The sequence below is a fragment of the Henckelia pumila genome, chromosome 4 (assembly GCF_033568475.1).
Source record: "Henckelia pumila isolate YLH828 chromosome 4, ASM3356847v2, whole genome shotgun sequence".
Lineage (NCBI taxonomy): Eukaryota > Viridiplantae > Streptophyta > Magnoliopsida > Lamiales > Gesneriaceae > Henckelia > Henckelia pumila.
In genome coordinates this window covers 115900284-115972372 of record NC_133123.1, presented here as the reverse complement: position 1 = coordinate 115972372, position 72089 = coordinate 115900284, and the positions used below count along the sequence as shown (strand labels likewise).

At 38.4% G+C, this 72089-nt stretch overlaps 2 protein-coding genes and 1 non-coding gene across 3 annotated transcripts; 1 reads left to right on the top strand and 2 right to left on the bottom strand.

The window, feature by feature from the left end:
- Positions 1-4210: 4210 nt before the first annotated feature.
- On the bottom strand, positions 4211-6213 carry LOC140864565 (protein RGF1 INDUCIBLE TRANSCRIPTION FACTOR 1-like). Its single transcript, XM_073268830.1, has 4 exons — positions 5906-6213; positions 5628-5825; positions 5036-5251; positions 4211-4913 (listed from the first exon to the last, which is right to left on the bottom strand). The coding sequence occupies exons 1-4, from the start codon at positions 5906-5908 to the stop codon at positions 4659-4661; spliced, it is 672 nt and encodes a 223-aa protein (XP_073124931.1). The 5' UTR covers positions 5909-6213; the 3' UTR covers positions 4211-4658.
- Positions 6214-29179: 22966 nt separating this feature from the next.
- LOC140861600 (uncharacterized) lies at positions 29180-34011 on the bottom strand. Its single transcript, XM_073264622.1, has 10 exons — positions 33822-34011; positions 33544-33584; positions 33244-33396; positions 32918-33123; positions 32515-32611; positions 32087-32389; positions 31637-31903; positions 31163-31264; positions 30215-30973; positions 29180-29704 (listed from the first exon to the last, which is right to left on the bottom strand). Exons 1-10 carry the CDS (start codon positions 34009-34011, stop codon positions 29180-29182), a joined length of 2643 nt encoding a protein of 880 aa, XP_073120723.1.
- LOC140869910 (small nucleolar RNA R71) lies at positions 33857-33962 on the top strand. Its single transcript, XR_012146900.1, has one exon. It is a non-coding gene; the product is annotated as a small nucleolar RNA R71 (small nucleolar RNA).
- Positions 34012-72089: the final 38078 nt, after the last annotated feature.

The following is a 72089-nucleotide window of genomic DNA, read 5'->3' as shown; positions in this document are numbered from 1 at the left end:
CTTTGGTAGTTAGATCATATTCTTTTAAAATAACAAAGATAAGTTGAGAAATATTTTGTCTCGTGTGTGATTCGTTGAAACATCTATATGCAAGCAACCTTTTTTGAATGTTCCAATTATTATCAATCCAATGACATGTAATACCCTTATATGAACAACTTTGCCAATGATCACTCCAAATATCGAAACACAAAGAAACTTTATTATTCAAACTATAAAATTCCTTAATTAATTCTTTCTTTTGATCGGCAACTAACTTTTTCATTGTGCGTTTGAGACTATTTCTTGAAATACGTCTAATAGAAGGATTTGCACTTGTAGAAAGCCAATTTTCAAAATATAATTTATCGCTAAAACTAAAAGAAAGTTGTTCAACCGCACAAAATTTAGTCGTTTCTTCTCTAAATCTAGCTTCGTTATATTTAAATAGTTGAGATTCATTACCCGATTGAGAAGAGAATTCCGGAATTTGAGTTTGAGCACGATCAATCCCAATTTCCACCGGATGATTTTTCTCGATATGTCGCGTCAAAGTTCCATAACCACCTCCTTGTTTAAATTTGTAACATTTTGAATAATATTTGCATTTGGCTTGCAAATCACCGGAGGGAAGCGTCACCTTGTCAAAATGTTTGGTGAAGATATCGGATGTCGGGTGAGGCACCGCTCGAGTTTGTCTTTGAGAGGCCGCCGGATCGTTCATACTTTCTTGACTTGCATGATGATGTGGTGGTGGTGGTTTTTCAACTTGTTATCTTTGTTGCGCCTCTTGTTGAATTTCTTGAATTTCATCATCGGAATATTCAAGATCAAAGCCATCGATATTGAATTGAGGATACTCGACCTCGGGTGGAATGATGCTCTTTTTCTTTCCTTTTCCTTTGTCACCCCTACGACTTCCCGCTCTGGACATTTGTAATTGTATAAATATGAAAATAAATCAACAATTGACAATAAACCAATAATCAAAACTTGATATTTTTGATAATTCAAGAAATTAAAAGGAATTGAGAATGGAGAGAATGAAGAGAGAATTGTGTAAACAAAATGAATGGGGGTTGGGGGTATTTATATATAAAAAGTAGTTTTTTTAAAAAAAAAAATTTCGGCAGTCCCGGCGGGTCGACCCGCCGGGTCGGCCGGGTTTCAACGGCCACGAAATCGTGGTCGTTGATCTCAATGGCCACAAAATCGTGGCCGTTGAGAGCTCCAATGGCCACTTGCTAGTGGCCGTTGGATCATCTGGGCGCCCATGGGGGCTCCATGTGTCCAACCCGCACCCGACGGGTCAGACCCGTTCAACCCGTCGGGTCCAACCCGTTGGGTCCAACCCGTCGGGTTGCCGGTTTTCCAAAGGAAAAACCGGGACCGGATCGGACATTTGCGGGTCCGGTCCCGGTTCCGGGTCCATCCCGTTGACCCGATTAACCGACTTGTTGACCACGGGCCGATTTTGGGTCGGGTCCGGGTCAAAACCGGCCCTTGGCCAGGTATACATACTGGTGGCGCATGTGTTCTGAGCATGATGTTCCAGATCTTGATCCCAATGTACCAGGGCATTCATTATTTCATGTTGCATGCATTATATTGAGTTGTGTACTCGTACTTGGCGTTCTGGGCGTTAGCGCTCACGTCCCTGTTTTTATCTCAGACATCCCATTCGATGGGACAGGTTTGAAGGTGGATCAGGATCGAGTTCAGTGGTTGATCAGGGATCAGGTCTTTGTAAAAAGAGATTACCAGAGGTGTTTAGTTTTAGACTTTGTTTCAGCAATTATTCTATTGAGTTGTATTGATTAGGTATCAGTGATTTACCGGTTGTATTCTGCCTGGTTGTTAGATGGTTTAAGTTTTCCACAGTTTCTTTGATTATCGTTGTTTAAGTTTTAATTGAATGTGTAAAATTTGTTTAGTAGATTATTTCGGTGCGGGCCGCTACAGTTTTGGTGAGTTGCGAATTAGCCCACCTTACCAACATATTTCAACAACTCTAAGGGGCGGAGCTAAGATTTTGGTTGAGTGTAGGCAATAACGTATTATAATTATAACGCAAAAAAAAGCACATGTTAATCGAGAACCAGAAATAATGTGTCTTAGATTCGAACACAAACTACACATGTGAAAACGCCAAAAACTATGACGTAGAACATTGCGAACATAATCCGTAATCAAAGGTAAATTTGGTAGAAAATGTAAATCCTACATTCGAAAATAAGCATGAATTATATTCACTCCTAATTGCAAAAAAGACACAATATAAAAATAATGTAATAATTGGAGAACTTTGAAGGAAAAAAAGTAGAATTAAAATTTGGTGAAATTGTGGATTTTGTATAAAATTTGAAATATGAAACAAGTAATATGAATTGTAATGGTTGTTAATCAAAATTCAAAATGCATGAAACTCGTGACTCGTGAAAAAATTACATTGTACAAATTGTGTAGATGAGGTGAAATTTGAATATAAAATTTTAGTCTAAAAATTTATAAAAAGGAAAATAATTATTGTTTTTTTTTTTGGTTTAATGTGAACAATTAAACATGTAAATAATAACATATAAAAAATAAAAAATTTTGAATCTTCAAATTATACATAATATATATGTATCTCTTCTATTATATTAAGTGTGAGACCACACAAAGTTGGTACGTTGGTGTGAGTCTTTGTTTTTGTTTTTATTTTTTACAAAAAAAAATAAAATTTACAATGATTTCATATATATTTATTTTCTACATTATTTAATAAAAAAACAGACTGTACATGAACGCAAATGTGTATACAAAAAATGAAGCGTACAAACATGCAACGCGTGTACGCAAAACCGCATTGTATAAGCACGCAACACGTGCAATTCAATACTAGTATTAATTAAGTTCATGTTAGTGGCATACCATATATATATACATACATATACATACATACATACATATATATATATAATTTTGATCATCTACACCATAGGGTGCAGGAAATCTGTGAGCGACCACTAAAATCCGGTAGTGGGTTTTAGTAGTGCAAAAAAATTAAAAAAAACCACTAAAACTCGGTATCAGGTTTTAGTGGTCGCTCACAAATTTTCTACACCCTAAAACGTAGAGGATCATATATATATATATATATATATATATATATATATACATATATAACTTTTTGTTTGGACCCAGTATGGGCAGCAGCCACTGTGGGCCTAGGCTGACTCCCCTCACTGCCTCTAACTAAGAGTAAACATCTCAATAACCGACCAATAAATTGAACCCAAACCCAAAATACACACACATGCACAAAAGAATATAGAACACAATCTGTACCGTCGAAAGAATCAACGGACCAAAATGAACATGGCCCCTTAAAAAAAAGAGGATGAAAACCCCTCTATTTTATGGTTAGTTCGATGCTACTCTCATGGTAGTGCCCTGAAGGTAGCGTGGCGAATCATGATTGTTCAAAATCAATGAGCCTCACATAGAACCCACTGATTTTGACCAATCATAGGGTTACACGTCGCCCTCAAAGTACTACCCTGCGAGTGGCATGAACAAAACCCTATTTTATTATACAAAAGGACGGTGCGATCGATTTAAGACACCTGACTTTTCATGAACCAATGGCGTCTCGACAACGTCGTCGTTTTGCATTGGCCAAGAAGGGCTGCCGCCGTGGCCCCACTTCCTTGGAATTTAGCCCCCCAAATAAAGTCAAAACATTCCAAATATAGTCCACAAGCCAAAATTTCCAATTTGACACTAAATTCTATACAATGTTTTTAAATATAGATATCAATATTATACGGCCATGAAATATACACGATTCGGTCTACGTATACACACGCATATATAAATTAATCGACCATTAATTAGTTTTATTGTTCAAAACAAATAATTCTTGTAACCCCCCCAAAAAAATTTGTAGCCTAATACATAGTACACACATGCTACAAACTTTTGGGCACAATTGATATGATATTTACTCAAATACATTGAGGTGACTCGAATTTCCCCACTTGTTAAAGAAAATATGCATGAGAGATGATTTTCACTCCAAATTCAATGATAAAAAATCAAATCAAAATAGCGTGATGTCCATACCACAAAAGTTGAAATGATGATATTTTGATGCCAACAAGTACTGGTTTCTCCAACAACAAAATTATATACATTCGAAATATTTAACATGGGCATTACATGCTTTTGCAAAATTTTCTCCTATATAATATATATTTTTATTTCTTGTTCCATATTGAAGTAATAATGTCCACGAATAAAAAACATAAATAAGGTAGGAAAAATTAGAGGAATATCTTTGTACTGTGTATAACCAATCTACTAAAAAAGCAAAGTTATAGTTACACCATACGTAGGATTACTATTGTACACATCTTATGTCCAAGCAAACTACATACTTAAGTCTTATTTATTAAACTCTAATCTACGCCCTTTTTTATATTTCACATTCTATATTTTTAATTTTTAAATTACTTCTTAACTTATTTCTATACACAATATGAGATAAAAGTACACCTCATCACCTAATTATAGCTCTCTATTTTTAACTAAAAAGAGCTAATTAAAAATTAGGTTTTGGGCTTCTTTTGTAATTTTAAAAGGTATATGAGGGGACAACGGAGTTTCACCGTAATATAGGGGTCGAATTGATATTTCTATGCTTCTATCGGGAATCCACCCATCGGGGCTCTGTGGGGGATTCCCTTTCTTCTCTTGGCGACTCTGAAACTCGCCGCCGTTGGCGGCGGCGTCGACGGAGTAAAACTCGGGAGTTTCTTGCTGTTCCGCCCGTGAACGTGGCTGCTGCTGCTACTGCTGTAAGAGTCATCAGAATCGGCCGCCGCCTCCGCCGTTCTTTTCTTCTCCGATGGGTGCTTGTTCTTCTGGAAACCATTCGAAGTCCCTACAATCTGTTACAACAAAAAAAAAAAAGAAAACCGCATTCACTTTTAATTCGAAAATTTTAATGGGTTTGCAAGATTTTAATCGTTGATCGATATCATCAAGAAAATGGTAGTTGGAGGAGCTTTACCTTGCAGCCAAGTGAGCAGAATGTGAAGGAATCAAGAAGGCTGCGATCACAAACTTGGCAGGTATTGGTGACGCCTTTGCCGGGCCTGGGCTGCGGCCGTTCATTCAAGAAAACAACCTTCGCACTGTTGATTATGTATGTCTGGACACTGCTAATGTCGAGGAATTTCTGGATTTCAGACACCCTTATCACATCATGGTATGATGATCTCCTTATCTGCGCAATCAAGAAAACCAGAATATAATCAACACCCCAGAAATTGGCTCAAATAAAAAAGGAAGCAGTGGAAGGAGATTGCCCAAAACGGAAGAGAATTGAGGACACGAGGGGATTTTGGAAGTCAATGGTGTGAAAAATCAAGAAATCTTGAAATATGAGTGAATGTATTGAAAACGGATAAAAATGGGTTAACGATTAAAAGAAAACGATTTGCCCCCGAAAAAGATCAAGAAACAGGGCATTTTTACAGAGAGGGGAAGGGAATACCAATGGACAGAAATGGCAGAAGCCCAAATGCTAAAAATGGATGAAAAACAGGTCAAACTCGGAAAAAAGATCTGAGAAATTTGGTTCTGAAATCGAAAAATGATACCTGAATTGCTCGGTGGTCTTTGTGATAACCCAAACAGAGTGAACACAGAGGGCCATCCATACAATCCAAACAGTACATATTGCATTCGCTCTTGTGTGAGTCAACGTGAAATTTGCATTGAACAAAAAACTGTTCCTTCAACAGAGGTTTCAGCCATGGCGGCCACCTATTGTCCTCTTCATCTGGACCTCCAGCTCCCTGGAAAAGAAACAAACATTCATCAAACAGAAAGAAACAAAAACCCACCAAAAACCAATCCAAAAGTGAGTAAAAATCACCATGATTCTCCTGTTCTTGGGCTTGATTTCGCGGACACCCGTATCTTGATTCTCGATCGCCAGCTTTAATGATTCTCGAATAAAACAAGAGGATATGTGTAAAAGTACTAGTATTATTATATAATATAATACTAGTAAATGGCTTGAGTCTGGGCTCTTGAAATGGTGTGGTTGATGTTCCCCTTTGCACTATTTCAAGAAAGGTGCGGTATGTGTGTGTAAAGTGTGTTTTTCTACAAAGGAGAAAATGGCTTTTCGGAGAGGAAATAAAGAATGGGGGGGCTGTGGAAAGTTTTTATTGGAGAAGTGGAGACGGTGATTGTGAGAGAGACCAACAAAGAAAAAAGACTCGTTCTTATCCTTGCCAACGCTCGATTCTCATTCCCGAACCTAGCTCCAAATCCGAGCCTCTAGATACGTTGCGAGCAAGTTATTGACTTGGGATACACAATCTTGTACATTATTATTTTACTTAGTTGCGTCTACACCCGTGTGCATTGCGTATGATTAAAATATAAATATTATTTATTGTATATATATATATATTGTATTTTTATTTCAAATCAATTTAAATTTAAAAATAAAATCAAGACATACAAATATAGAAAATTATGGACAAATAAAGTTTAAAATATAGATTGAGATTGAGGTTGAGATTGAGGTTGAGATTGACATAGAGATTGAGATTGAAATAGAGATGTAGATTTTGTAGATATTTCGTCTTGAGTTTCACCAAATTAATTTTAATTTGGTTGGTAAGTGGTGCTCTTCTTTAATAAGATAATAATAAGATATGTAAAATATGCATGATATAATTTATTATTTAATGGTAATACATATCTTTAAACATTTATAATTTTATATTCTATACTATTATGTATTGAAAAGGATAGTTCATCGTGCGTATAATGAATAACTTTATACTCTGACAAGTTTGATCTAGACAATTTTTTGAAAAATAGACAAATTTTTGTCTTTGGGCTAACTATATGTAGAGGAAGTAGTGTTCCACTGTTTTTTGGGTCATCGTGCCAAATATTTGGCCTGTTTGGAAGCAGATGCTTCATGTATGTCCTAGAGACGAAGCTGTGAATATAGCCGATGAGGGATATAAAAGTCAATTATATATAATTTTGTTTTTTAAAAAAAACACTACAAAAAACTGTACATTGGAATTACAATTGTGAAGTAATGGTATGAAATCATTACATAATAGCTTCATTTTCAATTCAATTAAAAACATTTTCATCCATATACGGAACCAAACAAGTATTGAACCGATCATCTTCCATTCGTTATGTAGTCCATTTTTTTTTTATGATCTTCATATATACTAATCCTCAACTGACCAATACCCAAACTTAAATGTAAATTAAAAATCAATGCGAAAGGATAAAAACTTCAGTAGAATTTACAAGAGTGGAGAAAATAAAAAATCATCTTACTGACGGGGCATGGGAGAGCTACTTCACAATTACATATTCACAACCACACCTAAGAAAGACAAGAGTCGAAGAAAAGTGCCGAAGGAGAAATAAATCAAATGATTGGATTTTCGAGGAAATGTAAATCTTCAATTTGATAGGTAATGGGAGAACAGAGACAATTTGTTGATTTTAGGTTTTCGGTGAGTAAGAGTCAATTGGTCAAATGTGAAAATGGTTGGTGACAATTGTGTGGGCTTGGGAAAAATGTGTAAATAAATGGGGACATTGTAAATAAAAATTATGCTAATAAAAAGAAATTTTAAATGTTTCAATTTGGGAACGGGTATGATCCAGTTTTGGGATGGCAATTAGTTATTCTCGGTCCATTGCTAGTCTTGCTCTATGGTGGCCCTAAGTGATTCACGCTCGCGTCAATTTCTTTTTTGGTCGATGAGACGTAGGGATGGGGCGGGTCTAAACCCGCCCCCGCATCAAGCCCGCCTTGACGGGGTGGGTCTAGATCCGCCTAAGCGGTTCCATAAGCGGGTCCGGGGCGGGTTTCGGATTTGGCCAAACCCGCATCGGACTCGCCCCGCCAAAGTATTATATATATAAAAATTTAAAATATTCATTTATATATATATTATAAAATATATATGTAATATTAATATTTTATAATTATATTATTATACTAAATAATTAATATTTTATCCATAATTTGAATGTCTAATATTATTGGATTGAAATTAATTTATTTTATTATGATATATTTAGTATAAAAATAAATCATTATAATATTTTTTTAGCTAATAAATATTAATTAATTACAAGTTAATAAATTTAAACTTGTGAGAATAATTTTTTTTTTGTCTTAAATATTATAAATCTATATTTGAAATTAAATTTAATGATATTTGTTAATTTTTAAACTTTTTTTTTTTTATTTTAATAAATTTAAAATTATTTAATTTATGGCGGGTCCAACGGGTCTAAACCGGATTGGACGCGCCGGGTTCGTGGGGCGGATCCCGGGTTTAGCCAAACCTGCCCCAAATCCGCCCCGTTGTCATCCCTAATGAGACGCTACTTTAGGGTAGTACTTCAATCGTGTGTCAAAAGATTCATATATCGATACATGAGTATATTAATGTTAATGTTGGAGAGCATGTGAGGAGAGCATGTGACGCACACAAACCAAGAGAGCGGGAGATGATAATTGGTGTCAAGAGATAGCTCGGACGATAAGCGGCTCCTAGGCAAAGGAGAACATAAATGGATCGATCCTACACTAGAATCAGATGGATTCCATGACAGTGTAGTTATGAGACTGTACACTTGCGTAGGGCTAAGAGATTTGACAGATACTATTCATATCAATGTGCATTTTTTTTAACAGTTCACAACTTTAAAAATGCCAAATTTAAACATGTTTGACTTGGAGTAATTCCGAGACCAGTGGCCGCCTTGAAAAGTTTTCTAATGTACGTGTAAATGAGGACATAAATATATTGAAAATAGTGGGTACAATTGTTGAATCTGAGGCATTATATATTGTTATCATACCCGAGCTCTCCTAGTATGATATGATTTAGGGACAAACCAGGAGGAAGCTCGTGGACAAGTGATGGCCATGACTGATAAAAGCAGGAAGTGATCGCCGATTTCAAGAGGTATGTAGCGTCAACAAGTAGCGATTCCTGGAAAGCTTCTCGGCGAACAATAAAATTGAGAGATTCCAAGATTGTACAAGTACGCGACTGCACAGTTGAGGAGGACTTAAAAAATATTTTATAGGTACTAATCATATGAACAAGATATATATTCTTTTCGGGAGCTTATAACTTAAAAAACTCTAGAGTTAAATGTCCTTGACTGGGATAAATTATGAGATTGATGATCCCCCTTAGAAGTTTCTGATAAGTGCAAGTTGTGCACTTATATTTTATAGGATTTAACTTGGCTTTTTGTTATTTCTTGAGAAATATGGGCGTCTTTGTCGTTGGTTGTGTCATTTGCAGGATTTCGGGTAAAAACTATTTTAGTTGATAAAACGTGTGAATAGTTGTGAAAATATGGAAAGAGGGCGTGAAGAAACGAAGGAAAGACATAGATTGAAGGAAAAAAATAGAAACATGAAGTGTAGCGAAGCGCCTCCGTGATGATGGATTAACGCCCCATGCTAGTCTCCGAAAGAGGGTAGCACCCAAGCGCTCTTGAGGCAGCGTCCCCCATGCTAGTCGTCGAAAGAGGGCAGTGCACCCGCGCTGTGCCAGTGCCTCTGTGCTGATGAACTAGCTCCTCTGCGCTACATATTTTTCAGATTTTGGAAACTTTTAGTCATGGTTTAAAAGGCAACTTTGAGGCATTTTTTGGGAACTTTTCGAGGGTTTTTGAGAGAATACATGGCTGAGAGACCAAGGAGAATAGGAGAAGAAGCAATCTTGGCACGAAGACGGACGAAGCGGCTTCCAAGAACGGAGACGCATCATCCACCTTCATTTTTATTTCTTCATTCCTCCTAATTTTTGAATGATGTTCAAGAACATGATTTTTTTATTTTTATTTTTGTTATGAACTAATTCTTTTGTCTAGAGGGATGACGTAGCTTGACTTAGATCATGTTATTGATATTTTTATTGACATATTAGAATTATTCATTCGGTTTATTTGTGTTTTCTTCAATTTTTTGCTTTCAATTAACTGATCACTAATTGAATCGTTATTTATTTGAAATTTGACACTCGAGAGAGAAGATTTTGAAATAGGACCAAAGGAGAATATATCGTTGATGCATGTTTATAGAGTTCGGGAGGCCTATAAGTCCATTGGATCCTTCAAAAGAATTTTTGTGTTATTTACCGGATTTAAAATTTAAGCTTTGATAAAAATATTGAGTTTAATATTAGATACGAAATTCTACTTGTCACTTGGGAGAGAGAGTAGAAATATTGAAAATTCTTGGCTAGTAAACTCAGAGAATTTATGATATAGATGTTTTTAAGAATTAAACTGTTTAATAATCAAGTGAAATCGAACCTCTAGAATTTGTCTCTTTTTTATCTTTCGTCTTGCGAATTCATTGTTAGTTAATTTTATTTATTTCAATTTTTATTTTAATTAAAATCAATTTATTCTCGTATCTCTAAATAGGATTAAGATTTTATTAGTTTCAAATATTTAATATGATATCATTTGATTCATTCTCAATGGGATCGACTCGAACTCGAATCCGACTATACTAAAATTTGACACCGTACTCTTGCGAGCGAAAATACCGCAACGGTTTCATGAGATGCATCTAAGTGAGAACATAAGCAAGATATACACTAGGGATAGTCATCAAATCCTTACACGAATGATTGAAAATTGTGAGATTTCAACAAACAATAATAGCATGAAACTAGCATTTACAACTAGATCTTCTAGATGTGCTATGAATTGTTGGCAAGTTGTGTTGTTTTCTGTCAAATTTTTTCTCTTTGGCTGTTTGGTTGCTCAAGTTGTTCCCGCAACTGCCACTTTTCATTTTTAGCAATATGGAACATGTTGTTTATTCCCCATTTTCTTAAAGTGGTTTGAGTCTACCTTGTATAGATAACATTTGAAACCAACTGTAACATTTCAGCATTTTATAACAATTCTTAAGTGGTATTTCATCCTGAGCCAAATCACAAAAGCCCACCATCAAATTTAACCATACATGCAATTAATTTCATGGGCCATTTAAAAATTATTTTTGGATCAAACAAATGTCTTCTGCAGACTCTTGGTTCAACAAACCCATATTCTTGGACATATATATTCAAAATTTTTCATTCCAAAATATTGTTAAAATATCTTTTGATGAAAGAACCCTTGAATGTTATATAAACAAGGAACAGCTAAATAAAGTCACCATTATGCTTAAAAAACCCAAATTCCCACAATTTTCAAATCGTTCTCCCTCATTTCCTCCTACAGGAAACTAATGTGAATGAGTTTGGGATTATCCGGTTAACTCAAATGTACTTCCTTTAGAGGATATTTTACCCCTTCCTGATGGAATTCCATAATAGTGACGGTGTTGATTCTAGATCTCCCATTTGATGTTCCCCGATCTTCTCAATTTCCTCCTCAAAAATTATTTTTAAACCACCAAACTCTCAGACCTTAATTTTCCTTCACTAAATCTATAATCGACTGCACATGTGACTTCTAGATGGTGGTTGGAGCTTCCTCTATCTCCCTTGCCTGAAACTCAATCATCTATCTCCTTTATAATCAGTTGGATCATCGCCCTTAGAGGCACAATGACTATCGATTTTAAGATCCTTTCAAGCACTTCACTTGTTCCCAAAGTTACCATGTACACAAAATTGGATTGACCATTCTTTTTCTTTCCATAAAATATAATCAGACCATATTCACCATCACTGTACACTGCTTAAACAATACTCGAACTAGATTGGAAGGGCTGAGAATCTGCTTGAATAATTTCCACTTCATCACCCTTCCAAAATAGCAAGCAGTAGTGAATATATGATGATACACAACGATAGGCATGTATCTAATTTCATCCTAATAAAGCATGAAAATGTCACAAGAATTGACCAAAAAAATGTTGATACAGAGAACTTACTCCACATCATAACATCGACTAAAAACATCACTATGGTTTTGGTGGTTTTTCTAGTTAAGGTAGTGGCTATGTAGCACCTAAATTTTAATCTACTAAATCGCATGCATTTAATTTAATAATTATTAGGATTATTATTTTTTTAAGTTTAACTGATTTAAATTTTTTATTTGAATTACTTCTTAATAAAATATTAATTATTTATTTAAAGGATTTTATTTTACTTGCTATTAAATTATTTATTTTAATTGTTCAGGTTTACTCATTTAAATTATTTTATTTTATTATACTATTTATTTGTTTTAAAGATTTTTAAGGTAAAAGCTTGCTTATTTAAACGATGTTAATTATATAGTTTAGTCATTTAAATGGTATTTACTATTTCGTTTATTTATTTAAATTATTTTATTATACTACTTATATGATTTAAAGATTTTAAAGGTTTAAAACTATTTTATTTAAATGAATTTTATTGTTCAAATTATTTATTTTAAATAACTTAAGTTTAGCGGTTAGTCGCCTTAAATTATTTTAAATGTCTAGTTTATCTAATTAAACGCTTTTAACTGTCTGAGTCGTTTTAATGGTTTTATTCCGCTTGTGTATTTATTTGAATGACTTTTAATCATTCGTAAAGTTTGTTTAAATTATTTTAATCGCTCTGTTTATTATTTAAATATTTTATTTATCGCTGTGACATCAAAATATTTAAGTATTGAAAATTAGCATTTTCAAACCCGATAAATAGACTTTAAGTATTTAATCCTTAAATTTTCAAATTTGAGTATTTGCGGTATTTGGGCCTAACACTTGTAGAATGCTACATATTATATTTTATGTATTATGTTTCTTACCCACTTAAAATATGGGTTGACCCGACCCAAAGGAATTTCCCCAGCCCAATCACCCATCTCATTAAGGGTTTTAATCCGGCCCGTGTGCATCGGCCCATTTCCTTATCCCCTCCTCCAAGACTCAGTCGATAGCAGACTTCCCTTTTCTCCTCATTTTGTTTCCCTCTCGCGATCGGACTTCCCCTTCCCTTCCCAGCCTTCGGACGCAGCAACTTTGCTTCTTCCCGGCGTGGTTTTTCCTTCCAGGCGAGCTGAACAAGCTCTTCCCCCCTGTTCCAGCTCGATTCCAACGGCCAAGCTCTCCATTTTCGATTTTGAGCGTAAGGCAAGATTTATGGGTTTCTTTGGTCACTAAGAGGATTATTATGCCGTGTGTTTGTATTTCTTTCTCGCATTTTGAATTTTATTTGAATTTAAGATGTTGCTCGTTTTATTTCTAGTAGCCGTTCGATGCTCTTGTTTCTTCCCTTCGTTTAGATTCTCGGGTCTTCCTCAGATTTCTGTGTATTTATTTAAACGTGCTTGTGATTGTTATAATGCACCTTGTGTTGAATGGGGTTGGATTGTGAGTCTCGAATTTTGTCATGTTCGCCCCCCCTGTTTCGAGTTTCTTGTCTAGTGTTTGGCTACGCGATGTCTTGTCTTGGTTTGTTGATTGGATGGTGAAATGGGGGCATGGGTGAGAACGTAGCTCACATGGTAGCACCTAGGTTGTTTTAAATGGCTAGCATAGGTTGAGGAGAATGGGCTGTCGGTTGGGTGCTTGGGTGTTGAAAGGATCGGGTTCTAGGACAGGATCAGCTTCTCGAGCTGGGAATTGGCTGAAGATCACGGGCTAAACTTGAGCTGGGGTTTTAGTTTGTGAGGGAGTCGGTCTTAGGGGTTTTGGTGAAATTAGGAAGTGCTCTAGGACCTAGTGTATAGGTTGTTAACGTCGGAGATCAAGGTGTAGGTGTCTTGGAGGGAAGATGAGTTATTGAACAGGAAATTTTCAAGTGTCGGGGACTGTCCGAAAACGGTCATACAAAATAATGTTATACTCGGGTTTTGGCTGAGGGCACGGGTTTGAGATTTGCCTAGGATGCTAAGGAAATGTCGTTTCAAATGAGAACTAATTCGGCTAAGTTTTTGGGTATGTTCTAGGTTATTGAATATTAAGGGGCAAGAATTTAGGTATTAAGTGTGCTGCCCGGGAACTTACTTACCAGGAATTATTGGCAAAGAACGGTACCTCGAAGATGACTTTCTAGTTAAGAATAGAGTACGTGGGAACTGTGTTTTCTAGCGAAAGTCGTTTTGTTTAAGGGTTGAGTGAGTTATAAGCTTTGCAAGTGGATTTCTCGAGATACGCCCTAAGTGCCTAAAAGTAAAGTTTAGATTCTTAGCTATGATTTGCCACCTAAATCACCATCCATGTCAAAAATCTTACTTCATTCATTTGAGAATCGAGTAATCATTTCGTAAAGAAGTATTTTTCTCGAGTTCAGTCCAAGTTTCCAAGTCAAGTCAACAAAAAAGAAAATATTCCGAATAAGGAAAGTTTATTGTGCCAAGACGGGCAATGTCGGTTGGGGGATGCCTCAGCTCACTTGCCAAACGACGGGTAGTGTGCGGCCGGGAGACATCCCGGAACCCCTACCAAATCAACGGTTAGTTTGCGGCCGGGAGAAATCTCGGAACCCCTACCAAATAAGTTATAAGGGGCAATGTCGCGTCGGGAGAGATCTCGGCTTCTTGCCGACATAGTATACTGAAGCCATTGATCGATCAAAAACAAAGGGTTACAATCAATGATCTAAGTTTACAGTTCAGTTTATCAGTTTATAGTTCAGTTATCAGTTTATCAGTTTACAGTTTAGTTGTAGTAGTCCGTACCTGAAATTGGTGATTAAGTATTAATCACTCTAATTTTATCATGTTAGTTGAGTAAAAGTGATTAAGGAAACTTCAAATGGATAAACGGAGTCCGAAAATAGACCCAAAATGATCAAAAATGGTCCGGAGGGTCAAGAGGAACGGACTCAACGTCCGGGGATCGGACGCAACGTTCGTGCCATCAGAATGCGTCATTGCTTACTCACTTGATGGGACATCGGAAACAACGAAGGAGAACGGAAGCAACGTTTGTCGGACTAACGGACGCAACGATGAGGAACGAACGCTCCGTTCGTTGTCTATAAATAGAGGTGCCGAGCCTCAGTTTCAGATGCACCAATCACTTCTCTTCTCTCGATTCCTTGGTCTTCCAGCTTAGATCTAGGGCATTCTAGGCGTCCCATTGGGAATCCGGAAGTGGCATAGCGATCCAGGCGTCGTAGCGGAGCTGTGGCCTAGTTTTGAGGCAAGTGACAGCAACGGGCTAACGACGGACACAGGTATAGCTCTTGCTTCCTAAAAATATTTAGGAGTATGCAATAGCTTAGTTAAGGCTTTCAGAGCACTTTAATGATATTAGTATAATTTGGCATTGTAGTGCGGATTATAGTCGAGGACTTAGAGCTGGTAGAGCACGCCTAGTATTTGAGGTACGAAAGTATTGTTCGAGATATCCTGACTGAGTATGCATGTATTATGTTACTGCATGATTTATATGACATGATTTTATGCTGCATACATATTCATATTGAGCTATCTCTTTTGAGATGTCTGTTAGTAGGGTTCTACCCTATCCTGTTAGTGGATGGACTTCCATCAATTTGGGTCCGGCGTATCCACTAGTATTTCGGTATGTGAGCCACCTCCTGAAGCGACGTCACAGCGTGCTACATACCAGGGCCCGGTCTGTCTTTGCTATCTGATTCTTGACCTCTAGTCAGTAGGTGGTACACTTGCATTCATGTATACTCATACTCTCGTGCTGAGCGTTTTTATGCTCATATCTTGTACTCTGTGTTTCTAGACACCCTATTTCATGGGGCAGATTTGCGATTGGATGAGCCGGGTGGATCCAAGAGAGGCTAGGCAGTGGATGGCTAGCTGGAGCTTCACCTAGGGTTTTATTCTGTTATATTTGGGTTGATACAACTATTCGATTTGGTTGTATAACTATTTGGGTATTGCAGATTCCTTTCCTTGGGATTGTATTAATGTTTATTATTTCCGCAGCTTTATTCTGGTTTATTGTTTGATTAAGTTAATTGCATGCCTAAGTTCTGTTTAGTAGGTGATCTCGGTAAGGGTCACTACATTTATGGTATCAGAGCATGCATAGTATTCTTGGGATTTAGATTTTGCATAAGGTAACCGTGAGGTTAATTTTGTAGATGGCGGATCGTGATGATCAGAGTATCCATGGCAGTATAGGTGGAAGTTGGGGCGATGGAGATCGAGAGCGTCGTCGGGAACTCCATCATCGTCGCCATGATGATCAGCGTTTCATTTTGCGCCGATTCTTACAGATGGGTCCTAAGCCCTTGGTTGGAGGCGAGTCTCCGGAGGATGCGGAGAACTGGATGGGCGAGCCCGAAAGTGGTGGAGATTCACTTCTGCACCCTTTGTTGCGGCGAGAGGAGTTGCCACTTGGGCTGAGTTTCGCACAGCTTTTCAGAAGCTGTATTTTCCTCCTGCACTCCGTCAGATGAAGACGGGTAAGTTACTGATTCTACGTCAAGGAGCCATGTCTATTGAGGAGTATCAGCAGAAGTTCTTCGATCTGTTATCCTATTGCTCCGAGATTGCTGACAACTCTAAGATGAAGTAAAATCTATTCCTTCAGGGCCTTAACCCGGAGATTCATGACCGTGTGGCGGTCGGTGATGATATGACCTACGAGGGTTTGGTGAGCCGTTGTCACCAAGCGGAGGATAGCATTCGGCGTAACATGTCTTTCTCTCAGTCTAGGCCTACGAGTTCTTTGGGTCCCCGTGCTCAGTCTTTCAAGAAGTCCGGATCTACTTTTTCTTCCCCTGGTTCAGCTGGTGTTGTTCGTTTTGGAAAGAAGGAGAAGTGCGATCATTGCGGGAAGAACCATCCGACCGATTGTCTACTATCTGGAGCTTGTGGAGCTTGTTTCCATTGTGGAGAGGTGAGTCATCTCCGGAGGGATTGTCCATTATCTGGGGGAGGCGGTTCTGGTTCAGGATCGAGTTCTTAGGCTACCGTTTAGCAGAGGTCGCAGGGACAGCCTGCTGGGAGTTCTCACTTGAAGCCGCAGGCTTCTGGCCAGGTGTTTGCCTTGAGGCACGATCAGGCAGTGGAGGAGAATGAGAAGGTCATCGCAGGTATATTTCTGCTATATGGTATACCTGCTCTTGTACTTATTGACACTTGTGCATCTCATTCCTTCATTTTTGCACGTTTTGTTAAGAGGCATAAGTTACCATGCATTGCACTAGATGTAGTAGTTTCTATTTCTACTCCGACGGGCCAATCTTCTTTGGCTAAGCGTCAAGTGATGGGTTGCCCTTTAGAGTTCGAAAGGAACATTCTGATAGCGAATCTCATGGTTCTTGCGATGGATGACTTCGATTGTATTCTGGAGATAGAAATGTTGACTACCTATCGAGCTTCAGTGGACTGCTATCAGAGATTAGTACGCTTTCATCCAGATGGGAGTGATAGCTGGTTTTTCTATGGTGAGGGAGCGCGACCCACGATGCCATTGGTATCAGCTTTGAGAGCATGTCGAGCTCTAGAGTCTGGCGGGGAAGGTTACCTCATCTATGCAGTTGATTTTTCCGCTGAGAGCGTTGGGATAGAGAGTATTCCGATTGTGAATGAATTCCCAGATTTATTTTCTGATGAGATTCCGGGTTTTTCTCCTACTAGAGAAGTCGAGTTTGGCATAGAGTTGATGTCGGGTACTTTGCCTATTTCTCGAGCACCGTATCGTCTGGCTCCGTCAGAGATGCGAGAGTTGAAGAATCAGTTATAGAATCTTTTGGACAAGGGGTACATTCGTCCTAGTGTATCTCCGTGGGGAGCTCATGTTCTCTTTGTGAAGAAGAAGGATGGGTCTATGCGATTGTACATTGACTATCGGCAGCTGAACCGAGTTACTGTGAAGAACAAGTATCCTTTGCCTCGTATCGATGACTTGTTTGATCAGCTGAAGGGTACTTCAGTTTAATCCAAGATTGACTTGAGATCTGGGTATCATCAGATAAGAGTCCGAGATCAGGACATAACCAAGACTGCATTCCATACTCGCTATGGGCATTACAAGTTTTTAGTGATGCCTTTTGGTTTGACTAATGCGCCGTCTATATTTATGGATCTGATGAACCGTGTCTTCAGAGAGTTTTTGGATAAGTTTATCATGGTTTTCATTGACGCTGATGTATTTGCGTGATGCGGACGAACATGTTTCTCACTTGCGGTTGGTACTGCAGACTCTTCGAGATGAGAAATTGTACGCCAAACTGAGTAAGTGTGAGTTTTGGATGGATCGAGTGGTATTTCTTGGCCACACCATCTCTAGGGAGGGGATTTCTGTTGATCCGAGCAAGATTGAAGTTGTGCTTAATTGGTTGCACCCGACGACGGTTGCTGAGATCCATAGTTTTCTAGGTCTAGCAGGATATTATCGTCGCCTCATTCTGAACTTCTCGCAGCTAGCTCGACCCCTGACGCAGCTTGCCCGCAAGGGTGTTGATTTTGAGTGGTCCTCGGAGTGCGAGGAGAATTTTTGTGAGATTCAACGGCGGTTGACTTTTGCGCCAGTTTGAGCATTACCGTGAGGATCTGAAGGGTATGTGGTGTACACAGATGCTTATCTTCAGGGGTTAGGTTGTGTTCTGACTCAGAATGGGCATGTGATTGCATACGCTTCTAGACAGTTGAAGTTGCACGAAGACAATTATCCAGTTCATGATTTGAAGTTGGCAGCCATTGTGTTCGCCTTGAAGATCTGGCGTCATTATCTGTATGGCGAAAAATTTGAAATCTTCACCGACCACAAGAGTCTCAAGTATTTGTTCACTCAGGCGGAGTTGAACATGAGGCGCAGACGTTGGATGGACTTGCTTAAGGACTATGATTGCAAGATTAAATACCATCCGGGAGCTGCTAATCTCACCGCTGATGCATTGAGTCGCAAGGTGCGACTATCCACACTTCAGACTTGTTTGATGTCTAGTGCAATCGGGGGGTGTTTTTCTTCAGGGTATACCTTCAAGCACAAGAAAGGTATGCAGAGTATCCAGATGTTTGCGATACTATCTGAGTCAGCTTTGTATTCACGGATTCGGGATGATCAGATGTCAGATTCGAATACCCAGCGTTTGGCTCGTCTAGCCAACATGGGTAGTACGTCTGGATTTCACTATCAGTCAGATGGTTTTCTGTGTTTGTCTGGTAGGCTTGTGATTCCGGATGATGAAGAGTTGCGAGAGGAGATCTTGTCTCAGGCAAATCGCACTAAGTTGAGTATTCATCCGGGAAGCAACAAGATGTACAAGGATCTACGTACTCGGTTTTGGTGGAAGGGAATGAAACACAGCGTGTATCAGTATGTTTCTAGATGCTTGTTTTTTCAGCAGGTCAAGGCAGAACACCGACGACCTGAAGGTTTGCTTCACAGTCTGCCTATTTATGAGTAGAAATGGGAGCTTATCACGATGTATTTTGTGACCCATTTGCCGGTAACCTCGAGGAATTGTGATGCTATCTGGGTTGAGGTGGACCGACTCACCAAGTCAGCGCATTTCATTGCCTATAGCCAAGAGTACTATGTGGATCGTATGACGCAATTGTACATTCAGAAGATCGTTCGACTTCATGGAGTGCCTGTGAGCATTGTCAACGATCGAGACCTCAGGTTTACTTCTAGATTCTGGGGGAGTATCCAGCGTGCGATGGGTACTACTCTCAGTTTGAGTACTGCCTATCATTCGGAGACTGATGGACAGTCAGAGCGTACTATCTGTACTTTGGAGGATATGCTTCGAGCGTGCACTATGGACTTTGGTTCAGCCTGGCAGGATCATTTTCCATTGATTGAGTTCGCGTACAACAACAACTATCATACTAGTATTGGGATGGCACCTTTTGAGGCGTTGTACGGGCGACGTTGTCGTACTCCACTCTTCTGGGAAGAAATGGGGGAGAGACAGGCTGAGGGACCGGAGTTAGTCCAGCAGATAGCAGATGTTGTTGATCAGATCATGAAATGGATTAAAACTGCATAGAATCATCAGGCCAGCTATGCGAACACTAAGCGTAGGCCTTTGCAGTTTGATGTTGGGGAGAAAGTGTTTCTGAGAGTTTCACCTTTCCGCAGGATTCTCAGATTTGGCCTCAAGGGCAAGTTGTCTCCCAGATTTATCGGTCCGTTTGAGATCTTGGAGAGCATTGGCAATCTGGCTTATCGTCTGGCCTTGCCACCGTATCTGTCTAGTATTCATGACGTGTTCCACGTATCTCTGTTTCGACGGTATGTGGCAGATCATTCTCATATTTTGCAGCCATCTGGAGTTCAGGTGGATAGAGATCTGACTTATGTAGAGAGACCTATTGTATCCTAGATCATAAGGATAAGGTCTTGCGGAATAAAGTCATTCCTCTGGTTTTGGTTCAGTGGCAGCGCCGAGGCACTGAAGAAGCCACTTGGGAGCTTGAGAACAGGATGCGTTCAGAACATCCTGAGTTATTTTGATTTCATTTTCGAGTTGTATTCAGTTATGAACTTTGTAAATTTTGATTGAATAAAGAATGTTTCTACATGTTTTACATTCAGTACTTAAAATCTTATTTCGAGGACGAAATATCTTAAGTGGGGGAGAATGTAGTAGCCCGTACCCGAAATTGGTGATTAAGTGTTAATCACTCTAATTTTATCATGTTAGTTGAGTAAACGTGATTAAGGAAACTTCAAATGGATAAACGGAGTCCGAAAATAGACCCAGAATGATCAAAAATGGTCTGGAGGGTCAGGAGGAACGGACGCAATGTCCGGGGATCGGACGCAACGTTCGTGCCATCAGAATGCATCATTGCTTATGCACTTTATGGGACATAGGAAACAACGAAGGAGAACGGAAGCAATGTTCGTCGGACGAACGGACGCAACGATGAGGAACGGACGTTCCGTTCGTTGTCTATAAATAGAGGTGCCGAGCCTCAGTTTCAGATGAAACCAATTACTTCTCTTCTCTCGATTCCATGGTCTTTCTGCTTAGATCTAGGGCATTCTAGGTGTCCCATTGGGAATCCGGAAGTGGCGTAGCTATCCAGGCGTCGTAGCGGAGCTGTGGCCTAGTTTTGAGGCAAGTGACAACAATGGGCTAACGACGGACGCAGGTATAGCTCTTGCTTTCTAAAAATATTTAGGAGTATGCAATAGCTTAGTTAAGGCTTTTAGAGCACTTTAATGATATTAGTATCATTTGGCATTGTAGTGCGGATTATAGGAGAGGACTTAGAGCTGGTAGAACGCGCCTAGTATTTGAGGTACGAAAGTACTGTTTGAGATATCCTGACTGAGTATGCATGTATTATGTGACTGCATGATTTATATGACATGATTTTATGTTGCATACATATGCATTTTGAGCTATCTCTTTTGAGATGTCTGTTAGTAGGGTTCTACCTTATCCTGTTAGTGGATGGACTTCCATCGATTTGGGTCCGGCGTATCCACTAGTATTTTGGTATGTGAGCCACCTCCTGAAGCGACGTCACAACGTGCTACATACCAGGGCCCGGTCTGTCTTTGCTATCTGATTCTTGACCTTTAGTCAGTAGGCGGTACACTTGCATTCATGTATAATCATACTCTCGTGTTGAGCGTTTTTATTCTCACGTCTTGTACTCTGTGTTTCTGGACACCCTATTCCAGGGGGCAGGTTTGCGATTGGATGAGGCGGGTGGATCCAAGAGAGGCTAGGCAGTGGATGGCCAGCTGGAGCTTCGCCTAGGGTTTTATTCTGTTGTATTTGGGTTGATACAACTATTCGATTTGGTTGTATAACTATTTGGTATTGCAGATTCATTTCCTTGGGATTGTATTAATGTTTATTGTTTTCGCAGCTTTATTCTGGTTTACTGTTTGATTAAGTTAATTTCATGCCTAAGTTTTGTTTAGTATGTGATCTCGGTAAGGGTCACTACATCAGTTATCAGTTTATAGTTCAGTCATCATTTTACAGTTCAGTTATCAGTTTATTAGTTTACAATTCAGTTTATCAGTTTACAGTTCAGTTTCTCAGTTCAGTTCATTATTTCCTAGTCCAGTCTCTTCAGTCCATATGTTCAATCTTGCTATGCACTTTCTGTACGAGTTTAGTTTCAGTCAGTTAGATTCAGTCATGCATGCAATATTTTCAAGCACTCCTTTTTGCTAGAGATTCAGTTAGGAAAAGACAATGTATTTTCAGTATATGATATTTTTAATTGTGTGTGCATGTATATTTATTATTAGTTATTTTACCCTATATTCTTGTTGAGTCTTTAGGCTCACTACATCTGTTTGGTGCAGGTGAGTATGATTACCCAGTGACTGAGGGGCAGGATCACTAGGGTTGAGGCATTCGGCGAAGCACACCCATGACCGTCGCTTCCCTTTTTTCAGTATTGAGTTGTCTGTAATAAATAATTATTTACGCTTGTTTATTTTCCAGCTGTTTTAGCAGGATGAGATTCCCTGCTTTATTACTTGACATGTAAACTCGTTATCCGCTTTTCTCCCCTTGTAGCTGAGATTATGCTCTTTCAGATGTTTATGATATCGTGTTACGTTTCTATCTCTGGGGAGTCTTTCTTTATAGTTTGAACTGCTGCGTTCAGACAGGTTGGAATAGATATTTACAGATAGGTCATGGCGAAATTTTTGTAAAATTTTCTATAATAATTCTATTATTATATTAATAATATCCCAAAATTCCTTTTTCTCATTTAATTAATTAAAGTAGAGGTTAGGGTCGTTTCAGGCTAACACTTCTATTGGAATAAGGTCCTCTTCATCTTGGGCCATGTAGGAACCTGTCCTGGATTACGTATTAAACTGAACTTAACAGCATGCAATTAACATAAATAGAAAAACAACATAAACTTAAACAAATCTTAAGAGTAATACAACCCCAACATAACTTAAATTATTATACAATCATATCAAACTGTTAGTACCAAATCCAAAAAACAACAAAACCAAGTACCAACTTCAGCTAACATCTGCCTTTTCGGCTCACCACTGGCTCTCACTTGGTCTATACAACCTAAGACCTTCCATCGAATGAGATGTTCAAGATCAAAAAAAGTATTGAGAGATGAAATGCCCCATATCCAATTAAGTATGAGTATACAGTTCTAAATAATGCATGTATGTATGTGTAAAGGATTTCAGGGATAAAAACAAGCTAAACATGCTCAGTTTAGAGGTGTCATGGTATATAACACGTTGCTCCATTGTATCAGGAGGTGGATTCCATACCAGATCAAGATCGTGGACAATCAATGTTCATGACAACCATAGTCGATGAAAGCGGCTTCCGTTGTCCAATCATCCAAGGAAAATAGGACTGAGTGATCCTTACCAACAGGATTATTTCAAAGGATAATAGGTCCAACATGATATCTGTGCTACATAAAAATTGTGCCATAATATATGCACATAAAAATATGCCAAGTAAAATACAAAATATATATGATGCATACTCAAGCCCAGGTATCTCGTAAATTACTTATGCGCCTCTAAAAACAACTAGTCTACGATCACAGGGTCTAAAGTCTCAGCCTAAAGATCAAGTGAACACAATATCACTATTTTTTTATTATCTATAAGACTCTACTAATCTAAAAGATACTCCTAGTAACTATAATAGATTTAGGACTATACCTTTATTTGTCATTAATCCACCGATGTCGAGAGTCTCACAACTTGAGTACAACATCACTATGACCTCACTAGCACCGTACTATTGTCCGACCCGCGATAATATTTCTAAAAACACTCAAATATAGAATTAATGTCTTAGAAACCTCTTAATTTGCAGGGCTAATTGCATTCACACCTCCTGTGAAAAGTCTAAAAGGCATAAAACCCCCTGTGTAACATTAATAGCATGTTAGACCCTATGTTTTAAAAAAATTAGCATAAAAACCCCTATGAGAGGGTATAAATGTGCCCGAGTTCGTATAACATAGGGGTGAAATGTGCTACATTATAAAAAACTGAGGGATGCATTAGCCTATTAATATTTCTTAGGGGGTTTTATGCCTTTTAGACTTTTCACAGGGGGTGTGAATGCAATTAGCCCTAATTTGCACTTAGAAATGAAAATTTTGCGTCTATTTATAGACAGATTCTGGAATAACCAAACTGCACTTCGGAAGACCTGTTGCGTGTTTTTCGCTCGCAAGCGCACGATGTCAAGTTATAATACAGGAATTTAAGTCCAGATCGTTCCCACGGAGAATGAATAAATGATATTATATCAAATATTTGCAAATAATATAATCCTAATCCTATGTAGAGCTACGAAGTTGATTTGATTTTTATAAAACTAAAATTTGCAAGAAACAAAACTAAATAACCACGAGTTCACGAGAGAAAAATTCAATAAGCGATGAATGCTAGAGGTTCGACTTCACTTGACTGTACACCACAATTTATTTCTAATGATTGTTCAATTATAAAATCTTCTAGTTTATTAGCCAAGAATCCCTATTATTTTCTACTACCTCTCTCGAGTGTCAAGCAGAAATTCGTATTCAATAACAAACTCAATATCTCTATCAAAGTTCAATTATTAAATCCGTTAAATAGCACAAGAATTCTTATAACGACTTCTATGGAGTTATATGCCTCTCGAACAGTATAAACACCAAAGATGTATTTTCCTATGTCGTATTCAAAATCTCCTCTCTCGAGTGATAGATTCTAAATAAAATATCATTCAATCTATGGCCAGTAAATTGAAAGCATTAAGATCAGGAAAACACAAATAAACTGTGCGAAGAAATTTAAATATATAAATCAAAATATGTCAATCATGGTTTTTCAGTCAAGATCCGTCTACCTCTAGACTAAGAAATTAGTTCATAATGCAATTCAAAATCAAATAACTCATGTTTTTCCAACAATCCATAAACTAAGAAAAATAGAGTTCAATGAGAAACTAGAACGAATTAGAATGAAGCTTCTCCGTCGCCGGATGCCGCTGTCTTCCGTCTTTGTACCGAATTCTCAAGCTCTTGTGCACTTCCAATCTCTCAATAGCCGTCTTATGCTCTGAAAAATTCTCTTCAACCCTCGTATCCTTCAGAATAAGCCTTAAAATCCTTTCTTAAACTCGATCAAAAACTTTCCAAATTTTAGGATTGCGCAGCGCTGGAGCGCTAGTCATCGGCGCCCGTCCAATTTCCTCAACAGCGCTGGAGCGCTGGTTTGATAGCGCTGGAGTGCTATTTCCTCGACTTTTCACCCTTCGGAAGACTCCGTGTAGCGCTGGAGCGCTTGGCTTGTAGCGCTGGGGAGCTAGTCTGGGCACTTTTATTTCTTTGTTCTTCAACTCTTTTTCACCTCCTTTTCACTTCTTTTGGCCGATTAAAATGAATAACACTTAAATTCCTGCAAACAACACAAACAACAAGAGAAATGCATAATATCGCTCAAAACACAACAAAAGCCAAGCTAAATCATATAAAATATAAGTGCATAAATTGCACTTATCAAATCCCCCCAAACTTGAACTTTTGTTAGTCCCGAGCAAAACAAAACAAAACAAACAAAAAACTAAGACGCACAGGGAATTAAAAACACACAAGAAAGCAGTAAAACTTATTAACCCAACTGGCCTCAGATGTTCAACAATTAATCCATGTGTAGCTAATTTTCTCAAGAGTTCTCATGTGTGTGTGATTAGCCAATCTTGTCTACCCACCTAACTTTCGGTCAAATCATGCAATCAGTAAGCCTCAAAGAGTCATTAACCCCGCTCTCTAGTTTCAACACACTCTCCACCAAGTTCAACCGTTACTCCCAAAGATCAACAGGACTTATCAGGTAGTTCTTTTAGGCAAGAACTTTTTATAGCAGAGAAGTATCCATAGTCAATGTAAGCATATAGGATTCAAGTAAAGAAAATTGGATATTTATAATTTTCTGCGGTATTGAGTAGGCTAGGTTTATCAGTTGCAGGGCATTGTCAGACATTAGTCTGACTCCTCTACTCCATACATTCTACACCTTTTTGCATTTTCTTTGGACTCGAATTTCAATCCATTTTCAATGCCTCCCCTCACCTTACTTTCTCCATCTTTTTCTATCTTTTCTTTTTCATCCAATTGGATTTTTTTTTTCTTTTTTTTTCTTTTCGGCCTTCTTTCAGTTTTGGATTTTTCTTTTTTTTTCGCAAGGCTACAAATGAAAGACTAACAAATCAAAGGCTTGCAGGCTCAAAAACAAAGTTGCTAAATCATTTCTCTGTTTGTAAAAATCTACCTCAGTTTCGAGTATGTATCACCAAAGTTAAGAATCAAATCAGTTAATCTTCTCACAAAATCCACACAATTTTCTCTACTTATCAGGAGTATCGACAGTCAAGGCTATATTGCAGAAAAAGTGAGAACTCAAGATCCAATGTCGCCAACACTAGATTATATTTTCTTTTCTTTTTTTTTTCTTCAACTTCATCGTCATAGGCCATTTTTTTTTTCTTTTCTCATTTTCACATTTTTGTTTTTGTTTTCTCAAATAAACAACCACTCAACCGAACACAGACAACATTAAAATAAAACGAACAACTGAACAATAAAACTGACACAAAACAAAACAAGCAAAAACATAATACGAACGAGAATCTAAAAACACAGATGCAGGAACTAGTGACTGATTCAGCATGCAACAACAACTATCCAAATTTCATACTACGTTTCAACTCAACCACTTTCTCCAACCCAACAATTCAACAACCACATAAACATCAAACATTTTACATCCAAATCACAACCAACATAACAGTTCAAGACCCCCCCAAACTTAGATTCGTGCATTGTCCCTAATGTACAATGAATCGATAAAAGAACAAGGGAAGACACGTACCTATGGCGACGACCATCAGTGGTCATCGCCCATGTCATCATCCTGGGGTTGCCACGTAGGAGGTGGGGGAAACTGCGGATCCTCACTGGAGCCAGGAAAGCGCTGAGCTAGAGTCGTCGTGAAATCCACCATATAATCCATGAAAATATCAGTCCGACAACAATGAAGGTCTAGCCGCTGCTCCACTCGCATCAATCGCTCATCAAAATGCTCATACGCTCCAGTAAGTGGTAGTGGTGGTGGCTGGCTGCTACTCGTCGGGCGATCTCGAGGCGCTGCTGCTCGCGGAGGGGGTGGTATATTCTCTTGTGTAGTCCCAGTAATAGGTCCTTGAACCTTAAAAAGCTCTTCATCTGCACCCCATGTAACTCCAGCATGTGCACAAAGCGCGGTGATCAGAGCAGGGTGCGGCAATCCACCAGTCGTGGTGCCCTTAACCGCCGAAATAATGGAATCCTGAATGATGTTCCCCAAGTTCACCGTCTTTCCTGTGACAATATTGTAAGTCAGCACAGCCCATTTCGCTGTCACCTCAGAAGTGTGGCCAGTGGGCAGCACACGAGCAGCTATCAGAAAAAACCAAGACCTCGCGTCTTGCTTCATTTTCCCGGAAGGAAAATGTACCATGGCTTCATTCTTCATCTTCCATTGTGCCCCTTCTTCACAAAGAGTGGCAATAATCTCATCATAGTCCACATCACTCGCCTTGAATTCCGAATACTCATCCGCATCTATAGATGGCATACCATAGAGGGTATTAATGGTATGCCCATCAAATGCCACTCGCTTACCTCGCACTAGAACATGGTATTGCTCATGCTTGCATTTTAGATTGGCATAAAATTCCCGGACTAAAGAAATCACAGCATCACCGGGATGTTGGACAAAATTCGTCCATCTTCGCGCAATAGCTGCTTGTCGCACATCCCAAAAAGGTAGAGGAGAATTAGGATCAAACCCTCTTTCTCTAACCATGCACTTGCTCACCATGAGAGGATAATTCTTGGCGGCCTCTTCATCCCAAAACCGATGGGCATCGAAAGTACCGGACGAAGATGCACCCTGCTTTTGTTTCTTTCTCGGAGCCATTACAATAGCGCAATCTCAATTGAACCAAGCAATAATTCAACACAACAGCACACCACCGCCCACTATGCCGCTTAATCTCCAACCAATCTAAACAATTTACCACGCCGCACAACCAACAATAACAAGTCTACCAACCCGATATAACCGCACAAATCGCAAATCTTCAGCAGAACAACAATGTCACAGAAATCGGCCCCTCCAATAACAAATAAGAAAATATTATGCACCACCTAATGATCAACTTCCAATCCATGTACGAATTTCTCACAACAATTTCGGATGATCAATTCTAAAATCACCATAAACATGTAAATAATACGCAGCACGGAGCCCTTCCAATATGAGAAATCGGCCGAATTTTTCAAGCCCCAAAATGTTCAATTTACCTTGGCTGGTGTCGAGTCCGGCGGAATAGATAAAATTTGACAAGATATAGAACAACTCGGCTTCGCCCCTCAGTGAATTCGAAGCTCACTTATTCGACAGAAATAATAGAGATCGACGCCCCTTTTCTCGAAATCCCTAGCTGCGAAAATATTGAAACCCGGATGACGAAAATTCGAACAAGATGCGAGGAAAGGATGAATTTGTGCGATGTATGGTGTAGCCGAGATTTTCAGGTGGGATTTTTTTTTTCGAATTGCAGGGGTGGATTTCGTGGAGGTGGCGAACAAGGCTAGGAAATCTGAAGGATTATGACTGAATGAATTCTGAGATCCCCTTTTATTTTTCAAAATTTTCGCGATAGCGCTGGAGCGCTATATAAGTGGCGCTGGAGCGCCTGATGTTTTTCAGACACAGCGCTGGAGCGCAAAAGAAGTAGCGCTGGAGCGCTAAACTTTTGACTTTGATGATGCAGAACAGCGCTGGAGCGCTATATGAAGAGCGCTGGAGCGCTAAACTTTCGTCCTTGATGATACAGAACAGCGCTGGAGCGCTATATTGAGAGCGCTGGGGCGCTATATCTTCGACTTTGGAACTCATATACTAGCGCTGGAGCGCCTGGAAGATAGCGCTAGAGCGCTAAATCCTCGACTTTTCTAAAAAAATCCAACGTAAGAACAGCGCTGGAGCGCTATATGTAGAGCGCTAGAGCGCTATATTCTCGAATTTCATACTCCAAAATGTGATTTTTGTGAAGAAAAGAACCTGCAATAAAACTCCGAATTAGGACCAAAATTAGTAAAATAACTGAAATTCAATAAAAGTAACTGAAAAAAATAAAATAAAATAAAATAAAATTTAAAAAATTTGGGTTGCCTCCCAAAGAGCGCTTGGTTTAACGTCGTCAGCCCGACTTTTCTGGAGTGTTTATGCAGGTTCTATCAAAGCAACTTTCTCTATGTTCCGCACTTCATTGCCAAAATAATGTTTCAACCTCTGCCCATTGATTTGGAATGTCTGACCATCTTGACAGCTCAGTTCAATGGCGCCATAGGAATGCACTTTCACCACGGTGAACGGACCAGACCATCTTGATTTCAACTTACCTGGAAATAAGCGGAGACGAGAGTTAAATAATAATACATGTTGTCCAGGCTCGAACTCTCTCTTCAGTAATATTTTGTCATGCCACTTTTTGGTTTGTTCTTTGTAGAGCTTGGCATTTTCGTAAGAATGATTACGAAACTCCTCAATCTCATGCAACTGCAACAATCGCTCTTCTCCAGCAGCTTTCATATCAAAATTCAACTTTTTCACCGCCCAATACGCTCGATGCTCTAACTCCACTGGCAGATGGCATGCTTTACCAAAGACCAACCTGTATGAAGACATGCCAATAAGAGTTTTGAACGCGGTCCGGTATGCCCATAGTGCATCATCCAACTTAACTGCCTAATCCTTCCGGTTCGTGTTGACAGTCTTTTCTAGAATTTGCTTAATTTCCCGGTTGGATATTTCAGCTTGCCCATTTGTTTGTGGATGATATGCACATGCCACTTTATGCCTAACACCATATTTTTTCAGCAATGAATTAAAGATTTTATTGCAAAAATGCGTACCTTCATCACTGATAATGGCCCTTGGTGTTCCAAACCTCGTGAAAATATTTTTCTGCACAAACTGCACCACTACACGAGCATCATTAGTGGAGGTGGCGATTGCTTCCACCCATTTCGAAACATAATCAACAGCCAATAAAATATACGATTGCCCAAAGGATATAGGAAATGGTCCCATAAAATCAATACCCCACACATCAAATAATTCGACCTCTAAAATATTTGTGAGAGGTAATTCATGACGCCTAGATATATTCCCCATCCTTTGACATCTATCACATGATTTTACCAAGGTATAACTGTCTTTGAATAAATTTGGCCAATAAAAACCAGACTGAAGTACCTTGGCGGCTGTCCGTGTGGCTCCAAAGTGACCACCATACGGTGCAGAATGACATTGTTCCAAAATCTCTTTTGCTTCAGCTTCATCAACGCATCTCCTTATCACTTGGTCCGAACACTTCTTGTACACAAACGGATCATCCCACAGATAAAAATTGACATCATGAAAGAATTTCTTCCTTTGGTGATGATTGAGATCTGGAGGCATAACACCACACGAAAGAAAATTAGCAAAATCTGCAAACCAAGGAAGTTTAGAATTTACCTCAAAAAGATGCTCATCAGGAAATTGCTCCTTAATGAGTTCATGTTCAACTTTTCCTTCCAACTCCAAGCGAGACAGATGATCCGCTACTAAATTTTCACTCCCTTTCTTGTCTCTAATTTCGAAATCAAACTCTTGTAGTAAGAGTATCCACCGAATCAATCTTGGCTTGGCATCCTTCTTGGCAAAGAGATAACGAATAGCTGCATGGTCAGTATAAACAATTACTTTTGAGCCTATGAGATACGACCTGAATTTGTCGAAGGAGAACACCACAGCCAGCATCTCTTTTTCAGTAGTGGTGTAATTTTGTTGTGCTCCGTCAAGAGTGCGGCTGGCGTAGTAAATCGCCCGAAACATCTTATCTTTTCGTTGTCCCAAAACTGCTCCTACAGCATAATCGCTGGCATCACACATTACTTCAAACGGCTCCTTCCAGTCAGGCACAATCATAATAGGCGCAGAAATTAGTGCCTCCTTGATTTTCGTGAACGCCTGGAAACATGCATTATCAAAAATAAATGATGTATCTTTTTCTAACAAATTACATAAAGGCTTAATAATTTTAGAAAAATCTCTAATAAAGCGACGATAAAACCCGGCGTGTCCCAAGAAACTTCTAATAGCTTTCACATTATTTGGCGGTGGAAGCTTTTCAATCGCAACCACTTTTGTTCAATCCACCTCAAGCCCATTAGATGACACTTTATGCCCAAGTACGATGCCTTCTTGCACCATGAAGTGGAATTTTTCCCAGTTAAGCACTAGATTTTTCTCTTGACAACGCTGCAAAACAAGGGTCAGATTGTGCAAACAATGATCAAACGAAGACCCAAACACAGAAAAATCATCCATAAAAATTTCCATGACTTCTTCCACCTTGTCGGAAAAAATTGCCATCATGCACCGCTGAAAAGTAGCCGGTGCATTACACAAACCAAATGGCATTCTCCTAAAAGCATAAGTACCATAGGGACATGTGAAAGTTGTTTTCTCTTGATCCTCTGGCACTATAGCAATTTGATTATAGCCAGAATAGCCATCTAAAAAACAGTAATGTTTATAACCTGCCAACCTGTCAAGCATCTGATCAATAAAAGGAAGAGGAAAATGATCTTTTCTAGTAGCCTTATTCAACCTTCTATAATCAATGCAAACTCTCCAACCAGTAACAGTACGAGTCGAAACCAACTCGTTTTTCTCATTTTTAACTACAGTCATACCTCCCTTTTTTGGCACAACCTGTACTGGCGACACCCAAGAACTTTCAGAAATAGCATAAATAATACCAGCATTCAATAATTTCAACACCTCAGCTTTTACCACTTCTTTCATCGCAGGATTTAACCTCCTTTGATGATCAACATAGGGATTATATGACTCCTCCATTAAAATCTTATGCATGCAAATATTGGGACTAATTCCCTTGATATCAGAAATTGACCAACCCAACGCAGATTTAAATTTTCTCAAAACTCTTAATAATTTATCTTTTTCATCATGAGTAAGAGAAGATGAAATAATTACCGGGTTAGTCGAATTTTCTCCCAAAAATGCATAACATAAATGACCAGGCAGTTCTTTCAATTCAGGAGTAGAAACTGATACCTCTTTTTTGACTTCCGAAGACAATGATTCAATTTTTTCTTGGCCATCTTTTTCCTTTGGAAAACTTTCAAGAGCGAGAAATTGCTCTCTAAGTTCCCAATCATCCCCATCAAATTGGGTTATGGAATTAATTAAGCACCTCGCCAAAACGTCCTCCAATTCCAATCCTGCACAAAAATTATTCTCATAAGAATTAGATAAATCAATGCGATTACAAGAATGTACCTCCTCTTGGTATTTCATGGTTTTATAGATATTGAAAGTGACAACATCACCACCAACTCGTAGAGTTAGTTCACCCTCCTGCACATCAATTAACGCTCTGCCAGTCGCCAAGAATGGTCTCCCCAAAATTAGAGGGACATCTTGATCTTCTTCCATATCAAGCACTACAAAGTCAGCAGGAAAATAAACTTATCTACTTTTACCAGTACATCTTCCACAACTCCTCTAGGATAAGTAAGAGAACGATCAGCCAATTGCAGAGTAATCGTGGTTGGTTTCACCTCGCCAAGCTCCAAAGACCTGAAAATAGACAAAGGCATTAAATTAATACTTGCACCTAAATCACATAATGCCCTATTAACAGTCGCACCACCAATAATACAAGGAATAGTGAAACTCCCTGGGTCTTTCAGTTTCTGTGGCAATTTCTTTTGTAGGATGGCGCTGCACTCCTCTGTCAACTTCACTGTTTCAAACTCTTCAAGCTTTCTCTTCCTCGCCATCACATCCTTCATGAATTTAGCATAGTGTGACATCTGCTCCAAAGCATCAGCGAATGGAATATTAATATGAATTTTCTTGAAGATGTCAAGAAACTTAGAAAACCTCTCATCTAACGCTTTCTTCTTGAACCGCTGAGGATATGGTAGAACAGCTTCTGGCACAAGCGGTTTCTCAGGAACAACTGCAGACTTGCTGGAATTTTTGCTATCAGAATTTTCGGACTCCACCACAATCTCTTCAACTTCCTCATCATCCACTGCCTTTGGATTATCAGTCCCAATTTCTTTACCACTTCTAAGAGTAACAACCTTACATTGCTCCCTAGGATTAACCTCAGTATTGCTAGGAAACACACCTCTCTGCTGATTATTCAATGCATTAGCCAGTTGACCAATTTGTGTTTCAAGATTTTTCATAGAAGCGCTCACATTGGTCAAGTGTGTCTCCATACTGTCAAGCCTATTTTCATTCCTCTTAAATCTTGTGGATGATTCTGCAATAAAATTACCCACCAAATCTTCCAACGATGCCTTACCCTCACCATTCTGAGTATTGAACCCCGGTGGAGGATTCAACACATTCTTATTGTTTGCATAAGAAAAATTCTCATGATTACGCAAACTAGGATGATACTGATTGGGTACAGGATTACCTCGATAATTGTTGTAATTTCTGTTGTTCACATATTGAGCTTGCTCCACACTCTCAAATCCATCAGCAGAATTTACGGCAGTCGCCAGTGATGCTGTCTCAGTAGAACTTTGATTCCCTTTGGTCAGTGCAGCCAACTGTGTAGAAATAGTAGCCATCTGAGCAGTCAAAGCAGTGAATGCATCCACCTCATGAATTCCAGCAGCAGGCTTCCTTATTGCAGATCTCTCACTCGGCCATTGATAACTGTTAACAGTCATTTGCTCAAGCATCTCATAAGCCTGTTCAGGAAATTTAGAAAATATCGAACCTCCAGCTGCAGCATCCACAGAAATACGATTTGGCCCATTCAAACCATTGTAGAATAATTCAATCTGTTCCCAGTCCGGAAAATTATGGTTTGGACACTTTCTAAGCAACTCCTTGTACCGCTCCCAGGCTTCATACAACTGCTCAAAATCTTGCTGTTTGAATGTAGTAATCTCTATTTTCAACTGAGCCGACTTTGCAGGCGGGAAATACTTAGCTAGAAATTTGGAAGCCATATCATCCCATGTAGTAATACTCCCAAGAGGTAGGGATTGCAACCAACTAAGAGCATTGTACCTAAGAGAGAACGGGAACAATCGTAGTTTGATGGTGTCCTCAGTAACACCATGAATCTTTACTATGTCAGCAATCTCCAGAAAAGTACGCAGATGCAAATTTGGATCTTCAGTAGCTGCACCCCTGAACTGATTCTGCTGCACCATATTAATCAGAGCTGGCTTCAATTCAAAGTTATTCGCCGTGATGTTCTGCCGAGCAATCCCAGAATAATGTGTATTGATTATCGGTCGAAAGTGATCTCTGATCAGAAACTGAGCATTATTGACAGCTCTTTTCCTTTCTCTTTCTTCAGCCATTTGTTGCAACTCTTCTCTTCTAGCTTTTCGCAAAGCTTTAGCAGTTTTCTCGATTTCCGGATCAAAGAGCAGTAAGTCGTAACTTTGGCTTTTTCGCATAAACTGCATAGACAGAAAAAAAATTAAAATTAGAACCAAAAAATAAAATAAAATGCTCTAAATCAAAATTAAGACTAATTAGCACAATTTAATATAAATCAAATAAAATTCACTCCCCGGCAATGGCGCCAAAAACTTGTTGCGTGTTTTTCGCTCGCAAGCGCACGATGTCAAGTTATAATACAGGAATTTAAGTCCAGATCGTTCCCACGGAGAATGAATAAATGATATTATATCAAATATTTGCAACTAATATAATCCTAATCCTATGTAGAGCTACGAAGTTGATTTGATTTTTATAAAAATAAAATTTGCAAGAAACAAAACTAAATAACCACGAGTTCACGAGAGAAAAATTCAATAAGCGATGAATACTAGAGGTTCGACTTCACTTGACTGTACACCACAATTTATTTCTAATGATTGTTCAATTATAAAATCTTCTAGTTTATTAGCCAAGAATCCCTATTATTTTCTACTACCTCTCTCGAGTGTCAAGCAGAAATTCGTATTCAATAACAAACTCAATATCTCTATCAAAGTTCAATTATTAAATCCGTTAAATAGCACAAGAATTCTTATAACGACTTCTATGGAGTTATATGCCTCTCGAACAGTATAAACACCAAAGATGTATTTTCCTATGTCGTATTCAAAATCTCCTCTCTCGAGTGATAGATTCTAAATAAAATATCATTCAATCTATGATCAGTAAATTGAAAGCATTAAGATCAGGAAAACACAAATAAACTGTGCGAAGAAATTTAAATATATAAATAAAATATGTCAATCATGGTTTCCAGTCAAGATCCGTCTACCTCTAGACTAAGAAATTAGTTCATAACGCAATTCAAAATCAAATAACTCATGTTTTTCCAACAATCCATAAACTAAGAAAAATAGAGTTCAAAGAGAAACTAGAACGAATTAGAATGAAGCTTCTCCGTCGCCGGATGCCGCCGTCTTCCGTCTTCGTACCGAATTCTCAAGCTCTTGTGCACTTCCAATCGCTCAATAGCCGTCTTATGCTCTGAAAAATTCTCTCCAACCCTCGTATCCTTCAGAATAAGCCTTAAAATCCTTTCTTAAACTCGATCAAAAACTTTCCAAATTTTAGGATTGCGCAGCGCTGGAGCGCTAGTCATCGGCGCTGGAGCGCCCGTCCAATTTCCTCAACAGCGCTGGAGCGCTGGTTTGATAGCACTGGAGCGCTATTTCCTTGACTTTTCACCCTTCGGAAGACTCCGTGTAGCGCTGGAGCGCTTGGCTTGTAGCGCTGGGGCGCTAGTCTGGGCACTTTTATTTCTTTGTTCTTCAACTCTTTTTCACCTCCTTTTCACTTCTTTTGGCCGATTAAAATGAATAACACTTAAATTCCTGCAAACAACACAAACAACAAGAGAAATGCATAATATCACTCAAAACACAACAAAAGCCAAGCTAAATCATATAAAATATAAGTGCATAAATTGCACTTATCAAGACCCGAACTGTATATGTCCTAATATGTCAACAATGTTTTGATACCTATTTGGAAACTTTGGTTTGAAAGGTCCGAATTTTTATGTGTCAAGCCTAGAACGACACGTCGAGAGGTTACATGGCTCCCTAAGTTCAGATGGTTCTAACCAGGCTTGGTCCTTCCGAACTGGTTTGATCGATCCAAACCCTTCGGGCCTTCCGAACTTTGTTTGATCCTTATGATCTTTCATAGAATTATTTGATTTGATTTTATCAATTGATGACCCTGTAATCATGTTTCAAAAATTGATTTATTAAAATGGAACTTGAGTCACTATATTCTTCCCCCTTTAAAAAAGATGTCATGCCCGAAATTACGTCTGGTAATAGCGGAAAAAACATCAACATTTTATTATACTTGAATGTTTACAGTTCAAAGTCTTGCATCATCGAAATATAGATACAATTATTACAAAATAAAACTAAAAAAAATATGGATGATCTATGGGCATGCGTCTCTCAAGCTTCCAAGTAGCTTCCTTAATTCCTTTATGTAGTCACTGAACCAAGGCAAGTGGGATAGTCTTATTTCATAGAACTTCATCCATTCTTCCTAATATCCGAACTTGGCTTCCACGTACGACAAATCAGAATTAAGTTGAAATTTGGATGGATGAAATATGTGAAACTCATCTACGATATATCGTCTCAACATGGATACATATAACACATCATGAATACTAGACAAATATGGTAGTAAAGAAAATTTGTTCGCCAGATCTCCAACATTTTATAGAATTTGAAATAGACCAATAAAATGTTGAAGATAGCTTACACTTGAGAACAATATCAAAATTCCACGAAACGGTGATAATTTTAGGAATAGCTTCTCCACTGGCTTAAATTGTAGGGGTCTATTCTTGATATTTTCACAGTTGGCCTACCTATATTTTGCAGTCTTAATTTGCCTCTTAATTTGGTCAATTATATCAATAGCTTGCTGCACCAACTTTGGTCCTTCTACCTATCGTTCTACATCTTTTTCCCAAAACAGTGGAGTATGACATTGTCATCTATACACTGTTTGTGGTGATAGTTATTTTTTTACGCAAACTGGACTAACGATAGATGGACTTGAAAATATGGCTCAAAATCCATTGCACAAGCTCGCAACATGTCTTTAAGACTAAAAATCGTCATCTCAGTCTGACCATCAATTTCTAGATGATAACCATACTCAAAATCATAATAGTACCCAAATCTCATAGAAAACTACCCCAAAATCTAGCAGTGAACCGAAGATATTTATCATCAAAAACTCATTGGCACGCCGTGCAACCTTATAATCTCCTGAATATACATACGAGTCATATGATCAAAATTAAAATCCCGATGTTACAGAAGAAAATGATCTAGATTGGTCAAATGATCTACAATCACCCAGATTACATCACATTTATTTGAAAACAAATGGCAAGTGAGTCACGAAGTCTCTCGTGATGTGCTCGCAATTTCACTCAAAATCGTCAGATTCTATTATAATCCTCTAGGTTTTCGAGACTCTGCCTTAATCTGATGACAAACCAAACACTAGGAGACATACTATAGACATTGTGCTTCATAACGTTTCACCAAAACCGAGTGTCTCTTTACATCTTATTACTTTCCGGATGGACATGTAACTTGATTCTATAAGCCTGAGATATAATCTCATCCCTCAAAGTGTCATTATTTGGTGCCAAAACTCGCCTATATAAAAAAAGAATACCATCATACTGCTAGTGGAATCCATACATATTTTCTTCACTGGCTATTCGAGCCAACCTTTGAGTCTTCCAATCAATCATCTGAGATTTTTTAAGCTGATTATTTAATGCTGGCTCGGACAATATGGAAGTAATACGGATAACTTCCTTCCCTTTCTTATGTCCAAAGTTAAATACCAAAGAACAAAAATGTTGGATAATGCTAAACACAAAACTGGTCTGAATTATAGATAGTCTGGCCTTACGACTAAGAGCATCAGCTATGAGATCTTATTATCATGAATGGTATTTGATTGCACAATCAAAATCCTTTAATATATCCATCATGCGGCGATGTTTGATGTTAAAATCGTTATGAGTGTATAGATACTTCAGAATCTTGTGATCAAATCTCCTCTTGTCATAAATATAATGACGCAAAATATTCAACGCAAAAACAATGGTTGCAAGTTCAAGATCATGCAATGGATAACTATCCTCGTGATATTTTAGTTATCTTGAAGCGTAGGAAATCACACGTCCATTCTATTTCAGGACGCATTCCAAGCCCTGTAGAGAAGCATCAGTGTAGAAGTCAAAGCCTCCATATCCAGGCGATAATGTCAACATAGGAATTGTACTCACACTTTTATGAAGCTCTCAAAAATTTTCTTTGCATTTAACTGACCATTCAAAAGACACGTCTTTCTGAGTAAGCGGCATTAGGGTTTTAGCAATGTGAGAAATTAAAGTTTATCATGAAGTGGCGATAGTATCCAACCAAAACCCAAAAAACATGTACCTCGACTACTGTCGTCAGATGCGACTGATTCAACAACGTCTCGATATTTCTAGGATCAAATAATATCCCTTCCGTGATATTACATGGAAAAAAAATACAGCTCGGTTAATCTAGAACTTGCACTCATTCAAATTGACATAGAACTTCTTTCTCTTAGATTTTGGAGAAAAACCCTCAGATACTGTGTGTGCTCATCTACACTTTGAGAGCACACCGAAATATCATTGATGAACACTACAACAAATTTATCCAATAATTCTAGAAATACTCGATTCATCATATCCATGAATATTATAAGTGTATTTGTCAAACCAAACAACACTAATAGAAAATTGTAATGTCCTTATTTGATACATAATGAAGTCTTAAGAATATACTCATCTCAGACCTTTTGTTGATGATTCCCATATCTCATATCAATCTTTTAATAAAAAAATGTACATTGAAGATGATCGAACAAGTCATTAATACGAGGCAACATATACTTATTCTTGATTGTCACTCGATTCAGTTGTCTTTCAATCTATGAAAAGCCAAATGGAGCCATCCTTATTCTTGACAAAAGTACTGGAGCTCCCCATGGAGACACACTTGGATGGATGTATCCTTTGTCCAAAAGATTTTGAAACTGATGTTTCAACTCTCACATATATGGCAGATCTAGATGATAGGGTTCTAGAGAGATAGGTGCAGCTTGTGGTACCAGTTCAATCCCAAATTCCATCTCTTGAACTGGAGAAAAACGAAGAATCTCATCGGAAAACAAATCTAAGAACTCACTCAAAACTTGGATACCTTAAAGTCCAACACGCTCTGTGGATGTATCGATCAAATAGATGAGGTATCATTTTCCACCTGACTATAAAGCACGATAGGCTATCAAATAGATACCACCAACATCAAGAGTCACGCTTTCTCAGCGTAAAAGAACCAACTATCATTTCCTTCTAGACAAAACTATACGAGTCTCTAGTAACAATCCATAGTGGCTCGAAATGTATTAAAAAATGTTATTCTCAAAATTATTCAAACTCTTATATGGCTAACATCATCAGATTATCATTCAAACTCTTACTGATAAGAGCAATTTATGCACTTAAATGTTATATGATTTAGCTTGGATTTTGTTATAAATCGAGTGGTATTATGCATATTTCGTTCTTGTTTATGTGGAATGCACGAAGTTGACAAGATATATGAATTGCATAAAAAAAGAGATGTTGAGGGTACAAAGGAGGTTGAAGAAGAATTAAGACATGATTTTGGGAGTACAATGGAAGAGCATAAGCACGGAGAAGAGGCTCCTAAGTGCCAGAATAAGAGTTAGGTTCAAATCAGGCGCCAATATGAGGTGCCTAGACGCCTAAATTTTGTTTTGGGGCGAGCGGTAAGCACCTAGGCACTGATGCCTGTGAAAAAGAAGAGCCTAAGATCTGATTTTAGAGCCCAGGCTCTGTTCTGTGCAAAAAAAAGAAAACAATGAGTTTGTGCAATTTAAAAGACCGGACTTGTTGGACTTATTCATTGGAATTCGAGACATATAAAAGAAAGAATCTAACCTACGTGAAAGGGGGATTTTACATGCACAACACGTGCACACAAGAGAGAAATCCACAAGAGGGAGACAAGCAAGGATTTGAAGAAAGATCGATTGCGAAGATGAAGAACACTGAATCTGGGGACTCTACGTGGATTTGGCTTCACTATTCTTTATATTTTCTCTCCTATTATTGAAGTTTGATGTCTAGACTCATAAACATGTCTTGTTTTTGTTTCTTTTGCATCATGAACTAACTCTTTATTTCTAGAGGAATGACATAACTTAGTTGAGATGATTTCAATGACTTTTTTATTTACATGATTGAATTCCTCAAGTTTACTTGTGTTTTCTAGGTTTGATTGTATTTTAATTTACTGGTCATAGATTGAATGTTAAATTTATTTGAAATCTGGCACTCGAAAAAGAGATTTTGAAAAGAATCATAGGAAAAAACACACTATTGAATGTTTCTATAATTCAGGAGGCATATAACGTCATCAAAGCTTAAGTAAGAACATTGTTTTCACAATATCATCAATTCTAGATTTTTAGTAGGGATATTGAAATCAAAACTTAATTGATATATTCTATTGTTATTTGGAAAATAGATATAGAAATAAGTAAGTGTTATTGGCTATTAAATAAGTAAAATTCATAAATATAAATTTGATAGAAGTAGTCATCTCAAAACTAAGTAAAATCAAACCTCTAGGTAATTTTCTCTCATTGATATTTCTCTTTGATGTGTGTTTTCTTGCAAGTTATTTCAGTTATTTTATTTGAGTTTGAAAAAATCTGATTTTTTTAATTTTCTAAATAAAGTCTGGTCTATTTTAATTTGTCTTTTTAATTACAAGCATTAATATAATTTTGAATATATACTCCTTGTGATAACGATACTTTGCTTATCATATATTAAAACTTGACATCGTGCACTTGCAAGCAAAAAAATACACAAGATGTTTTTGGCGCCATTGTCAGGGAGTATTTTATTGAATTTATATTAGTGTGGTTACCAATTATTTTAGATTTTAATTTATAGTTTTTTTTAAAAAAATTGTCAATAAGTCGTTTTTTTATTTGTTTTGCAGTTTATGCGAAGAACCCATAGTCTTGACTCTGTGCTTTTAGATCCTGAGATCGAGAGAACTGCAAGAGCTTTGAGAAAAAAAATAAGAGAAGAACTTAAGGCAATGGCTGAGAACAATGGAAATGAACAAGCGCCACCCTTGGTGCCAATTAGAGATCACTTCAGACTAGTGATTCATGCCCACTATTCCGGCATAGCTCGAGGGACTATCAATGCTAATAATTTCGAGCTGAAACCTGCACTGATCAACATGTTACAACATAACCAATTTAACAGAAGCGCCACTGCAGATCTTCATCTGCATCTGAGGACATTCCTGGATATCACAGGATAACAAAGACTGAATCTCGTCTTGCTAGCCTCGATACGCATATGAGCAATATGAGTGCCACAATGAAATCCTTGGACTGATTGAGCAACTGGAAAATGCATTGAAAGAAAGAAACAGAGGTCAGTTCCCAAGTAACACTGGGTTGAATCCAATAGAACACTGCAAAATCATAGCGTTGAGAAGTAGAAAAGAAGTTGGGGCTGATGAACCTAAATCTGAGGTTGAGAATGAGAAGATGGTTGAAGACGCTGAAGTTGGAGATAGTAAGAATGACAACAAAAAGCATATGGAGTCAAAAGGAGCGTTCGAACAAAAACCTCCGCTAAATCTGAAGCTTCCTTAACTGCAGAGATTTAAGAAGAAAGCATTGGATAAGCAGTTCACCAAATTTCTTGAGATTTTCAAGAAACTCCACATCAACTTTCCATTCGCTGAAGTTATTCAAAAAATACCAAATTATGCCAAATTCTTTAAAAAGGTGATTTCTAGGAAGTGGAAGCTTGAAGCGTTCGAGACAGTAAAGCTGACTGAAGAGTGCAGTGCCATCCTTCTAAAGAAGTTACCATACAAATTAAAAGAGCCAGGGATTTTTACAATTCTTTTCACTATTGGTTCTTCTAATTTTAATAAAGTACTATGTGATCTAAGAGCTAGCATTAATTTGATGCATTTTTCCGTTGCTGCAGAATAGTGCCTAGGTGCTTCCCGAAAAATATTTTTCGTAGTTAAAGAGTCTTGGCGCTACATCTTAGCTCCTAGGTGCTACACCCATAAAAAGAGAGAGAGAGAGAGAGAGAGAGAGAGAGAGAGAGAGAGAGAGAGAGAGAGAGAGAGGATGATGATGATGATGATGATGATAGCGCCGAGTTCTGACACTCGATGCCCGAGGTACGTGTCCCATGATTTTATTTATTATTGTACATGGGGGACAATGCACGTATTTAAGTTTGTGGGGTGTGTGAAAAACATTTGATATGTTAATTGAAAGTTGTGATTGGTTTTTGCTTGAGTTGATTAATGCTGAGTTTTTTAGTTGATGATTGGTGAGTCAGAGGCATGAATGAGTTTGTAAATGTGTTGGCCTATGATGATGAAAATAAGTGTTGTGCTAAAAGATATCAGAGAAAAAAGACAGTGTTAACTATTTTATCTCGAGTTCTCACTCATATGCACCAGTTTCATGATTTTTGATAATCCTAACAATTAGAGAACGATTATGTGAATTTTGTGATGTGGATTAAAGGAATTAATTCTTAACTCTTGTGATTTTTTCTTGAATCCGAGGTAGATTATTATGAACACAGAAGTGATTTAGGCAATTTGTGAATCAATTGAGCTATTTTAGCAACCCTATAATCATGTGAAGTACAAAACAAAATGAGTAGCTAAAAATTTGCAAAGAAAAACGTCTAATGGCGAAGAAATTAAGGTGAGAAAAGACCTTGAAAAAAAAATAGGATTGAATTCTAATCCAATCAGATACAAGGCTATAAAGAAGGAGAATGTATGGAGTAGAAAAAAATCAGATGCAAAATCTGGCAATACAAATAATTTTTTTTTTCTCTACTCGTACTTCCCACTCCAAAGTATAAAAAGACAATTTGATCCAATCTCTTTGCTTTAATCCTAATTCTTTGATTTACCTTGATTTACTCTTGGATACATGTCTTCCTGCCTACTTTGATTGAACCAATGATAACCGAAAAAGTCTTTTTTATCTTTGCAAATAAATATTGAACTTGGTTGATTGCGTTTTGAAATTTAAGGGCGGAGTTAATGAATTTATGAAGCTTACTGATTGCATCATTTTATAAAAAGTTAGCTGTGTAGAATAGATTGACAAATCTCATATACACGAGAACTCTTGAGAAAATTGGCAAACATAGTGACTGAATGATGGAATATGGAAGTTTGAGGCCGATTGTATTACACAATATCATGCCTTCTTATATGTTTTATCTGTCATGTGATTTATTTTCTTGTCTGCATGTTTTTTATTGCTCGGGACTAGCAAATGTCTAAGTTTGGGAGGATTTGATAAGTGCAATTTATGCACTTAAATGTTATATGATTTATCTTGGCTTTTTTTATAATTCTATTGGTATTATGCGTATTTCACTATTGTTTTATGTGAAATGCAGGAAGTAGACAAGATATATGAATTGCATGAAAAGAGAGATATTGAGGGTACAAAGGAGGTTGAAGAAGAATTGAGACATGATTTTTGGAGAAAAATTAAAGAGCCTAAGCACCGAGAAGAGGCGCATAAGCACCGGAATAATATTTAGGTTCGAAGCAGTGGTGCCTAGGTGCCTAAATGTTGTTTTTGGGCGAGATACAAGATCCTAGGCACTGATGCCTGTGAAAAAGAAGATCCTAGGTAGGGATGTAAATGAACCGATCGGTTCGCGATCTATTCGGAGCTCGGCTTGATAAAAAGCTCGTTCGAACTCGTTTGTTAATCTTATCGATTCTAGCCCGAGCTTTATTTTGAGCTTGATAATTTTCACGAGTCGATCCTAAGCTTAAGGATTTTCGGCTCGTAAGCTCGAAAACATGAGCTCGGGCTCGACTTTTTTAGGAGGCTCGTGAGCTCGAGCTCGGGATCAGATCGCTTAGGAGGCTCGAGAGCTCGGGCTCGAGCTCTACACGTTTAGGAGGCTCGCGAGCTCGGGCTCGGGATCTGCTCGTTTAGGAGGCTCTCGAATATTTTCATTTAATTTATATGGATTGCAAACCCGAATTTGGTTCCTTTCTCTAGTTTGAGTTTGATTCTTATATATATTCTGAATATGCTATATGGCTTGTGAGAAAGTTCTTGCTCGACTCATATATTGAGTGAACAAATAAAAAATATTATTACTAATGCAAATGACAATATTGGAAAACAATAATTTGTTGAAAGAAATATGAATTTACTACACATAGGACGTTGCCACAATTTGCATTTTTTTATTTCAACTTGAAAATCATTGTATTAAAATGATCTTAAAAAACAATAAATAAAATATTTATATGTGAAATATTACTAATGAATGGCAATTCAATCAATAAATTTATAATGGATTAAAATAACAATTTTATTTAAAATGTCTTACAAGAATTAGGACTATATATGATATATGAATGATATTCAAAATTTTAGTTAAAAAAGTTATGAAATTATATAAATTAAATTTGTTGAGTTAAAACTTGTTAACTCAATATATGTATATGCACAATAATTTAATTAAGTTATAGAATATCATTAAATAAAATATTTCATATACTGGTAGATCGTGCCACATGTAATGCTTATATCTTGTTTAAAAAAATAAGAGTGAAGTGTTTTTTTAAAAAATATTTTAAAATAAATTAAATTTTTTATGCAATTTAAAAGAAAAATATATTTTATAATAATTAAGTCACACAATCAATTTTTATACAATTGTGAGCTAAACATAGACATTACTGATTTTCTTCAAGGGAAAGTGTTCGAAAGTTGGGTTTTGCATTTTAAGTTGGGAGTTTCAGATATTATTTGAAAGGTATAAAGAGAAATGAAGCTTGCTTTTTGAGTTTATTAATTATTTGATTGTGTGATGAAATTTTTGGAATGATGAATACAACTTTTTACTATACAGTAGAGAAGAGAGCACATTGAACTTGTACAGCTTGGAAGCAGACGAAGGTTTGTGGCTGATATTTTCATCTAGAATTTGAAATGTAATAAATTTAGAGAATTCGGGATATGTCATGACGTAAACATTTAGTAATGATGTTGTAAATTCATAAAGATTGAAAAATTTGATGAATGAAATTGGTGGATTTTTTCGAAATTTGGGCTGGGTCGGAGGTTAAATTTTTAGATCATTGTAAGGTTTTAAATCAAGTTATATTCAATTTTATCGAGAAATTATAATCGAAAAATCAAACTCAAGCTCTGTTGTAAGCCTGACGAGCCTAAAAACGAGTCTGAAAACGATCTTGCTTAACGAGTCCGAAAACGAGCTCGCTAACGAGCTTGCTTAATGAGTTTGAAAATGAACTCGCTTAACGAGCCAAAAAACGAGCCTACATAACGAGATCACTTACGATCTTGAAAACGATCTCGCTAACGAACCTTCTTAACGAGCTCGCTTAATGACCTGAAAACAAGCCGAACACGAGCCAGGGTCGTTTAATATAATAAATGAGTCGAGCTCGAGCCCAGCTCGAGCCTTTATTTATACTAAAAGAGCTGAGCCGAGCCGAGCCTTCTAATAAAAGCTCGGACTGAGCTCGAGCCGAGCCGAGTCCTTATATATATCAAACAATCCGAGCCCAAGCCCGAGCCTGATACTATTCGGCTCGGCTCATTTACATCCCTACGACTCTGTTCTACCCGAAAAGAAGAAAACAAAGAGTTTGCGCAATTTAAAAGACTGAACTTGTTGGGCTTTATTCATCGGGCTTTGAGACATAAAAGAAAGCATCTAACTTACATGAAAGGGGGATTTTACATGCACAACACACACACACAAGAGAGAAACGCACAAGAGACGGACAAGAAAGGGTTTGAATAAAGATCTATTGCGAAGACAAAAAACGCTGAATCTGAGGACAGAGACGTGGATTTGGCTTCACTATTCTTTCTCTTTTCTCTCATATTATTGAAGTTTGATGTCTAGACTCATAAACATGCCTTTTTGTTTTGTTTCTTTTGCATCATGAACTAACTCATTATTTTTAGAGGAATGACGTAGCATAGTTGAGACGATTTCTATGATTTTTTTTTATTTATGTGATTGAATTACTCAAGTTTACTTGTGTTTTCTAGGTTTGATTGTCTTTCAATTTACTGGTCATAGATTGAATGTTAAATTTATTTTAAATCTGGCACTCGAAAGAATGGATTTTGAATAGGATCATAGGAAAATACATTGTTGAATGTTTATATAGTTCGGGAGGCATATAACGTCATCAGAGCTTAAGTAAGAACATCGCTTTCACAATATCATTAAGTCTAGATTTTTAATAGGGATATTGGAATCAAAACTTAATTGATATATTCTATTTTTTATTAGGTTAAGGAAAATAGAAATAAGTAAGTATTCTTGGTTATTAAATAAGTGAAATTCATGAACATAAATTCGATAGAAGTGGTTGTCGTCGAAACTAAGTGAAATAAAACATCTAGATAATTTTTTCTCATTGATTTTTCTCTTTGGTGGGTGTTTGCTTGCTAGTTATTTTAGTTAATTTATTTAAGTTTAAACAAATATGATTTTCTGAATTTTCTAAATAAAATCTGATCTATTTTAATTACAAGTATTAATATAACTTTGAATACATACTCTTCGTGAGAACGATACTTTACTTATCATATATTAAAACTTGACATCGTGCACTTACGAGCAAGAAAATACGCACCCTTAAAATCTAGGGAATAACCCATAAGTGAACGTTTAGCCAAACCAGTATGACATCGGAGTAGAAATAGATAACAGGACGTATAAGGAAATGTATGGTAAATTGCGAATCATAAAAAAAGTGTAGATATGAAAGAATGAGATGCACCTGTATCATTAAAAACATATGCAGGTATTCCACAAAAAATAAATATACCTATGAATACCTTTCATTCTCCTCCTCTGCCCCATCTGATTCAAAGCGAACACCTAACATTGATCAGGAGCTCGCAGATTAGATCAACCCACTGAATGTCCTTGACCTTTGTTGAATTGAAAACTACGAATGAGAACAAGTCATAGATCCACCACCTAATTCCTTAAAATAATTCTTAAGGTGGCCTACTTCTCCACAAAGGAATCAAGCCCCGGTGGACATATGACACTTATCAGACATATGGTTCATCCCACAATGCTGACACTAAACTTTCTTCTTCCCAAATTGGAAAACTTCACCATATCTAGAAGAAGAAGTATAAGAAGCAGACTTCTTAAAGGACTGAGCCCGCGATCCCAAAGCACTAGTAAGATTACAACATTGAAGAGACCTACCTCGATTCATAGTTATATCAGCCTGAAGATATCGGTTCATTAATCCCTCGTACAATGTCGAATCATCATAAACATTCACATGGTCAAAGATTTACTAATTAAGTCCTTGAAAGAAACAGTAATACTTGGCCTCCAAACTGGCATTAGTCTGAGGACAGAACGACAGCAGATCAAAGAACTTCTGCTTATAATCATAAACAATAATACTACCCTACTTCGAAATCCAAAGATAAATAAAATTCTCCTAGAAGAAAGTTGGAGGAAGTATAGGATTATAAAATCCCTACGGAAATCAGCCCGAGAAACATGGCCCTCTTGGTAAAACACCGGCGTAGATGCAGACTTCTACCACTTATGAGTGCATCCCTCAAACAAAAATCCAATTGCCTCCATATTCTGCTCCTCCGTGCAATGAAAGGATAAAAAAAACAACGCTAAATCCTCTCCAACTAGTTCTCTGTAGCATCTGGAATCTCAACTCTAACTAGCGATTTAGGTCCCATCTAAATAAACCTATGAAAATTAATGGCAGAAACCACCCTCAAGATATGTCGGTACTCGCGGGGATGTTCTCGGGCATCATCCTCATCGCTCCAATTTCCCAAACTGTCGAGACTACTACCATCATCATAACTCACCATCTAAAAGAAGAAACAAAAATTCACCCCAAAAATCCAAATCTATGTCTCAACAATCTTATGCATACTCAGATACTATAAATGTAGGGACCTGTCCCATCATTGGCATTCCCCTACCCTAGCCTATGGTATCCAAAAGTTGAAGTTGTAGTTAGATGTTTCAATTTATATTTTGAACTTACTCTCCCTATTACGAACTATGCCATCCTAGAACGTTAGCGTATAAGAGAGGAATTTCTCAATTTAGTTAGTCACACATGGAATCTCAGATGTGGAAATTATCCTCATTCAGGGTAGAGGAATCTACCAATAAAATGTGATCCAAAATCCATATCTTTCATTTCTAAATATAGGATTACCTACTAAATGAAACTTAAATGCATGCAATTAACATAAATAGGAAAACAACAAAAACTTAAATAAATCTTAAGAGTAATATAACCCCAACATAATATTCCTAATCTATTGAGCCATCCAAAAGAAGGATAAGGGTAGCACGAATTTGAGCCTAGCATATGTAATGCTATGTACCGCGTTTAGTTAGTATGGACATAAAAATTTCCAAACATACCAATGGGAGCTCACAAGACGAGTTTACTAAACCACCCTTACTCGGACTTTACAATTGGTTATCATTTATCGAGCGGATTAAGTTTGTGTTTATGGTTGTATATATTAGTCCTTTGACTTGAGGCAACACTAAGGCTATACACGCTAGTGCTATACTTTTATTCGTTTATCGACTCCGTGAGGGCCATACGTTGTGAGATTGTGTGTAGTTATGACACATGTAATGTAAAATCCAGTGCATTTTCACAGAAGATTCACCACTCATCTATTGGCGTGAATATCCTATATGATCTGAAAAAATAATAAAGCATGGATTCTCTAGACAAAATATGTGAGCTTTAGGGAAAAAAGGTTTTCTAGTTGCACATGTGATTCCACTATGTTTTCTATGAGATACTTCATAAGGTTATCGAATCTCGAGCGACCCTCCATATACCAATAGTTGTAATTTCAATTGAGATATATGGGATGAAGGGACTATACTTTAATCTAACCATAATCAATTGGTTCTTACAGACATTATCAGTGATACATAGGGAATCATCGAGCGATGTTTTTGAGCACTCTTACCATGATACGATGGGTACAATTAGAAATGAGTTCTGACATTCTTATTATCAAGAAGTTGATACCTACAATGAATCTAGTTAGGGTGGTCCGCTCAAAAGATAATATCCTGAATCATAAGAGTTGTGAACGATGGTTAGATGTATCTCTGGTCTATGAGGTTTAACAAGAAATGATTTTTCTATTCCCCTTGAGATAGCCAATTCAAGAAGTTCAATTTAGTGAAAGGAGTTCGATATGATCAAAAGTTTTAAGATTAAAAGGATTTTATAATTATTTTAGGAAATTTTGAGAGAGGTCATGACTGCAAAAAAATGTGGAGAGTTCAAGTGATAAAATTGATGTGAAATTATTTCAAAATTAGCAATTTTCTTATTTAAATTGCAAAATTCGGACTTTGAACCATAATAAAGAGCTTTTTAAACTCATAAAAATGATGATGTTGGATCGTCGATCAAGATTATGATGACACTACATGATTCATGGGCTTGGAGATCAGATTCCAAGCTCATCATGCCAACTTATTAGACTCCTAGTTGAAATATGAAAGTCCATGGAGCCCAATTTGGACCAAATATAAGCAGACTAGTGGTGACCTTTCTGACTAAGTGTTTTAATACTTTTAGGGCTTGTGCTAGATTGTGAGTGAACAGGCTGAAATATTTTATCTATATGGCTGGTATTAGAGATGATGTAAAGCATACCTTCTTATTTAGGATTGGTTCCTCGAGAAGAAATTTAGAAAATGGAAAATGTACAACCTTTATTTGATATTCAACGTGAACAACAACAAGATTTACAACCTCTATTATATACAATTATTGAGGAATTATTGTGAGATAAATGTAGAAACTAATATTATAATCCCTTAATTTAAGAGCTCAAGAAGATCATCTCCTTTGATTATGAAGCAATCATCCCCTTTAATTATGAAGCAGCTGTTCTCCAATCAATCATATCAGTACAGAATTTTCCTTCATTGATATGGTTGTGCTTACGAGGATTTCTCTTTGCTTCTGATTATGGTATCATTCGTATTTCCATAAGAGATATCCTTATCTTGCTCCAATTGTGGAGTTGAGTGTGTTCGAGTGTTAATACCTTCCCGCAAAATTTGCTGGGGTTGGAGGCAAATTTTGAGACGAAGAAGAAGTGTAGATTTAGAAATATGCTTTGTGAATACATCGGCGACCTGATGTATCGTGGATACATGCCGGATAACAAGTAGACCTTGAGCAACTCTTTCACGCACAAAGTGATAATCGAGCTCAATATGTTTGCTTCGAGCATGAAAGAAGGGGTTTATAGTCATATGAAGTTCACTAAGGCTGTCAAAAATAAAACTGGAGGCTGAGATAGTTGGAATCCAAGATCTTTAAGAATAAATTTTAACCATGTAATCTCTGCAGCAGTGTAGTGACCCGTATCCAAAATTAACGTTTAATGAGTAATTAATCATAGGATCATGTTGAGATTAAGTAAAACATGATTAAAAAAATTCCAAATGGATTAACAGAGTCCAGAAATGAATCCAGGACACTCAAAAATGGTTGGGAAGGTTCCAAGGGTTTGGAGGATCCGAACCAGGATAGGAGGCTTCGAACGGGATCGGAGGATCCGAACCTGAGATCGGAGGCTCCGAACTTGCATGACCAGCTTTTCGAGAATAATACGTCATTGGTGATATCACTGATGGGACTTCGGAGGATCCAAAGTCAGGAACGGAGGATCCGAACTGGATCGGAGGCTCCGAAGACAGGTTCGGAGGCTTCGAACTTCGCCTATAAATAGGGGGCCGAGATTTCATTTTCAAACGCATCTTCCCTCTTTTCTCTCTCAATTTCTTAGCCTTCTAACTTATATCTATGAAATTCTAGGCATCCTTTTGGGATTTCGGAAGTGGCATAGCGATCCAGGTGTCGTAGCGGAGCTGTGGCCTAGTTTTGAGCCAATTGACATCAGTGGGCTGACGACAGATGCAGGTATAGCTTTTGCTTCCTAAAAATAGTTAGGAGTATACAATAGCTTAGTTAAGGCTTTTAGAGCTTATTAAATGATGCATAGGTATTTGCATTGTAGAGTTGATGATAGGTTTGGAACCTAGAGTGGGACTGCTAGGAACTGCCTGTAGTAAGGTACGTAAGTACTGACTGAGATGGCTAGCATGATATATATTATATGTGTTGCATGAGTATGTGTTACGTGTTTTATATGTTTTACGGCTTTAGCACATGCATGTTTATATGGTAGACTGCATCTGGTGTGATGTGAGTCATGACAGTTTCCATCGGTGATGAGTTACTCCTTATGGATTCGTGTCTGAGGACACTCAGCCCCTGGTTTTGCTATCACTAGGAGCAACCACGACGGTGGAGTAGACGTTATAGTGGATAGGTGAATATAGGAGCGGCCCCGTGGACTAGATATTCAGCATGGTCCTGTATATTCATGGCACCCCTGAGTAGACTGCTTTACTCTTGTTTTAAAGTCATTTATGTGCTGCATATATTTTATATATCATTTCTTTCGTATTAAGCGTAGTCGCTCACGTCCAGTATTTTTTGTATGTCTGGATACCCCATTCGACGGGGCAGGTGTAGGTGCAGGGTTGAGCACCAGGAGCTAGGAGAGGCCAGTGACCTTGAAGACAGTGGGATTAACTGTAGGTTTTTTATTTAAGTTTATTCGATTGGGTTGTATAATCGAATTTGTTTAACCGATTGTATTTTTCTGGTCTGATTTAATTTAAGTCTTCCGCAGCGATTTATTTAAATGCATGCTTAATTATGCTCTAAACTCTGATTAGGTAGTGGATCCGGGTTGGGTCGCTACAAGAAGTGTGTGCCATGGCTCGATATTCAGCCTCAGTGCCGGAACGGGAAATGGTGGGTTGTTTATTTGCACACCAAGAGATCGGATTGTGGCCAAGAGATGTGCAATAACCAGTCGTTGAGTGACGAGTTATGGGGCAGCCTGCCCAATCCGAATCAGATAAGGCGCATAAATCAAGTGTAGTATGGGATGTGAAGTCAAGACCAAAGTGGATAGTTCCTTTGACCTAGCGCAAGATACGACGGAACATCTTGAGGTGGGAGCGAGTTGGAGCTTGCATAAATTGAGAGACAAAGTTAACATTATAAGCCAGATCGGGTCGAGTGAGAGTGAGAGTGAGATATTGAAAAACAACAATTATGCCACGATAATGGATAGGATCTTCAAGGAGAATATTGTCGTCGAGACCTTTAGATTTAGCCTCAAGCGGAGTGCTCATAGGTTTTCAATCCACCATTTCGGTCTTCTCAAGGATGATGATGGCATAATGGGATTGAGATAGGTGCAAGCCTTCAGAATTATGTACCACATCTATGCCAAGAAAGTGATGAATAGGACCAAGATCCTTCATGGAAAACTCGGTATGCAAGAGCTGAATAAATTTAGTTAGAACTTGAGAAGATGTCCCTGTAAGAAGTATATCATAAACATATAAAAGAAGAATCAAAGTGTCATGAGAAGAATGTGATATAAATAATGATGGATCAGCTAGACTACATAGAAAACCATCTAGGTGCTTGTTTCAAACCGTAAATAGCTCATTGAAGTCTGCACACATGTGTCAAAAAGTTTGAATCGACCATCCCCAGAGGCTGATCCATATAAATGTCTTCAGTAATTTTGCCATGGAGAAAAGCATTATTGACGTCGAGCTGCCAGATATCCCATTTTCAAACTAGTGCAAGAGTGAGGACAAGCCGAATGGTGACAGGTTTAATGACAGGTGAGAAGGTGTCAGTGTAGTATAGGCCATCTATTTGGTGATAGCCCTTGGCAACGAGTCATGCTTTGAGGCGATCAAGTATTCCATCTAGTTTGAGCTTTGGTTTAAGAACCCACATGGATCCAATGACATGCATGCCAAGAGTACAAGGGACAAGTTTCCAAGTCTGGTTGTGATGAAGGGCCTCCATTTCTTCTTGCATTGCTGCTTTCCAACCATCATGATTTAGGGCAGATTATATTGAATGTGGTGTTCGAGGTATTTCTTGACTAGCAACCACAAGAGCATACTTTGGATTTGGTTTGTGAGTACCAACTCGAGACCGAGTTGTGATGAGATGCAGTTGAGATTGAGGTGGGTCAGATTGCAAGGATGTGTCATGTTGAGATTCTGGGGACACCAAGTGTGCTGGGGAATGAAGGGAAATTGAGTCTACATGCGATCTATCATGATGTGCAGCAGATTCAGTAGAGGCTTCAAGAAAGTGAGTTAAGTGAGGCGGTGGAGGTGATGGAAGAGGAGGGTCAAGAGGTGTTGCAGGTTGAGAAGGTAAATCATTGTGAGAGATAGAGGAGCTATTCCAAGAATCAAATATGCCCATCGATTGATTGTTTAAAACTATTTTGGAATCAAGTTGTTGGTCCTTGAATGGAAATTTTGTTTCATCAAAGACCACATGGCGTGAAACAAATATTTTTTGTATGGGTGGATGAAAGCATTTGTAGCCTTTGTTTCGATCACTATAGCCTATTAATACATGAGAAAATTTTTGGATCAAATTTGTTTTTGTGAGTGTCCCAAGTATATGGAAAAATCGAGAACCAAATACCCTTAACAAGGACTAATTCGGATGCACTTTATGCAATTTAAAGTAAGGCGTATCAAAGTCAAGTGAAGTTGAAGGTAAACGATTAATAAGAAATACAGCAGTTGTAAATGCTTCTACCCACAGGTATAGTAGGGATGGCAATGGGTCGGGTCTAAACCCGACCCCGCATCAATCCCGCCCCAAATAGGCGGGTCCACAAGCGGGTTCGGGGTGGGTCTCGGGTTTGGCCAAACCTGCCCCGCCATAATATATACTAGCGATAATGGTGTGTGCATAAAAAACCGCTACTCATGAAAAAAATGGAGAATTAAATTTTTTTCTTGAGAAGATAAAAATCAAGTTTATCAATTTAAGAAAATGAAATAGTTAATTACATAAAACTTATAAGCAAAGTGATGACCGGTTAAAAAATTGAAAGTGGAGTGCTAAGGGTATTTTTGGAACAAAAAAAAGCTTCAACAAAAACAGTTATTAAAAGGGTTTGTCCCTTTATTAATAATATAGATATGTATATAAATTTAAAATATATATTTATATATATAAATATAAAATATATTTGTAATATTAATAATATATAATTATAATTTTATACTAAATAATTAATACTTTATCCATAATTTGAGTGTATAATATTATTGGATTGAAATGAATTTATTTTATTATGATATGTTTAGTATAAAAATATATAATTATAATATTTTTTGGCTAATAATTATTAATTAATTACAAGTTGATAAATTTTAACTTGTGATAATATTTTTTGTCTTAAATATTATCAATATATATTTGAAATTAAATTTAATGAATTTTTTAATTTTTTAATTTTTTAATTTAATAAATTTAAAAATATTTAATTTTTGGCGGGTCCAACGGGTCTAACGTGGATTGGACCCATCGGGATCGCGGGATGGGGAGGGAAGGGGCGGGGCGGGTCCAAAAGGAGACGGGGCGGGTCCCGGGTTTAGTCAAACCCGCCCCAGACCCGCCCCGTTGCCATCCCTAGTATATAAGAGCGCCACAGTGAAATAACATTGACATATATACCTATTTCACGAATGATCCTATGGCGCCGTTCAACCATACCTGATTGTTCCGGTGTGTGTGGACAAGAGATCTGATGAATTATTCCCTCTGCTTGAAAGTGTGAATTAAGCCTCGAGTTAATGAATTCTCCACCACCATCGGAGTGGAAAATATTTATTTTTGTATCAAACTGTCTTGCTATATACTTTTCAATGGCAAAGTAAGCATCGACAAACTCATATTTTTTTTCGAAGAGGGATAAGGCATGGGTAACGAGAGAAATCATCAACAATGCAAGCATAGTAACGAAACTTTCCAAGAGAAAAAACAGGTGATGGTCCCCATAAATCACAATGAATGTTATTAAAAATGGATGAACTGGAGTTGTCTGAAAGCGAAAAAGGTAATTTACTAAGCTTAGATAATTGAAAACTATCACAAAGTGATTTCATGTTATTAGATCCTTGAACATCGATCAACCTTTTTTGTTGTAGCAACTTAAGAGTGGATGTTTGAGGATGTCCTAGCCATTGATGCCATACTTCAGCTGTACCTGATTTAAACCTATGAGAATAATGTAATTCATGTGGGATGGAAATAACATATAAATCACCCCTTCTTTGTCCCGTCATCACCTTGTGACCTGTCTCCCGTTCCTTAACACAAAAATCCACGTTAGAGAATTCACAATTCATAGGATAATGTTCAGTAAGTTGACTGATGGATAATAGATTTCTGGTTAGGTTTGGTACATGCAAAACATCATTTAAAGGTAGAACTTGATACCATTGTTAATATGAGTATTACCAATGGACTTAATTCCCAATAATGTACCATCTCTTATCAGTACCGAATCATTGACAAAATAATAAGGTTGTATATTTATTTACATACCAGCATTACCTGTCATGTGATGAGATGCACCTGTATCTGATGTCCATGGCAGCAGATTTTTGCGACATGTCCGGGCCCCCCCCCCCCCCCCCCCCACAAAGTTGGCAGATTTCATCCCGATACATTTCTCTTTCAGCTGGTGTCATTCGACGTTGTCCTAGAGGAGGGGGTCTGTAACGCCCAGTTTTTATCTTAAATGAGTTTATTTGAGTTAATCAGAGATTACAGAGTTCTCGAGCCGGTTTGATTTTGATCAGGGTCCTTTTTGCAAATTTTGGAAATTTCAGGGACTAAAACGCAAATATTGATTTTTATATATTATCTACACATAGATTTTAATTGGAGAAGCCTCCATCTTCCTCTCCAAGACCGTGAGCCTCCATTGAAATGCCTTTTTGGAGTTTTGAGCTTTCAGATTTCAGTCCGAGCTCGATCCGTCCGTTGGAAATTAATTCTGAAGGCAGATTATCGATCACTGCAGTGAGAGCTCTGTTATATCGTAAGTTCTTCTTCGATCCGATACATTCTAGTTTTTGGATGTTGTTAGAATCGTTCTAGATTCGAGTATGTTGTTCTTGACAGAGTTCTGATCGTTTATTATCTGTCGATTTTGAATTAGAGCGACGTTCGAAATTGTTATGATTTTTGGAAGCCATTTTCGAAAATCATGGTTTTGAGATTTGTTGGGTTTGTCTTGTTGTTGTTGTATTAGCATTGAATTGAGTTGTTATCGGTATTGAACTGCTTTCTGCGTTGCCGGTTTGTTCAGTTATAGCCGTTATGCCATCGGCTTGAGTTTTGGAGATTTCGAACCGTTTTTGAGTTATGAACTTGGCTTGTAAGTTGATCGTGGTTACTGATCAATCATCTCTTGTATCTGAACAGATTCGTTTGGAGGTTTCAAGCCCTGAGTTAGCAGCTGTTTTATCGTTTCAGAGATTTGAACGAAGAACGGTATAGAGATTACCTTGAACCATTACCTTGTTGTTGTATAGATTGGTTAGACTTTGATACAATCTCTTTGTAGCGTATCCAGACTTAGGAGCTACTGCATTGAAAGGTAAAAGCAGTCATCGTAGCGGGATAGCATACTCGGGACTGTGGTTCTCGAGTTTTCCCTTTTGAAATCACGTACTTGCAACTACACTTGTTCTAGCATGAGGAACTTGTGTTTTGTTTGATTGTTTTGGATTTTTTTAAATGGCTTATGTTTTATGTTTCTGTTATGCATTCATCTTGAGCCAATCTTGTTTTCAGCGGGCAGAACCGCCCTTTTTGTTTAGACGTTTGGGAACTATGATTGAGTGGCCTAGGTTGTAGTATTTCGCCTAGTGCTAGCATACTCATTATGGTTGCTCAAAGTCTAGAGGAGTGGGATACGTGGCACCACCTCGATTGGGAGAGTCGGTGAGTCGTTACGTGATCTCATCCTCGGGATCCCAAAAGCAGAGCAGCACTCCCTTGTTTATCAGAATCGATATCCTGGTTTTAAAGACATGCATATCTTTAGCTTCGACTTGAATATGTTGTTGATAGCATGTTGTATATCCATTATTTGATATGTTGCTTTTACTGGGATTATCATTCTCACCGGTTTTTCCGGCTGTTGCTTTGTTTTGTATGTGTACTTGGCAACAGGTGGGGCAGGACCAAGTCAGAAGAGGCATGGTTAGCTTCAAGAGGGAGATCTAGTAGTGAGACTCGGTTTAGAAGTCGTGTCAGCATGTTCATCTAGTTTAGATTGTAGCATGTTAGAATTCGAACTTCTCATGTTTGTATTCGTATTGTAATAGCCTTGTCGAGATATGATCGTTGCATGTTCTAGCCTTTTGGACATTTGATCAACTCTAGAACTTCATGTATTAGTTGGAGAATTCATGATTGTAATGCATGATTATTAGTTGATGGTTTTGGACTTGAGTTTTAGCATAAATTCTGCTGTTCTGTTTTTGCTGTAGGAGGGCGCTCGAGTTGCATTTTTTAGCAGCCCGAGCGCACCCCATTCCGTGTATTCCAGTAGCGCCAAGGAGTAGGGTGCGCTCGAGCGGCAGTTTATGGCCGCCCGAGCGCGGCCCCTTTTAAAAAAAAAAATTTTCTTTTGTTTTGGCTTTGCTTTTAGTTCTTGAATCTTGTATGCTTAATTATTGTTTACTCCTTAATTAGATGTTTAGAACCGAGGTCTCACATTAAATGGTATCAGAGCATTAAGATTCTTGGTCGAATTAGAGTGAGCGGGTAGATCGAGTCTGCGTGTATTGGCTCCTCGCATGTATTTGAATTATTTAACTGTGTACTTAATTCCATGCGAGCATGCTTTATTGTTAGAATTATTGAATTACATGGTTTTGTGATTTAATTTATAAAGCATGATCTACTTGAGATATAACTGTTTCTGTTATCGACTGGTATCCGGTATTCCAAGCGGTTGTAAGGGCACTGTTTGTAGCGATTGAGATATCTCGTGTCCTAACCTTTGATTATCATATGGGTCCTCGTCGAGTAATAAACAGAAACGTACCGCCAGTTATCCCTACAATTGAGCAAGCTAGTACTGAAACGGTTGAAATGGATGCTTCAGCGACTCCTATGGAAACCTTGCTGAAGAGGTTTCAGTCGTTCAATCCGCCGTTGTTGATGGGTTCAGAAAATTCAGTTGACTGTGAAAGTTGGTTGGATGATATGGATCAGTTGTTTGATTCCATTGACTACACAGATGACCGCCGAATCAGGTTAGTAATTCATCAACTGCGTGGTGGTGCTAAGAGCTGGTGGATCATGACAAAGAAAGCATTTGAGAGTAGAGGTACAGAGGTTACTTGGACTCTTTTTAAATCTGAGTTTTATAAGCGATTTTTCCCTATCTCGTATCGTAAGGAAAAGGGAGCAGAGTTTGCTAATCTGAGGCAAGGGAATCTGAACATTGAGGAGTACGTGGCTAAGTTCGATAGTCTGTTGCATTTTGTACCGCTAATTTCCGGAGATGAAGAAGCAAAGGCAGATCAGTTTATAAACGGGTTGAACCCCAATGTCTTCACGTTGGTTAACACCAACAGGCCTAGCAACTTTGCGGATGCCATGAATTACGCAAAGGGAGCAGAAGCAGGCTTGTGGAGGCAAAGAGGTAATCAGGGGGCACCTCAGCAGCAGAGGCAGTATCAGAACCAACCATCTCAGTACCAGAATCAGCCACCTCAACATCAGAACCAGCAGCAGAGGTATGAAGGTGGTAGCAGTGGAGGAAACAGAAAGGATCAGTACAAAGCAAGAGGTAAACAGTTCAAGAGGAAAGGAAACAGTTCGTCCAGTTACAGTGGTTCGAAGCAATTCGGTTTAGGACCGAGTTCTGGGTCATCATCCTTGTACTGCAGCAAGTGTGGAGGAAGACACTCACCGGATCAGTGTGTGGGAGTCTTCGGCAATTGTAACACCTGTCAGCAACCGGGACACTTCTCTAAAGTGTGCCCACAGCGTAACAGAGATAGAGCTCAGAGTGGGAGTTCGTCTAGATCTGCAGCTCAGCCTGAGAGGCAGTCTTCTGCAGTTCACTCTTTCCAGCCTCAGCAGCAGAACAGACAGGGAGGTAGTAGCAGTGCAAATCAGCCTCCGAGACAGCAGACACTAGTCTTTGCATTGACAGAGGATCAGGCTCAGGCAGCACCTGATGATGTTATAGCAGGTAACTGTTCGATCTTTGGTCATTCTGCTCATGTTTTGATAGATACAGATGCTTCCCATTCCTTTATCTCTGAGAAATTTGTATTATTTCATGCTTTGACAACTGAATTTTTGCCTATAGTAGTAGCTGTTACTTCACCTTTGGGTGGAGGAATTGTTTCTATCAGACTAGTCAGGAACTGTGAACTTTGTTTTGAGGGGAATTTGTTAGAATTCGACTGTATTGTGCTTGGGTTGTCAGATTTTGATTGTATTGTCGGTATAGATGCTTTGACCAAGTACAGGGCAACAGTCGATTGTTTTCTGAAGGTTGTCCGGTTCAGACCTGAAATGGTCGACGATTGGAAATTCTTTGGTAAGGGTTCTCGATCTAGAATTCCTTTGATTTCAGTGTTATCTATGACTCGTTTGCTACAGAGAGGTGCAGAAGGATTTTTGGTGTATGCAGTTGATGTACTGAAATCTAGCCCAGCTTTGGTAGATTTACCAGTGGTTAGAGAATTTGCGGATGTGTTTCCGGAAGATGTTCCTGGATTGCCGCCTATTCGAGAAATCGAATTCAGCATTGACTTAGTGCCAGGTACTCAACCTATTTCAAAAGCTCCTTATCGTATGGCAGTTGTTGAATTGAGAGAATTGAAAGAACAGCTAGAAGATTTGATTGCCAAGGGATATATCAGACCCAGTGTATCGCCTTGGGGTGCTCCTGTTCTATTCGTTCGGAAGAAGGATGGTTCTATGTGACTCTGTATCGACTACCGCCAATTGAATCAGGCTACAGTCAAGAACAGGTATCCTTTACCCAGAATAGATGACCTTTTTGATCAACTGCAGGGTTCTTCTGTCTATTCTAAGATTGATCTGAGGTCAGGCTACCATCAGCTGAGAGTGCGAGAGGAAGATGTTCCTAAGACCGCATTCAGAACGAGGTATGGTCATTTCGAGTTTATAGTCATGCCGTTCGGATTGACTAACGCTCCAGCGGTTTTTATGGGTTTGATGAACCGTATCTTTCAGCGTTATTTAGATGATTTCGTCATTATCTTTATCGATGATATTCTTATCTACTCGAAGAACCGTACTGACCATGCAGAGCACTTGAGGACCGTACTGCAGATTTTGCGAGTTGAGAAGTTGTTTGCCAAGCTGTCTAAGTGTGAATTCTGGTTAGATCGAGTTGTCTTTCTCGGTCATATTATTTCTGAAGATGGGATTTCTGTCGATCCCAGCAAGATTGAAGCGGTTATGAATTGTCTTAGACCTACTTCAGTGCCGGAGATCCGAAGCTTCATGGGTTTAGCTGGTTATTACCGTCGTTTCATCGAGGGTTTCTCGTCTATTGCCAAGCCAAATACCCAGCTGACTCAGAAGAATGCGCCTTTTTTTTGGACCCCAGATTGTGTGGCTAGCTTTGTTGATCTGAAGAGGAGACTGACCAGTGCTCCAATTCTTTATATTCCGAAGGGTACTGGAGGTTTCACCGTCTATTGTGATGCTTCTAACCGAGGCTTGGGTTGTGTTCTTATGCAGCATAAGCATGTGGTGGTGTATGCATCGAGGCAGCTGAAACCGCACGAGACTCGTTATCCGGTTCATGATCTTGAACTAGCTGCGATTGTTTTTGCTCTGAAGATCTGGCGTCACTATCTTTATGGTGAGTCTTTCGAGATCTTTTCTGATCATAAGAGTCTTAAGTACTTGTTTTCTCAGGCAGAGCTGAATATGAGACAGAGAAGGTGGTTAGATCTGTTGAAAGATTTCGACTGTGAGATCAAGTATTATCCGGGGAAGTCGAATGCAGTTGCAGATGCGTTGAGCCAAAAGCTTTGTTCTTTATCTCTTTCTACTATTGGTGTTTCTCAGTTGATCGACGATTGTTGCACTTCTGGTTTAGAGTTTGAAACAGATAGGGAGACTATCAGAGTGTTTGCTATTCAAGCCGAGCCAGAGTTGTTTGTTGCAATCAGAGAAGCACAGAAGTCTGAGCCGAGCATCCAGATTTCAGTAGAGAAAGTCAGATCGGGTCATCAGTCTGAATTCCAGGTTAGAGATGATGTTTTGTTCGTAAATAACCGTATTGTTGTGCCTGATATGTCGGAGTTGAGACAGCGTATTCTCCGAGAGGCTCATTGTAGTCGATTTAGTATTCATCCTGGAGGTCGTAAGATGTACAACGATCTGAAGAACCAGTTTTGGTGGAAGAGAATGAAGAGCAACGTAGCGAGGTTTGTATCTCGGTGTTTGAATTGTCAACGGGTGAAAGCAGAATGGAAGCGACCAGGAGGTCTGTTGCACAGTCTATCTGTTCCTAAATGGAAGTGGGATCACATTTCCATGGATTTCGTCACGAAGCTACCATGATCCGTTTGAGGATGCGATGCCATTTGGGTAGTGATCGACCGATTGACGAAGTCTGCGTGTTTTATTCCGTACAGGATGACGTATCGTCATGATCAGATGACTGAGTTGTATGTTAGCAATGTCGTGAGATTGCATGGTGTGCCGAAGTCGATCGTTTCAGACAGAGATCCTAGATTCACTTCTAAATTTTGGCAAAGTCTTCAGGGGGCACTTGGTACTCGATTGCATCTGAGTACAGCTTATCATCCTCAGACCGATGGACAGTCAGAGTGGACTATCCAGACGTTAGAGGATATGCTGCGAGCGGTAGTTCTAGATGTTGTAGAACGCGGCGATCAGATCAATCAGAATTGATACCCGGTGCAGCGGAAGTTTAAAAATTTTATATGGAACGATTCCATAATGGGTATCAAAACCTTAAGATTAAATTGTGTGTGTAAAAATTAAATAACTATTATAAATTTTTACCTACAATCTCGAAGCGAGATTATGGACACCAACAGATTACTCTGCTCTTGTTGTATATCCCTGGAACTGATGGACGAACTGTTCTTCAATCAGGTCCACGAACGGATAATTAATCCCTCTGATAGATTGCACTAGAAAATCTATCAGAAGTTTCTACGAAGAGATTAACGAATTTGATCCGTTAAACCAGACTGTAATTCAAAATTCACAGACTGGATTTTACCGAGCAGAGGGGAAAAGGGGGCGGCCACTTCAGAGGAAAAATACTAGGGTTTTTCGAAAATTTTGTGACCTGTTGTGTGTAATTTCTGTACTGCAATAACTTATTTATAATGTAGGCCGCTAACAGCTTAGGGCCCATTAGTCATAAGTTCAAGCCCGACAAGCAAAGCCCGCATGTTCAGAAATTAATATAAAATTCATCATGACTCCGATTGATAAACCGATTTCACCAATGTGCACAGAAACCATTTCTGCACCTTTTAAAGTCAAGATAAATTTTTCTGAATCCGAATTCAGTGATTTCCAAAAATGCCCATCCCTATGTCATTTTAGGAAATCTTACTCCTCTACTCTTAAATAAGAAGTCCAACTTCTTTGTTCATTAAATTTAACTCTTTAAATTTATCTATCTCAACGGGGATTAAAAAACCATTACTCTGTGTGACCCTCAATGGTTCAGGGATACAGCTAGCCGTGGGCTCACAACTCCTTGTGACTCGGAACAACAATTTCCGACTTGCCCATCGAATCATGGTAAGAGCGCCTAGCAACATCGCCCCATGATTCCCTAGGTATCACTGATAGTGCCTGCAAGAACCAATAGATTTTGGTTAGCGTACAGTACGGTCCCTTCATCCATATATCCCGATCGAATCAACAACCATTGGTATATCGAGAGTCGTTCGAGATTCGATAACTATGAAATAAATCTTGAAGATCAAATAGTGACATCGCATGTGTTACTAAGAAACCATTTCTTAAAACACATCATGTACTCTGGCCAGAGATTCGTCACACTAATATCTCCTCAGATCGCATAGGATATCCACACTCACAAGTATGTGGTGAATCCTTGACAACAAAGCATCGACTCCTATATGTGTTGTAACTGTACCCAATCCCGACACCTGATGACCCCAATAGAGTCGGTAAACGAGTCAAAGCACAGTACTAGCATATAGAGTCTCAATGATGTTTCAAGTAGTAAGGACTAATGGTGTACAACCAAAACCGCGGACTTTATCCACTCGATAAGTGATAACCACTTGGAAAATCCGGATAGGGTAGTTCGATCATTCATCGTATGAATATCTATTTGCATGCTTCGAACATCTCTATGTTCCTTACCAATGAAACATGGTACTCAGCATCTCAAATGCTAGTCTCAAACTCGAGCGATCCTTATCCTTATTATCGGACGGCTCAATCGACTAGGAACAGTTTAGAATATACAGTGACTATAAGATGTGTTTCATGATAGACATCCCTATGTTCAACCACATCTTACATACACTATAGTATATTCAAGGTCTTTATCAAAACAACAATAGTATATCACAATATAACAATATGAAGAAAGATAAAGTCATTGCCATTAATAAAAGTGTAAATTATATTAAACAAAAGATTGTTTATACAAAGAGTCATCAAAGCCCTTAGCCACAAGTTGGCTCACCGGGCACCTACTCTTTCAATCTCCCACTTGCCCTAAAGCCAACTAGTCATACTACATAGACCCATTGCTTCGCGATGTTTGTCAAATAATGGTCCTGGCAAGGGCTTAGTAAGTGGATCAGCGATATTGTCTGCAGAGGCCACTCTTTCGACAGTGATGTCTCCTCTTTCCACAATCTCCCGGATGATGTGGTATTTCCTTAGTACGTGTTTGGATCTTTGATGAGACTTTGGTTCCTTTGCCTGAGCAACGGCACCCGTGTTGTCACAGTACACCGGGACTGGACCAACAACTTCAGGAATGACGCCCAACTCTTGGACGAAATTCCTCATCCAAACGGCCTCTTTAGCAGCAGCTGATGCTGCAATGTATTCTGCCTCAGTGGTGGAATCCGCTGTGGTGTCCTGCTTGGAACTCTTCCAAGAGACAGCACCGCCATTGAGCATGAACACAAATCCAGAGGTTGACTTCGAGTCATCCACGTCACTCTGGAAGCTAGAGTCGGTATAGCCTTCCAATTTTAGTTCTCTTCCTCCATATACCATGAACATATTCTTAGTCCTTCGTAAGTACTTAAGAATGTCCTTCACGGCTTTCCAATGCATTTGACCGGGATTAGCTTGATATCTGCTCGTGACACTCAGAGCAAATGCTACATCCGGTCTGGTAGATATCATCCCATACATGATACTACCTATGGCTGACGCATATGGTACATGTGTCATTTTCTCTATCTCTTCATCAGTCTTGGGACACATAGACTTGGATAGAGAAACTCCATGACACATGGGTAGATGTCCTCTCTTGGACCCATCCATTGAAAACCGTTTCAATATGGTGTCGATGTAGGTTGATTGAGTGAGTCCTATCATTCTCTTAGATCTATGTCTATAGATCTGTATCCCTAGAATATAGGATGCCTCACCCAAATCCTTCATCAAAAATCTACCTGATAACCATATCTTTGTTGACTGCAACATCCCTACATCATTCCCAATGAGTAGGATGTCATCAACATAAAGTACTAAGAATGTCACAGCATCCTTAACTACTTTCTTGTACACGCATGGTTCCTCCGGGTTCTTGATGAAACCAAAATCCTTTATTGTTTCATCAAATTTCTGGTTCCAACTTCTTGATGCTTGTTTTAGACCATAGATTGATCTCTGAAGCTTGCATACCTTATGCTCGCTTCCCATGGATGTGTATCCCTCAGGCTGCGTCATATAGATTTCTTCCTTAATGTCTCCATTAAGAAAAGAAGTCTTCACATCCATTTGTCATATCTCATAGTCATACCAAGCAGCTATGTCAATAAGGATTCTTATGGACTTGAACATTGCAACTGGTGAAAAAGTTTCATCATAGTCAACTCCTTGTCTTTGAGTATAACCTTTCGCCACCAATCGCGCCTTGTAGGTCAATACCTTACCATCAGGCCCAAGCTTTCTCTTGTAGATCCATTTACACCCTATTGGAACAATTCCATCGGGAGGATCTACTAAAGACCAAACTTGGTTTGTATGCATCGAATCTATTTCCGACTGCATAGCTTCAAGCCATAAATTTGAATCCGCATCAGAAATTGCTTCCTTGAAGTTTCTTGGATCACATCCAACATCGGGTTCATCTTGATCCCCTTCAAGAAGAAGACCATATCGAATAGGAGGTCTAGAAGTCCTCTCGGATCTTCTAGGTACAGGCGTGTCTATCAATGGTTCCTGAGGTGTAGGATCATTATTTTGTATTTCGGGTTCTTCTCGAATTTCTTCGAGTTCCATCATCTCGCCTTTCTTATCCAATAAGAACTCCTTCTCCAAGAAGGTGGCATTCCTTGAAACAAACACCTTTGTTTCAGCAGGATAATAGAAATAATATCCGATTGAATTCTTCGGATACCCTACAAATAACATAAGGTGGATCGACTATCCAACTTGTATGGTGTTTTGTCCACTGCTTTAGTGTGGACGTTGTTCAACAACAATACCGCCGTTTCAAGCGCATAGCCCCAAAACGAAGGTGGAAGCTCAGTGAAGCTCATCATGGATCGAACCATGTCCAACAAAGTTCGATTACGACGCTCCGATACACCATTCAGCTGTGGTGTCATAGGAGGAGTCCACTGAGAGAGAATCCCATTCTCTTTCAGATAGTCCAAAAACTCGGTACTTAAGTATTCTCCACCTCGATCCGATCGAAGTACTTTAATACTTTTACCTAGCTTGTTTTCTACTTCAGCCTTGAATTCTTTGAACTTTTCAAATGCTTCAGACTTATATTTCATTAAATATAAATACCCATACCTAGAATAATCATCAGTAAAGGTAATGAAGTAGGTGTGGCCATATTGAGTACCAACTCTAAATGGTCCACAAACATCTGTATGGATCAAATCCAACAGATTTTGACTACGCTCAGGTTTCCCCTTAAAAGGAGATTTAGTCATTTTTCCTTTCAGGCAGGATTCACAAGTAGGTAGAGAGTTAATATCAGACATATCAAACATGCCCTCTCCCACTAGCTTGTTCATCCTCCTTGAGGAAATATGACCTAACCTAGCATGCCATAGGTTTGCCGGGTTTTGGCTATCGATTTTTCTTTTGTTTGTTGTTGCCGGTTTATCAACATAATTTATTGGAACGTCTTTTAGTTTTAAGTTATATAGATCATTTTCAAGTTGTCCATTTCCAATCAAACATTCATTCTTGTAAATATTGCAAATCCCATTCACAAAATTGCAAGAATAACCATCTCTATCAAGCATAGAAACAGAAATAATGTTTTTAATCAAATCCGTAACAAATAAAACATCTCTCAAAAGTAACTTAAAACCGTTCTGCAAAATTAAATAAATATCTCCCACAGCTTTAGCTTCAACTCTGGAACCATTTCCGAGCCTCAGCTGGGTCTCACCCATTCTAAGCCTGCGACTTCTTGTCATCACCTGCAAATCATTGCAAATGTGAGATCCACATCCGGTATCCAATACCCAAGAAGTAGTATTAAGTGAAACATTTATTTTAATGTAGAACATACCCTTCGCAGTTCGCAACTTCTCTAGATATTCCTTGCAGTTACGCTTCCAATGACCGGGCTTCTTGCAGTAATGGCAAACATCCTTGGATTTTTCCATGTTTGAAGCCTTTGTCTTGTACTTCTTCTCGGGTTCGATTTTCTTGGGTGGGGCAGAACGTTTCTTACCCTTTGTACTTGGCCCCTTCTTAGCAGAAGAAGAGGAGCCCACCAAGAAAGCCGGTTTATCCTTCTTTAATGTGGATTCATATGTCACAAGCATATTGACCATCTCTTCAAGGGAGGCCTCTATCTTGTTCATATTGAAATTCACCACAAATCCGTCAAACGAAGAAGGAAGAGATAGAAGTAGTAAGTCGTTACCAACTTTTGTATGAGCCAAATCAATCGTACCCCATGATCACGGACCGAAGTCCCTTCACGCATGCGACACGTCATTAGCTCCTTTACAGTAGCGAACCTTTCAGCCCTCGATTGAGCCCCAAAAAGTTCCTTGAGTTGTACGTTAATGTCAGCAGCATTCACGGTGTCCTCAAATTGCCTCTGGAGTTCATCAGACATCGAGGCTTGCATATAGCATTTGGCCTTGATATCATGGTCCCACCATGTATCAAGTTTGGCTAACTCTTCCGGACTTATGTCAGCTGGTGCTTTCTTCGTAGGAGATTTTTCTAACACGTAGAGCATCTTCTCCGAAGTCAAGACAATCTTCAACTTACGGAACCATTCTGTATAGTTTGCGCCAGTCAATTTATTTTGTTCGAGGATCGAGAAAAGTGGATTACGCAAATTCATCTTTATGAAATACTGAAAAGAAACAGACAAATATCAGTGATTGTTTAAGTAATTTACTAAGACATAAAATAGGCGAAATTTATTTTATGAATCTCACTTCCACTATTTTAACGATTTCACTACCCTCTAGTGAAAACGGGAAAATGTTTTCCTTAGTGAGAACATGGAGTCCAATTGACAAACTATGGTCCCGAATAATATCAGCCAACCATAATTTTCAAAAGGTAGAGCCCAATTTCTTCCAAAGCAACCTCCACGTTTTTACCTCATGTCCAATAAGGGCCCAATAATATGACGCCGTTTATTGTGACATGTCAAGATGACCCATCAATATTAAGTTGTGATGGACAGTCGCCATGTGGATCCCCCAATAATATAAGCCGATCCCATGGGAGTTCCACCCAACTTACAACATGTGTCGATCCAATGTACAGCTTTTCGACGAACGGGCCCCCCCAATAATATGAGCCGGACCGTATCCGCGGGTAGCATCTCATACATTGATCGTTGATGGAAGGTAGGAACATTTAAACAAATTTAAATTTCATTTATTTATCTTGATATCAATTTAAATCATATTTAAAATGAGAGATTTTAATTTTGAAAATTTGTCTCATCATTTTTAAAATTTTGTATGCTTGCCGGATTCACACAATTTTGTCTAAAACATGCATACAACAATAATATCACATATTATATAGGATGATCGATTCCATTTCTAATCGACCCGTGGTTGCCAATCACGAGTCTTAGTCCAATCCTAGGTAATATGCAGTATGCAATGCAATCCTATTACATTGTGCTTCCAATTTACATTTTTTCTGTCTTTATTGTCTGCTGGGCCCACCACCGTCTTCAAATCTTCATCTCCCACTAAATCTAATGTATTTACAATAAATAACAATGACAAGTAGGGGATACATTTTTAAGGGGTGGGAACGGGCCATAAACCAAGCCTACTTTTATTACATATGACAATTCATATTGGGCCATAAACCAGGCCCATTAATAAATCCAACAACAATAAAAACAAATGTAAATTCCTAACATACACCTACAAAATTGGTCATGGCAATCGATCATCCTTATCCAATAACATTTAATTCAAAATTAATTTATTGGATAACATGCAATGGCAATTTAAATTAAAAGGATAAAATCATATTTCATATATAAAATCTTATTTTACATACAAAATCATATTTTATCTTTTTATCAAATAAAATCATATTTTATCTATAAAATCCAATTTTATACATAAAATCATATTTTACTCAATATATCCATAAGATCATATCTTATCATCAATTGTACCAAAAATAATTAATTTCAAAATTCAATTTAACGGATAAAATATTTAAATTTTCCAAAAATTCAAATTTATCCAAAAATCAATTTTAAAATTTTCGGACTCGAACAATTCGATCCGACGCCTCGTGGACCAATCAAAAACAATTTTCGATCGGACCAAAAATAAAATTTTAACATATTAAAATTTAATTTAAAAATTAAAAAAAATTAATTTTTCGCGGGCCGCCCGGGACATTCCCGGGCTGCCTAATTTTTTGCGGGCCGCCCGGGACATTCCCGGGCTGCCCGCGCCCCAAAGGGCTCGGGCCGGGCAGCCCGGCTGCCCCTAGGGCAGCGACCATCGCTTCCCCCCGGGCAGCGATCCAATCGCTGCCCGGATCGCTGCCCTGGTTTTGCCCGAAAAAAAATTTTTAATTTTTAAAATATTTATTTTGTTTCAAAAACCGAGGCTTAAAAATTTTTTGTACAATCGATTAATTTAATCGCTTGATCTGAGCAACCTGGCTCTAATACCGCTGTTGTAGAACGCGGCGATCAGATCAATCAGAATTGATACCCGGTGCAGCGGAAGTTTAAAAATTTTATATGGAACGATTCCATAATGGGTATCAAAACCATACGATTAAATTGTGTGTGTAAAAATTAAATAACTATTATAAATTTTTACCTACAATCTCGAAGCGAGATTATGGACACCAACAGATTACTCTGCTCTTGTTGTATATCCCTGGAACTGATGGACAAACTGTTCTTCAATCAGGTCCACGAACGGATAATTAATCCCTCTGATAGATTGCACTAGAAAATCTATTAGAAGTTTCTACGAAGAGATTAACGAATTTGATCCGTTAAACCAGACTGTAATTCAAAATTCACAGACTGGATTTTACCGAGCAGAGGGGAAAAGGGGGCGGCCACTTCAGAGGAAAAATACTAGGGTTTTTCGAAAATTTTGTGACCTGTTGTGTGTAATTTCTGTACTGCAATAACTTATTTATAATGTAGGCCGCTAACAGTTTAGGGCCCATTAGTCATAAGTTCAAGCCCGACAAGCAAAGCCCGCATGTTCAGAAATTAATATAAAATTCATCATGACTCCGATTGATAAACCGATTTCACCAATGTGCACAGAAACCATTTCTGCACCTTTTAAAGTCAAGATAAATTTTTCTGAATCCGAATTCAGTGATTTCCAAAAATGCCCATCCCTATGTCATTTTAGGAAATCTTACTCCTCTACTCTTAAATAAGAAGTCCAACTTCTTTGTTCATTAAATTTAACTCTTTAAATTTAACTATCTCAACGGAGATTAAAAAACCATTACTTTGTGTGACCCTCAATGGTTCAGGGATACAGCTAGCCGTGGGCTCACAACTCCTTGTGACTCGGAACAACAATTTCCGACTTGCCCATCGAATCATGGTAAGAGCGCCTAGCAACATCGCCCCATGATTCCCTAGGTATCACTGATAGTGCCTGCAAGAACCAATAGATTTTGGTTAGCGTACAGTACGGTCCCTTCATCCATATATCCCGATCGAATCAACAACCATTGGTATATCGAGAGTCGTTCGAGATTCGATAACTATGAAATACATCTTGAAGATCAAATAGTGACATCGCATGTGTTACTAAGAAACCATTTCTTAAAACACATCATGTACTCTGGCCAGAGATTCGTCACACTAATATCTCCTCAGATCGCATAGGATATCCACACTCGCAAGTATGTGGTGAATCCTTGACAACAAAGCATCGAACCTATATGTGGTGTAACTGTACCCAATCCCGACACCAGATGACCCCAATAGAGTCAGTAAACGAGTCAAAGCACAGTACTAGCATATAGAGTCTCAATGATGTTTCAAGTAGTAAGGACTAATGGTGTACAACCAAAACCGCGGACTTTATCCACTCGATAAGTGATAACCACTTGGAAAATCCGGATAGGGTAGTTCGATCATTCATCGTATGAATATCCATTTGCATGCTTCGAACATCTCTATGTTCCTTACCAATGAAACGTGGTACTCTGCATCGCAAATGCTAGTCTCAAACTCGAGCGATCCTTATCCTTATTATCGGACGGCTCAATCGACTAGGAACAGTTTAGAATATACAGTGACTATAAGATGTGTTTCATGATAGACATCCCCATGTTCTACCACATCTTACATACACTATAGTATATTCAAGGTCTTTATCAAAACAACAATAGTATATCACAATATAACAATATGAAGAAAGATAAAGTCATTGCCATTAATAAAAGTGTAAATTATATTAAACAAAAGATTGTTTATACAAAGAGTCATCAAAGCCCTTAGCCACAAGTTGGCTCACCGGGCACCTACTCTTTCACTAGACTTTGGCACTAGTTGGCAGGATTCTTTGCCTCTTGTCGAGTTTTCTTACAACAACAGCTTCCAAACGAGTATCGGTATGGCGCCTTTTGAGGCGTTGTATGGTAAGAAATTCCGATCTCCGTTGTTTTGGGATGATTTGTCCGAGTCACCAGATTTGGGACCGGATATGCTTAGAGATGGCAGAGCAGGTTAAGATCATTCAGACCAGAATGAAGACAGCTCAAGATAGACAGGCAAAGTATGCGAATGTCAGACGTCGACCTCTGAGTTTTGAGCAGGGAGACCGTGTTTTCCTTAAGATTTCTCCGTTCAGAGGCACCGTCAGATTCGGTAAGAGAGGGAAGTTATCTCCGAGATTCATTGGGCCGTACGAGATTCTCGAGAAGATAGGCGATCTTGCCTACAGACTTGCACTTTCTCAGTCTTTATCTGGTATTCACGACGTTTTTCACGTCTCTATGCTGCGAAAGTATCATCCAGATCCTTCTCATGTTCTGCAGCCTGACGAAGCCGAGTTAGATGAGACTCTGAGCTATTTTGAACGACCGATTCAGATCCTTGATCGGAAAGAAAAGCAATTCAGAACCAAGTTGATTCCGTTGGTGAAAGTGCAGTGGAGCCATCACGGAGTCGAGGAAGCGACTTGGGAGACAGAGTCTGACATGAGACAGCGTTTTCCAGAGCT

Coding starts and splice junctions, on each gene's coding strand:
- LOC140864565 (XM_073268830.1), bottom strand. Junction 5,252..5,627: donor AAGACCACCGAGCAATTCAG/GTATCATTTTTC, acceptor TTGATTGCGCAG/ATAAGGAGATCATCATACCA. Junction 4,914..5,035: donor TCTGCTCACTTGGCTGCAAG/GTAAAGCTCCTC, acceptor TTGTTGTAACAG/ATTGTAGGGACTTCGAATGG.
- LOC140861600 (XM_073264622.1), bottom strand. CDS start 34,011: ATGGCTTCCAAATTTCTAGCTAAGTATTTCCCGCCTGCAAAGTCGGCT. Junction 32,390..32,514: donor GAGTTGTGGAAGATGTACTG/GTAAAAGTAGAT, acceptor ATTGATGTGCAG/GAGGGTGAACTAACTCTACG. Junction 29,705..30,214: donor CCACACGGACAGCCGCCAAG/GTACTTCAGTCT, acceptor CGGAAGGATTAG/GCAGTTAAGTTGGATGATGC.